This window comes from Gilbertella persicaria (assembly GCF_025201335.1).
Source record: "Gilbertella persicaria strain CBS 190.32 chromosome Unknown B0P05scaffold_51, whole genome shotgun sequence".
Taxonomy (NCBI): domain Eukaryota; kingdom Fungi; phylum Mucoromycota; class Mucoromycetes; order Mucorales; family Choanephoraceae; genus Gilbertella; species Gilbertella persicaria.
This window is the reverse complement of record NW_026252012.1, coordinates 1-61,575: the sequence shown is the minus strand read 5'-3', so window position 1 is coordinate 61,575 and position 61,575 is coordinate 1. Positions and strand designations below refer to the sequence as shown.

At 37.9% G+C, this 61,575-nt stretch overlaps 26 protein-coding genes across 26 annotated transcripts in view; 15 read left to right on the top strand and 11 right to left on the bottom strand.

Moving 5' to 3' along the window:
- B0P05DRAFT_640804 (uncharacterized protein) overlaps window positions 1-6,933 on the top strand; it is an 8,952-nt gene extending 2,019 nt beyond the window's left edge. The window contains exons 1-2 of the mRNA XM_051583755.1: window positions 1-929; window positions 991-6,933. The exon at window positions 1-929 is cut by the window's left edge and continues 2,019 nt beyond it. Coding sequence (XP_051430915.1) covers window positions 1-929; window positions 991-6,929 — 6,868 coding nt within the window. The 3' untranslated portion in view covers window positions 6,930-6,933. The remainder of the gene's footprint in view (window positions 930-990) is intronic.
- On the bottom strand, window positions 6,934-7,943 carry B0P05DRAFT_558437 (hydroxyacylglutathione hydrolase). Its single transcript, XM_051580146.1, has 4 exons — window positions 7,846-7,943; window positions 7,741-7,778; window positions 7,620-7,695; window positions 6,934-7,569 (listed from the first exon to the last, which is right to left on the bottom strand). The coding sequence occupies exons 1-4, from the start codon at window positions 7,920-7,922 to the stop codon at window positions 6,951-6,953; spliced, it is 810 nt and encodes a 269-aa protein (XP_051430914.1). The 5' UTR covers window positions 7,923-7,943; the 3' UTR covers window positions 6,934-6,950.
- A 1,119-nt stretch (window positions 7,944-9,062) lies between these two features.
- On the bottom strand, window positions 9,063-10,150 carry B0P05DRAFT_558433 (arginase). Its single transcript, XM_051580145.1, has 2 exons — window positions 9,737-10,150; window positions 9,063-9,691 (listed from the first exon to the last, which is right to left on the bottom strand). The coding sequence occupies exons 1-2, from the start codon at window positions 10,133-10,135 to the stop codon at window positions 9,155-9,157; spliced, it is 936 nt and encodes a 311-aa protein (XP_051430913.1). The 5' UTR covers window positions 10,136-10,150; the 3' UTR covers window positions 9,063-9,154.
- Window positions 10,112-12,269, bottom strand: B0P05DRAFT_558429 (Aldehyde/histidinol dehydrogenase). The gene is made up of 9 exons (XM_051580144.1): window positions 11,981-12,269; window positions 11,821-11,929; window positions 11,739-11,761; window positions 11,641-11,697; window positions 11,364-11,593; window positions 10,875-11,315; window positions 10,774-10,829; window positions 10,659-10,718; window positions 10,112-10,591 (listed from the first exon to the last, which is right to left on the bottom strand). The coding sequence occupies exons 1-9, from the start codon at window positions 12,239-12,241 to the stop codon at window positions 10,305-10,307; spliced, it is 1,524 nt and encodes a 507-aa protein (XP_051430912.1). The 5' UTR covers window positions 12,242-12,269; the 3' UTR covers window positions 10,112-10,304.
- A 110-nt stretch (window positions 12,270-12,379) lies between these two features.
- B0P05DRAFT_478326 (uncharacterized protein) lies at window positions 12,380-12,805 on the bottom strand (the record flags this gene model as incomplete). Its single annotated transcript, XM_051575013.1, has 2 exons — window positions 12,380-12,653; window positions 12,696-12,805. 2 exons carry the CDS (start codon window positions 12,803-12,805, stop codon window positions 12,380-12,382), a joined length of 384 nt encoding a protein of 127 aa, XP_051430911.1.
- A 664-nt stretch (window positions 12,806-13,469) lies between these two features.
- On the top strand, window positions 13,470-13,859 carry B0P05DRAFT_478270 (uncharacterized protein; the record flags this gene model as incomplete). Its single annotated transcript, XM_051575007.1, has 1 exon — window positions 13,470-13,859. A coding segment is annotated over one exon (390 nt), but the record flags the coding sequence as incomplete, so codon positions are not given.
- Window positions 13,860-15,211: 1,352 nt separating this feature from the next.
- On the top strand, window positions 15,212-15,752 carry B0P05DRAFT_558421 (uncharacterized protein). Its single transcript, XM_051580143.1, has 3 exons — window positions 15,212-15,327; window positions 15,412-15,479; window positions 15,531-15,752. Exons 1-3 carry the CDS (start codon window positions 15,280-15,282, stop codon window positions 15,688-15,690), a joined length of 276 nt encoding a protein of 91 aa, XP_051430909.1. The 5' UTR covers window positions 15,212-15,279; the 3' UTR covers window positions 15,691-15,752.
- Window positions 15,753-18,688: 2,936 nt separating this feature from the next.
- On the top strand, window positions 18,689-21,045 carry B0P05DRAFT_478277 (WD40-repeat-containing domain protein; the record flags this gene model as incomplete). The annotated part of the gene is made up of 10 exons (XM_051575008.1): window positions 18,689-18,799; window positions 18,843-19,048; window positions 19,097-19,211; window positions 19,254-19,455; window positions 19,485-19,641; window positions 19,682-19,781; window positions 19,822-20,354; window positions 20,408-20,558; window positions 20,612-20,908; window positions 20,956-21,045. The coding sequence occupies 10 exons, from the start codon at window positions 18,689-18,691 to the stop codon at window positions 21,043-21,045; spliced, it is 1,962 nt and encodes a 653-aa protein (XP_051430908.1).
- Window positions 21,046-21,108: 63 nt separating this feature from the next.
- On the bottom strand, window positions 21,109-21,764 carry B0P05DRAFT_574878 (uncharacterized protein; the record flags this gene model as incomplete). The annotated part of the gene is made up of 3 exons (XM_051581602.1): window positions 21,109-21,513; window positions 21,559-21,662; window positions 21,716-21,764. The coding sequence occupies 3 exons, from the start codon at window positions 21,762-21,764 to the stop codon at window positions 21,109-21,111; spliced, it is 558 nt and encodes a 185-aa protein (XP_051430907.1).
- Window positions 21,765-24,358: 2,594 nt separating this feature from the next.
- Window positions 24,359-27,359, bottom strand: B0P05DRAFT_640796 (HSP20-like chaperone; the record flags this gene model as incomplete). Its single annotated transcript, XM_051583754.1, has 3 exons — window positions 26,570-27,359; window positions 24,527-24,779; window positions 24,359-24,472 (listed from the first exon to the last, which is right to left on the bottom strand). The coding sequence occupies exons 1-3, from the start codon at window positions 27,193-27,195 to the stop codon at window positions 24,359-24,361; spliced, it is 993 nt and encodes a 330-aa protein (XP_051430906.1). The 5' UTR covers window positions 27,196-27,359.
- Window positions 27,360-28,267: 908 nt separating this feature from the next.
- B0P05DRAFT_590945 (HSP20-like chaperone) lies at window positions 28,268-28,897 on the top strand (the record flags this gene model as incomplete). The annotated part of the gene is made up of 1 exon (XM_051582864.1): window positions 28,268-28,897. The coding sequence occupies one exon, from the start codon at window positions 28,268-28,270 to the stop codon at window positions 28,895-28,897; it is 630 nt and encodes a 209-aa protein (XP_051430905.1).
- A 768-nt stretch (window positions 28,898-29,665) lies between these two features.
- On the top strand, window positions 29,666-30,842 carry B0P05DRAFT_558408 (uncharacterized protein). Its single transcript, XM_051580142.1, has one exon. The coding sequence runs from the start codon at window positions 29,762-29,764 to the stop codon at window positions 30,767-30,769; it is 1,008 nt and encodes a 335-aa protein (XP_051430904.1). The 5' UTR covers window positions 29,666-29,761; the 3' UTR covers window positions 30,770-30,842.
- A 1,529-nt stretch (window positions 30,843-32,371) lies between these two features.
- Window positions 32,372-34,750, top strand: B0P05DRAFT_599764 (uncharacterized protein). Its single transcript, XM_051583211.1, has 2 exons — window positions 32,372-33,608; window positions 33,656-34,750. Exons 1-2 carry the CDS (start codon window positions 32,585-32,587, stop codon window positions 34,570-34,572), a joined length of 1,941 nt encoding a protein of 646 aa, XP_051430903.1. The 5' UTR covers window positions 32,372-32,584; the 3' UTR covers window positions 34,573-34,750.
- On the top strand, window positions 34,702-35,600 carry B0P05DRAFT_271032 (PIN domain-containing protein). The gene is made up of 3 exons (XM_051573398.1): window positions 34,702-34,984; window positions 35,033-35,319; window positions 35,370-35,600. Exons 1-3 carry the CDS (start codon window positions 34,831-34,833, stop codon window positions 35,415-35,417), a joined length of 489 nt encoding a protein of 162 aa, XP_051430902.1. The 5' UTR covers window positions 34,702-34,830; the 3' UTR covers window positions 35,418-35,600.
- Window positions 35,601-36,126: 526 nt separating this feature from the next.
- Window positions 36,127-38,556, bottom strand: B0P05DRAFT_590941 (ankyrin repeat-containing domain protein; the record flags this gene model as incomplete). The annotated part of the gene is made up of 7 exons (XM_051582863.1): window positions 36,127-36,704; window positions 36,755-36,867; window positions 36,914-36,978; window positions 37,033-37,485; window positions 37,543-38,065; window positions 38,100-38,346; window positions 38,400-38,556. 7 exons carry the CDS (start codon window positions 38,554-38,556, stop codon window positions 36,127-36,129), a joined length of 2,136 nt encoding a protein of 711 aa, XP_051430901.1.
- Window positions 38,557-38,907: 351 nt separating this feature from the next.
- On the top strand, window positions 38,908-41,873 carry B0P05DRAFT_558396 (RHD3/Sey1). Its single transcript, XM_051580141.1, has 12 exons — window positions 38,908-39,027; window positions 39,081-39,206; window positions 39,252-39,349; window positions 39,403-39,721; window positions 39,765-39,882; window positions 39,933-40,051; window positions 40,100-40,280; window positions 40,329-40,698; window positions 40,747-40,871; window positions 40,922-41,190; window positions 41,240-41,336; window positions 41,383-41,873. Coding segments are annotated over exons 1-12 (2,307 nt in total). The 5' UTR covers window positions 38,908-39,025; the 3' UTR covers window positions 41,866-41,873.
- On the bottom strand, window positions 41,874-44,612 carry B0P05DRAFT_558391 (uncharacterized protein). The gene is made up of 2 exons (XM_051580140.1): window positions 43,908-44,612; window positions 41,874-43,838 (listed from the first exon to the last, which is right to left on the bottom strand). The coding sequence occupies exons 1-2, from the start codon at window positions 44,543-44,545 to the stop codon at window positions 41,909-41,911; spliced, it is 2,568 nt and encodes an 855-aa protein (XP_051430899.1). The 5' UTR covers window positions 44,546-44,612; the 3' UTR covers window positions 41,874-41,908.
- Window positions 44,613-44,722: 110 nt separating this feature from the next.
- B0P05DRAFT_558390 (Alg9-like mannosyltransferase family-domain-containing protein) lies at window positions 44,723-46,714 on the top strand. Its single transcript, XM_051580139.1, has 2 exons — window positions 44,723-46,344; window positions 46,405-46,714. Exons 1-2 carry the CDS (start codon window positions 44,822-44,824, stop codon window positions 46,631-46,633), a joined length of 1,752 nt encoding a protein of 583 aa, XP_051430898.1. The 5' UTR covers window positions 44,723-44,821; the 3' UTR covers window positions 46,634-46,714.
- B0P05DRAFT_558387 (uncharacterized protein) lies at window positions 46,715-48,402 on the bottom strand. The gene is made up of 4 exons (XM_051580138.1): window positions 48,179-48,402; window positions 47,277-48,139; window positions 46,910-47,233; window positions 46,715-46,855 (listed from the first exon to the last, which is right to left on the bottom strand). The coding sequence occupies exons 1-4, from the start codon at window positions 48,340-48,342 to the stop codon at window positions 46,818-46,820; spliced, it is 1,389 nt and encodes a 462-aa protein (XP_051430897.1). The 5' UTR covers window positions 48,343-48,402; the 3' UTR covers window positions 46,715-46,817.
- Window positions 48,403-49,305: 903 nt separating this feature from the next.
- On the top strand, window positions 49,306-50,076 carry B0P05DRAFT_478302 (Pex12 amino terminal region-domain-containing protein; the record flags this gene model as incomplete). Its single annotated transcript, XM_051575010.1, has 2 exons — window positions 49,306-49,521; window positions 49,564-50,076. The coding sequence occupies 2 exons, from the start codon at window positions 49,306-49,308 to the stop codon at window positions 50,074-50,076; spliced, it is 729 nt and encodes a 242-aa protein (XP_051430896.1).
- Window positions 50,077-50,433: 357 nt separating this feature from the next.
- B0P05DRAFT_590935 (transcription initiation factor IID, 18kD subunit-domain-containing protein) lies at window positions 50,434-50,838 on the bottom strand (the record flags this gene model as incomplete). The annotated part of the gene is made up of 2 exons (XM_051582862.1): window positions 50,434-50,714; window positions 50,757-50,838. The coding sequence occupies 2 exons, from the start codon at window positions 50,836-50,838 to the stop codon at window positions 50,434-50,436; spliced, it is 363 nt and encodes a 120-aa protein (XP_051430895.1).
- A 132-nt stretch (window positions 50,839-50,970) lies between these two features.
- B0P05DRAFT_478280 (glucosidase II beta subunit-like-domain-containing protein) lies at window positions 50,971-52,376 on the top strand (the record flags this gene model as incomplete). The annotated part of the gene is made up of 5 exons (XM_051575009.1): window positions 50,971-51,049; window positions 51,095-51,217; window positions 51,259-51,950; window positions 52,018-52,138; window positions 52,213-52,376. The coding sequence occupies 5 exons, from the start codon at window positions 50,971-50,973 to the stop codon at window positions 52,374-52,376; spliced, it is 1,179 nt and encodes a 392-aa protein (XP_051430894.1).
- Window positions 52,377-52,782: 406 nt separating this feature from the next.
- Window positions 52,783-55,674, bottom strand: B0P05DRAFT_270839 (uncharacterized protein). The gene is made up of 6 exons (XM_051573397.1): window positions 55,570-55,674; window positions 55,423-55,518; window positions 54,629-55,372; window positions 53,953-54,582; window positions 53,564-53,905; window positions 52,783-53,514 (listed from the first exon to the last, which is right to left on the bottom strand). Exons 2-6 carry the CDS (start codon window positions 55,469-55,471, stop codon window positions 52,820-52,822), a joined length of 2,460 nt encoding a protein of 819 aa, XP_051430893.1. The 5' UTR covers window positions 55,472-55,518; window positions 55,570-55,674; the 3' UTR covers window positions 52,783-52,819.
- A 1,685-nt stretch (window positions 55,675-57,359) lies between these two features.
- On the top strand, window positions 57,360-59,436 carry B0P05DRAFT_558370 (GTP binding protein 4). Its single transcript, XM_051580137.1, has 2 exons — window positions 57,360-57,589; window positions 57,639-59,436. Exons 1-2 carry the CDS (start codon window positions 57,368-57,370, stop codon window positions 59,337-59,339), a joined length of 1,923 nt encoding a protein of 640 aa, XP_051430892.1. The 5' UTR covers window positions 57,360-57,367; the 3' UTR covers window positions 59,340-59,436.
- On the top strand, window positions 59,437-60,223 carry B0P05DRAFT_558367 (uncharacterized protein). Its single transcript, XM_051580136.1, has 4 exons — window positions 59,437-59,554; window positions 59,595-59,678; window positions 59,753-60,015; window positions 60,063-60,223. Exons 1-3 carry the CDS (start codon window positions 59,480-59,482, stop codon window positions 59,828-59,830), a joined length of 237 nt encoding a protein of 78 aa, XP_051430891.1. The 5' UTR covers window positions 59,437-59,479; the 3' UTR covers window positions 59,831-60,015; window positions 60,063-60,223.
- On the top strand, window positions 60,025-60,921 carry B0P05DRAFT_270764 (uncharacterized protein). Its single transcript, XM_051573396.1, has one exon. The coding sequence runs from the start codon at window positions 60,193-60,195 to the stop codon at window positions 60,670-60,672; it is 480 nt and encodes a 159-aa protein (XP_051430890.1). The 5' UTR covers window positions 60,025-60,192; the 3' UTR covers window positions 60,673-60,921.
- The last annotated feature ends 654 nt before the right edge of the window (window positions 60,922-61,575 follow it).

The following is a 61,575-nucleotide window of genomic DNA, read 5'->3' as shown; positions in this document are numbered from 1 at the left end:
AAAAATCAGTCATGTAGAGGAACAAGAGTTATTGGAGCAGCACGATAAAATGAATGAAATCATGTCGACCAGCGAATTTAGTGAAAAAGTAGCCTTGTTTCAAGAAAATGCAGTGCGTTTAGTGACAGGTGTGGCTGCTCGTGTGCCTTATCCTGAAGCAACACATCCAACAGACCAACAGGCGAACGACGATGCTAATGAAGTTATTCGTATGGTCATGGGCGCACGTAAATCTGCTTTAGTCTTGTTTGGTGAAGCCTTGGATCAAAGCCTAGCTTCTTTGCGTCGTGCGATTCAGCTACAAAAGCGGGCTAAGCAGATTCAAGATGAAGTCACTCGTTTGACTGGCTGGGTGGATGAACGTCTCAAGGCAATGGAAAAGTCTAAAATAGACGTGTTTGTTGCTGGTAAATGTGCTTTGGATGATACGGATGTGGCTCGCTTAAAAAAAGAACGAGAAGGTCAAGTTGCCAAGTTGAACGGTATCAGAGAAAACGATGTAAAGCGTCTGGAAGAAAACTTGTTTGGCTTTCAACAGTCTTCATCAGCACATTATCCCAACAATACGCATGTTGCATCCCAGATCACTCACCTGCATGATGCTGTATCCTATCTTGATAGTCAACTGAATCATCTGGAAGAGACCCTCAAAGTACATGGTACACGATTGGATATCTTGGGTCAGCGTATCTCTTGGGAAAGTCAGCATACAAAATCCACAGTTTGGGTGTCCAATACGATCTTTGAAGTATGGGATTTCATATCTCGCAAAGCACAATGGAGAGCCTCTACAACCTTAGATGACTTTGAGGAAGATCAAGTGATGGTTGACCAAGAATTCAAAGCCTTGCATTCAAAAATACTTGCATATCATGAAACTCAATTTACACTTGTCCAACAAAAGTTTGAAGAGTTAGTTTCTGGATTTGGTAAGCCCCTTTCATCATGCTAAAGAAACCGTTTATTTATTTGTTTGTTTGTTTGTTCTAGAATCTTTAGCAAGCAAAAGTATGCCTCCTGAGCATCTTCAAAGGCGCCAAGATACTCTCAATCAAAACTTTCATAATCTACAAGATTTGCTTGTGTATGCTCAACAAGTATTGGATCAACATATTGCATTGACACAATTTACAGATCAAGTCAAAGTATTATCAACTCAAGGTTTGAGTCTTGTCAATGATATTCAACAAGCACTTGCACGCGTGAATGAACCAACGATTGATGATGTTCAGCAACAATTGGTTCAGTCTGTTCAATTGTTTGATCAAGATGTTGTTCAGTTATGGATGCAGTCAGGTTCACAACTGCCTTATCCTCAGTGCCCTGAAGATGCCCGCAGCACACGCCCTACCACAAACGATGATGAAGTGTCAACAGAAGTAGCTACAGCTGTCTATCGCACTTACACTGAACTTCAAGACTTGGTCAAGCAGATGAATGAGCTGCTGCAACGACTAAGTACAGGCATTCAGCACCGTATTCAGTTAAAAGAACAGTACCATCAAGTAGAGATTGTGATAGAGACGATGTTGACTATCATGCAAAGTATCACCATGTATAGTTTTGATTTGACAGTACATACAGTGACACTAGACCATCAACCAGTTGAACTCGATGCATGTAAACAAGCACACGCTGAATTTGTGAAGCAAATACAACAGTTGCAGACAAATGATTATGAGCCATTATTGAAGCAATGGGAGGAAACACAAGCAGCTTTGGTATCTGACCAATGTGATGCCATTGTGAGTGTCAAGGCGAACCAAGCATTGATGGTGAACTTGAGCACTACTTGGGAATCCCTAAATCATCATATACAACAATGGGCACAGCAATTACAAGTCTGTAATCATCGTAAGGCTTGGTACGATGTATGGAAGCATCAATGGCAAGTCCTAAATCAGTTACAAGAGAATGTGCGTGAATGGATGAATGAAAAACACTTGTGGTTGTCTAATGAAGACCATCGTCAAGACCTTCAAACATTAGTCGATCGTCTTGAAGAATACAGTGCAACACTGGATCAACATATGCAAGAAGAGTTACCTGCTGTGACTTCAGCACATGACAAGCTAAAGCATTCATATCAAGCTTTGTCTACAAGCTCATTCGAATCAGATGCTGTCGTTGGTGCGCTGGAACAATCTGATCTTGATAAGCTGGTCTCTAAGCTACTTGATTTGATCTCTACTCAACGCTCTGATATTCTTATGATCCAACAACGTCATGATTGGGAAACAAGCGCGGATCAAGTACTTGGTGAGTGTTTAGCCAAGGAAAAAGCAATAGAGCAGTTTATCAAGACGTGTGCTCGCTGGTCGCCTTCTCAAGAACCATCCTGCTTGAGTCAAGAAGGATTGGCAGTCATGGATCAAGCTACAACTGAACAAGTCAATGCTATCCGCAACCTCTTACATGCGTCTGAACAACTTAAACAATCTACAGAACCTGTTACTCGACGCATATCAGGACTGGAAACAGCCCAGGAACGCATTCAGCAACACCATGCGTTTATGAACGAAGTAGTTGCACAGCATCATCTTATTCACACTTGCCTTGATAAAGTGAACGAGATTGAACAATTGGCTGAACTTACCCGAACTCGATTCTTGTCGCTTGCACCTGCAGATGATCTTGCTGAAAATGAGGATCTAGAGAGTTATAAACAACGCGTACATGAAGTCCATATCCATATCCAGACAGCCATGAAGTACCCTGTCCGTCAGTTCCTTGACCATGATGCACAAGCCAAAGATGAGGACATGACGCATAATGCCTCTGTTGCTGAAATGATTTCTGCTCGCCAATCTCGACTTGTTGAACTTGGTCACACCTTGAGTTCTATTCTCAAGTCAAAGGAGCGTTTATCTCGTCGACAAGCAGCTGAAGCATCGTACAAGGCAGAAGCTGAGGTGGTACGTGAATGGATTGCTGCAAAGCAACAAGCTTTGGATGAACAACACAAGCCTTCTCAAGACACGGAAAGCTTGAGATCTGCTGTAAGTGCTATAAATGGACTGTCTTCTGCCATTACTGCTTATGCTACTTCAGTACATGGTCTTGGAGAAGCAGCCACTAAATACGTTTCTGTCATTCAACAACAACTTCAAGCTGACGAAGATGATACGGAGCAAGTCAAAGCAAGTGTAGAATTAATTCAATTTATGCAGTCAGAGATCAACACGGCCTGGAAGACATTAACTGACAATGCAGCCAAAAAGCAACATGAATTCTCCAAGGATCTTCGTTATGTTGAATTTATTCATTTGGCAGACAATTTCAAAGCATCATGTGAACAATTGACTACCACCATAACAAGTATGTCCTTGGAAGAAATGTCAGAAGATGTAGTGAATCAATGGCAAAAAGAGATACAGACACTAGATAACAAATCACTTGAAGCAATAAAGTCGCGCGTTCGTGAGGAAGTTGTGTTGTTGGGTCAACAAGATCCTTCTACTTCCATCATGCAAGCCTGTCTTGATGAATGTGTTCAACAATACGATGCGGCCCGTGTCTTGGCTCAAGAACGATTCACAGAAGCAAACCATCACCGTCTCAAAGCAGAATATGTTATCGGTGCTGATACACTGAGCAACCTTTTGACAGAAACCGAAATATCACTTGCTGAACTTGTAACTAATCCTCCTGTGGTGATTCGTGGACTTGATTTGGTGCAAGACAAAGCCTTTTTGGATCAATTGACAGAACGCTACAATCGACTCTGCCAAACATTTGATAACGAGCTTCACGAAAAGTATGATGAACAGCGTTCTCTTTATCGATTTTTACAGTTGAACAAGGTCTCTGACTTGGAAGCCATTGATCAAAGACACACTGATTTGGAACGACACTGGAAACAAATCAAAACAGATCTGACGCAAGATAAGCATCAGTGGGTCGGTCAAATAGCTCAATGGTATGACTTGCATCAAAAACTGAATGAAATGCAGCATGATTCTTTAGCTGGTATCATAGGCCGCCTTGAGCAAATGGACATAGCCACCATTTGTCTGGATGAACAAGAAACGGCTACTCTACCTATTTTCTTGGAACAAGATACAGCTCTTTTGAATCTACTCAAGCACCGTATGACAGCTTGCTGGGACGTTGCTCAAGATCTTTCTGATACAGACCAAAACTTGACTTGTTTCCGAGAATGTTATGATGCCCTGGATCAACAGATCAAGGACACAGAAGCACGCTTAAATGATACAAAGCATGCTGCTCAGCAACAAGTAGATTGGTTGAATTGTCAACAAGGTGTAAAGTCATTTGCTTTGTCTGTAGAGCAAGAAATTGAGTCGCTTGAAGACGGCATGGATATCTTGGCCTCTCATGTGGTTGATGATATGGATACCAAGGCATTGGAAGTCATGTATCGTCAAGCAGTAACAAATTATGCTGTTTCTGAATCAAAACAAAAGGACCTCTCTCAACAATTTGCTGTACTTAATGCACGTATTGAGGCTTTAGAAAATATGTCAGTACCTGAGCTCAAGACTGAATTAGAGGAAGCACTGGCTGATGTGGAAGATACTGCAGCAGATATGTGTATTGTCAATGACATGATCCGTCGCGTAGTTGGACTTGGAAAAAGTTCAGATAATATTCAATCATGGCTCACGAATTGCTCTCAAGCGATTGATCATCTGTCTCAATTATCACCTCAAGAAGAAGGCGAGTCCGTAATTGCGCTTGAATTGGCCACGTTGTCTCAAAAGATGACTGATTTTGAGAAGGTGATGCAGTCATTCCGCGACATAGAACAAGAACTGCTTGCAATCAAAGAAGACAATGATAAAAACGAGATGCAAAAGGTTGTTTCTGCTCTCAAGGAAAGAGTTATTCTTCCTATCACAGATAAGGTGGAAGCTCAATGGAAAGCAACACAAGATGCATTGAAAGAAGTAGAAGTTCAGGTGGAAAAGACAACTCGTGGTGTTGCTATTGCTCGCAAGATGAAGCATTTGATGGCTCTTGTGGGTGAAACAAGAGAGTTTGTGCACAGCATTCAACTGTTTGATTATGATCTTTCGAGCACTATTGGCATGCCCATAATGGATGATCAAGATATGATTGAAGAGAGTAGTATCATTGTTCATGAAGAGATCCAAGAGAACAAGCTGGAGGATCTTAGTGTGGGTGAGCAAGGCGAGTCTGTTTCGAACGATCAAGATCTTTCTTTTTATGCAGAACAAGATGAAAAGAAAGACACTTCTCGAATCCCACCCATTATGTCCATGCCTCGTCAACGGGATATTGAAATCATACAAGTCAACTTGAAGGCGCTTGAATTTGAAATGAAGCCTCAAATCAAACAAGAACTCAAGGAACTAAATGCCATAATGGCTAGTCATGACATGGATCTTACATTCAAGCAGCAACATAAACAAGTCAAGGAATCAGTTCAGAGTTTGATGGACTTGCTCAATAAGACGCATGTCACTTTGAAGAAGTCGTTATCGATTGGCAAATATTTAGCCATGGTGGACGATTTAGAGATCTTGCAAAGCTCCTTGGAAGAAGCAGTGAGTCAATCAGCACCTCATCATACATTGATTGCCAGCAGCACAACTTTCAGTCGTACTGATTTACAAGCCAAGTTGATTGAATTAGATGCTCGCTTCAAGTATTATGAGCGCAAGATTGTGCGGAGCATGGGAACAGCTAAAGATCAGATAAGAGAAGTGACTCGATTGTCACCTAAGGGTGGTGTCCATGTCAACGAGCACTTTAAACAAATGGAACACAAGTGGGAGCGCATTAAGAAACAATTCAAGACGAGAAAGATTGAATTGAGCCGTACTATTGATACAGCTGCTGACAGTAACAAGGATCAACAATCTCGTATTCGTAAATCATCTTTGCCAACTCGTAAAGCATCTTCTTTGCTTCGTGAACGAGCAGATGTATCTCTTTTGAGACAGCAGCATCAAAGGCTATCACCCACTATGAGCAGTACGTCCTCCACCTCTTCTTCGACACGCACTACAAGCAGCAGTCGAATATCACTTGTGCCACAAGGTGCCAATCGGTCCAGATACTTGGCTCCACCTACTATTCAACAACATCAACCTTCTAAATCTGCCACAAGTCTCAAGTCGCGCACATCAAGTCAACCTCAACAGCCTAAACCCCCATTGAACTCATACGTTGCTGACCCAGATAATGATTTGGATATGGAAATTGGCCGTATTGTGAATGAGACGCCCTATCGTGTCAAGGTCAAGATGGTACCAGGTGAAGTAGGTCGTTATTGGTTTGGTGATGCAAATCCTAAGCTTGCTTATTGTCGTGTACTGAAGAGCAAGATGGTCATGGTACGTGTCGGTGGTGGATGGACAGAACTTTCACAGTTCTTGAGAGACCATGCTTTGCTTGAAGGCGACTTTATTCCACGCCAAAACCGAGTCTTGAGTAACATCAATGCAGTTACCAAGGGCAATAGAAATATGATACCCGAAGAAGACGAAGAACCCAAATCACCAACGATTCAAGAAGGTTTTATTGAGACGCATCGTGCACAACCTCTTCGTCATCATCGCAGTGTATCACCCAACACATTGCAACAACAACAACAACAACAGCCTGTGACCGGATCTCCCAGTCATTCAGCAAGCACAACGACATCTCATCATACACCAGGATACAAGGATGGCGACAAGTTTATTGCTGTAGACCAGCATGGAAACCAATTGGAGGTCAAGATGCGACGAGCAGCCATGAATTTTATGAATGCAAGCAGTAGTAGCAGTACAAATAATAGCACAACAACGGCAAATAACAGTAGCACAAGTAGTAGTAATATGAATGATTATACCAAAAGAAGAATGGCACGAAGAAAGAAGAAGCTTGCTACAAATACCAGCTTGTCTAATGACAAGCAAGATGACATACTTAATACCGCTGAAAATACACCTAAATAAACATACATCATTTTATTTTATTTAAAAGTTGTCCTTCATTTTACGAATTTCACCCAAGACATCATAAGGATGAGTGTCTGAAGTTGGGTTCTTGATCACTCGATGAATGACTTCAGATTCTTGTACACGCATAAAGGGGTTCGTCAATTTCTCATTTTGAATAGTAGAGGGTGTAGTACAGCCAACTTGCTTGGCCCAATTAATCTTTTCTTGAATGTGCTTGTTATCCGGCTCAATGTGTTGAGCAAACTTGAGGTTAGATGATGTATATTCATGGCCAAAGTAGACTTTTGTATCATCAGGCAATTTCATGAGTTTAGAAAGAGCTGTCCACATATCTTTAGGAGTTCCTTCAAAGAAACGACCGCAACCAGAAGAAAAGAGACAATCACCTGTGAATACAGCGCGATCATTACCACGTTCAACATAATAGCAGAGATGATCCATTGTATGGCCTGTGGTAGTGAGGGCACGGATAGTCAAATCACCCAATTGGACAGTATCATTATCTTTCAAGATTTTCTGAACACCTTCCACTTGTTCTGAGCCACCATAGCAAACAACATCTTTTGCAAAAGGTTTTTCTAGCAATTTCTTATTACCACTAGCATGGTCCCAATGGTGGTGTGTGGTGAGGATCCTATTTTATGATATTATTTTTTTTTTTTTTTTCGTGTAGTGATAGGTTACATGGAAAATGTGTAGTCTGGGTAGTCTTCTAAAGCCTTTAAGATATGTTCGGGTTCAACAGGGTCAACAGCAGCAGCTTAATAAAATGTGTAAAAGAGTTATGCAAAATACATTTTCTTACCCTTCTTTGACTTTTGGTCGAGTAAGATATAAGCATAACTAAAGCGTGTAGAAGAATACAAAGGTCAGTATACTAAACAGAAAAAAAAAGAGCTGAATACTTCACTTGTCTTTGAGACACTTGACAGGTTTTATCAACATAGTGGTGAAATAAGAACGTGTTTGATAGAGACGAGAAAGCATCACAGGAATTATTATTATTTTTCGAAAAAAAAAAGCCCAAGTGACTATTAACTTGGATATCGTCATTGCTCACTTCACACAGACGTCAGTTGTATTTTATGCTTTAGTGAATAAGTTGATTTTTATGCAGCATTGCAAAGACATCGATACTTGTTCTTTGGCTATAAACTGCGACATACACATATGCACGCTATAGAGTTCTCACGGTTGTACTTAAAAAAAAGTCTTAATCTGCATTTTTTGGGGACATTCAGCCAGTGCCTGCGGCGGGCTACTAATCTGCTTCTGGTGTTTCTATGTATTAAGTATCAAAAACAGTTCATAGTACTCCGTATAGAAATAGGATTAGGTCTAATAATAGCTACAGCGATAAATATCTCTTTCAGTTCACATGCATTTGATAAATTACGGATTTCTTTTTTAAAAAAAAAAGAATGAAAGACCTGCGTATTGCTATAAATATGGCCAATGATAAAACATCTTTGATAAATAAAACTATCTTTTACAAAATGCTTCCTTCAATGACTATTTCTAATGCAGTTTATTTCCAAAAAAATGATTATTTTTGGAGTGGATGGAGTGTTTCCTAAAAAAAAAAAAAAAAGAGGACAATTGTTTGTTTTTCTTAATTATATATAGGACCAGGCGTGAATACTAGCTTTGAAAGTCTCGAGAACGAAAACAAATGAACTCTCTTAACGAGTACACTGGTATAGATTCTAGTAAACTTCAAATTGGATAGCATTCTTCAATGATACTGAATTGACTTCTTTTTTTTAAAATGCTACGTGTTCATTGGTCATTTTTAATTTTAAAAAAGTAAAATTATAGTTCAATCGTAGTGTGATCTCAAGTTGTAAAGACAATTCTGGACAGTGGGAAATAATGTCAATTGAATGTGAGAACCAATAATTCATTATCTTTAGACATATCAGTACTCACGATTGTAAACAGAGTAAATGAATGTATAATATACAGCCAATCAGAATCTGTATAACATCACCAGCCATTTGAAAATGACGCCAGTCTGCATATCATTCGCTACTTCCCGGCGTGTCCCGCGGTATCCAAAATATTACCTGATTAAGAAAAGATCGTGCGAATTTAAGAATTTAATTATCTTATCTATTTGATAAATCATTTTAAGGGGTAAGCATCATAATAGCAAGGTAAATTTTATTTAAATATGTATAAAGCAGTATAAACAAAGAGTATTAATTACATGAAGTTCTCTATAACAAGCTCTCGCCCAAACAACAACGAGCAAGTGAGCAGCCCACTTGGACAGTTTGGAACACAGATTGTGAATCTTCACCGAGAGAAGGATTGACTTCCATGATATCAGCGGCCACAAGCAAACCAGTTTCAGCAATGGCTTCACAGATATAGTGACCTTCACGGAAAGTCAAACCACCACGAACAGGTGTACCAGTAGAGGGTGCCACTGAGGGGTCTAAGGCATCCACATCAAATGATAAGTGAATAGGTAAATCACGGTTAGGGTTAACATGATCCAATGCCATCTCAACCACCTTTCCAATGCCATAACGATCAACATGATGCATAGAGAATGCTTTGATGCCTAAATCCTTGATAATCTTCTTTTCTCCTTCATCTACATCACGCAAACCAATATAAGTCAAACGGTTAGTCTTCAACAAAGGCTTAACCCAAAGGAAGTCAGGATGTTCTTCAGCAATGCCAGTTAAGAAACTGAGAGGACAACCATGGATATTACCAGAATCAGTGGTAGCAGGGGTATTGATATCCTAATTTGATGAGTATCTTGATACATACAAAGGTGTATAACTTACAGCATGAGCATCAACCCAAACAAGACAAGCATCAGGGTAAGTACCAAACACACCAGTAACAGTAGCCAAAGCCACTGAATGATCACCACCCAAAGTTAATACAAATTTACCTTGTTGAGCAGCAGTCAAGATTTGCTTTGAAACTGCTTGAGTGACAGTAGAGACGTACTTGGGTTGTTTCAAGTTTTGCACATCGGGGTCTTCAGCAGGACGCAATTCTTCAATTTTTTCATTGGCTTCATAACTTACAGAATAACCCATTTCTTCCAATTGGTTCAATAAACCAAATTCAACAAGGCGAATAGGTCCATCTTCAACACCTGTACGAGGCTGACCGCCATTGAAAGGAACACCGATAACAGAAATATCCTTGGACTTGAGGAACTTATTTTGTGACATTTTATAAAAAATTTTAATACAGAAACAAAAGAGAGAAAGAAAGAAAAACACAGCTCTCAATTTATACTTTGTCCTTTCACTGTTTGCCCTTCATTTCAAGTTAAGCTCACCAATTAGACCGTGAGAAAATAAGGCACGGTCACATGCTTGACGTAGAGGACAGCACAATTTATTTTCGTTTCAAATAAAAAACAAGCAAGGCAATCAAACTAAGGAGTAACTTTAAGGGAGACTTGTATGCCTTAAGTTTCAACAAGAAAGGATGCTTTACCAAAATAAGACGTAAAACATCGTATTTACGCTCAGTATAAGGAGGATAGCGCACGTTGTTTGCCTTTTCCATCGCTTGTTTCTTAATCAACATGGATCTTTCATGGGTAAATGTCTGATAGGACTTAATTCCGTGATAATTACCCATGCCGGATGTACCTACACCGCCAAATGGAACAGCGTACTCTGTGGTGCAGCCATAAAAAGATTAATAACAGTCATTTTCGCTTATCTGATCTTAATTAAAGTTTACCTGCTTGGTGTGTCAAACAATCATTGATACAGACACCGCCAGATTGTGTATTCTTTAAAACTAGGAATGTATTACAAGGTTATACACGCACACACACATATATATATATACATACCTTTTTCAGCAAGCTTTTCCTTTTGAGAAAAGATATAGAGAGCAAGGGGAGGATTCCTAAGAAGCATAAGTATTCTGTAATGATATTCTAGCGTACTTTACTTTTGGTTAATAAGACCAATCACTTCATCCAAATGGTTATAAGTGATAACAGGCAAAACAGGACCAAAGATTTCATCGCGCATCAAAGAAGGATCATTCGGCTTTACGTTTACAACTAAAGTAGGTGCAATATAACGATCCTGAATATCTACTTGACCACCTATGACAATATCACCACTTTGACGTTGTGTCAATATATCAGAGATACGCTGAGCATGTCTTTCAGACACAATACGACCATAATCTTTCGATTGTTGTGGATCAGAACCATACCATTGTTCTAGCGTGTTTTTAAATGCAGAGACAAATGCATCTAATTTAGATTGGGGACACAAAACATAATCAACTGCAATGCAAATTTGACCGGCATTGTAGAATTTGCCCCAAGCAATGCGATTGGCTGTCAATTGGATGTCTGTATCGTCTAAAATGACGGCAGGACTAGCATTTCCAAGCTATGAGTCTATTGTTGAAGGACATCTTACTTACGATTTACCACCTAATTCAAGAGTAACAGGTGTCAAGTGCTTGGCTGCTGCAGTCATGATAATTTTGGCTACAGTATGATTACCAGTGTAGAAAATATGATCGAACTTGTATTTCAAAAGCTCAGTTGTTTCTGGTACACCACCATTGACAATACGATAGCAACTCGTATCCATATATTTAGGAAACAGCTTAGTAATCAAAGCAGCTGTATGAACAGAGACTTCAGAGAGCTAGATACAAAGTAAGAGACCATATTGGTTATATCTATTTCACCTGCCTTTAAAATCACAGTATTACCAGCAGCAATAGCACCCACCAAAGGAACCAGAGAAAGCTATTTTTTGTTAAGTCACGTATTGCTCATTAAATGCTTACCTGAACAGGATAATTCCAACTGCCTATGCGCATAATAAACACAAGTTAGTCAGTAGCCTATTGGCTTTATTTTTTTTCTTACCTAAAATAAGAACCACACCAAGAGGATCACGACGAACAACTACTTTAGCTAAAGAATTGATGCCAGATCTTGGTTTGATTTTTTCATCTTGAGCCAGTTTATCAAGATTCTAATTTTTCTTTTATCAGTTGCTGGATTTTTATCACTTGTTATGATTTACATCTAGAAAATAAAGACATTCATCCAATACAGGTGCAATATCACCAGTCAAAGCTTCTGTTTGAGGCCTATTCATGTCCTTGACCAGGGCTTCGCAAAGCTTCTGTTCATTGTCATGAACAAGATTGTAAAGTTGTTGAATCTGCTGTTTGCGTCTATTCATGTCTCGAGATTTTCCCGTCAAGAATATTTGTCGAGCGTGACTGACATAGTCTTCAATGCTTTCAAAGCTAGTATATTGAAGTAGATCTGCACTTGACATAAAGAATAGAAATATATAAAAAAAAAGAAGAAAAAAGGGCTTTTTGTTACTTTTTTATTGTGAATGAGAAAATGAGCTTGTGCACGGGTATTACGAAAAAAGGAAAAGGGTTATTTTGTAAGGCGAAAAAGACCAGATTTAGTAAGCATTTCTTCGTTGTAAGAAAGCTTCTTTGAGTACAGAATTCATGGCATTATATTGGTGATTGTCTTCTTCTATCATATCTACATCTTCTTGTTTATTCCACCAACTTTCTCTTTGTTCTGGGTCACCAAATCGTTCTTTGTGAATTGTGTACAGAATATCATTCATTTTTCGGTATTCTTCATTTGATGTTCTTGTTGAAATGGATACAGGCTTTAGCACTTGTGATGTATTGGGGTATAGGGTTTTCTTCTCTTCTGTCGAGGGACTATACAGAATCAGAATAATGACAAATCCATAAGAAACCTACTTGGGCGAATCGTTCCGAAAAGGTCTTGATCGCTTCAAGGCTCTTTCAAGTGATTCTGTTGATATAGATCTCTTTAAGCGATTTGTTTTGTTGATATCATTTGATTCCATTTTATGGTTTATGACAAGATAAAATGAAGAGTCCCAGTGCAGTTGTGTCATAGAGAGCTACTTTCGGGTCGAGTTGAAAAATAAGAAAAAGAAAAAAGATGATGACAATGTGACTGTCTGGAACAAGAGACGCGTGGATGTTCACTGCGCATTAACCTTCTATTTAAAGATCTTTGTTCAGCAGATACAACTGATAATGGTGGCTTTAAATAGCTTGCTTAGTCTCCACCTCATTCTGCTAGAATAGTGTATTGCATTTGGGTATCTTCTTTTTCAATTGTCTTGATTTTAGCTTGCTTCTCTTGGAAAGCATCTTTCTGACCATCAAGGATGCTCATAACATTACTAGATTAAGGCATTGGATTTCTCTTTTTTTTTTCTTTATTCTTTACTATATAAATGGTTAATAAGTCTTATCTAGTCAATCCAAGCTGTAATCTTTCTTAATACAGCAGGAAAAAACATTGTAGAATGTAATGACAAATTGTTGTTATGTTTTAAAGCTTGACATGAACATTGGCAGAGTTTTCTTCTAAAAAAATGGATGGGTTTAAATTACTGTTTTCATGTCAAAAAGTAGAATCCAAAAAAATGAAGAAATTAGAAATTCAAAAGAAATGATGGGCTAAAAGTATCTAAAAACGGAGAGCCATCAGAGAAATGCAAAATGCGCAACAAGCTTCACAAGCTAGGTGCTGCTTCTGGCCGCGTTTTGGATATCCATTGTCCAGCAAGAGGAGCTGTTGCTGTGCTTATTCATATTGGATATTATGAGGAGCTCAAAGTTATTCTAGAAAAATGGAAGATTGTGCCTGTCCAGGATTTCAATTCTTTCGATCCCCAACACCTTCGCGATCCCAAGCTCCTTGAGACTCTGACCAATGACGAAGAGCGTATAACAAAGCTGAAGAAAATTCATCAACAACGCCTGGTCCATGCCTTGGAATACATGCGTGTACATGTTCACCGGCCAGTGGCCCGTGATTTTGTACATCGCGGATGGCTTACTACGAGTAGGCTCAGTCTACTTTCCCAGATGACACATTCCACATAAAATCCTTTCTGAATAAGGAATCTGACGCTGACGACCTAATGCAAGATCAACCTGGTGACGCACCAGACAGTGATTAACAAAATGGTCACCATCGATTCAAATACCTCTATGCACTCACCTACGAATTATGACTCTAATTACGCTTCTACCTATGATCCAACTTTCACTCCTTTAACCTTCACTATATGGAACTCTACTGGTCTCCCTCGTCCGACAATATCTGCAGTTACCAACGCATTAAAGTCGAGCTTACTCTTATTTACTACTGAAACATGGCTATTGCCTCCACTTCAATATCATACATACTGACAGCAATATCACACATATGCAATACCTATTTCTTCTGCTTAGTATTTCCCCGCCTTTTTTGGGTATTTTACAATGCCTTTTTGATCAGGTTGAAACTGAAGTGATTATCTCAGGTTTTAACTCCACTGCCTTCCATCCTTCTACTGGTGTGTTACAAGGCTCCATACTGTCCCCCTTCCTATACTCTTTGTATATTGACTCTCTTCCGAAAATATTTCGTGGCATGCACCTCCTACCAGCAGTAAGGCAAAACAGAAGAATCAATCCTAAGAGACTCCATAACGGCCTTTGGATCAATAGTTTACTATATGCAGATGATGTTGTGATTATGGCACGCCGTTCACTATGCAATCATTACTTAACCGTGCACAGCGCCACTCTCTAAGCCTTGAATATCGTTGGAATCCACTATAATGTGTTATCGTCACCGGTCTCCCTGCTCCTAGCCAGCCATACTCGATCTATGATACGCCAATACCAACAGCGTCGTCTTTTGAATATCTAGGCATTTCGTTCAATACTAAGGCTCAAATTGATGTCTCCTTTCTGATTCGTCAAAACACACAGTCTGCTCTCATAGCTATGCGTGCTGGGTTCTCTTCTCTGGGATTCTTTAACCAAATTCGTTTCTCTAAACTGATCGCTGCTCGTTTGGATACTGTAGAAATTTTTTGGGATATTATGAAAGACGACATATATAACAGAGATGTATCATAGAATATATTGACCATAACGCACCCTAAAATAAGTTTTACTAACTGTTCTTTTAACATCTGCAGAGAGGATTGCTCTCAATTTCAAAAACTAAAGCCAATGAGATGAAAGCTGAGGTAAAAGTGAAGTGAAAGTTGCCTGCTTGTTTTTAACATGAGTTTAGTTTTGGAAAGTTACTCCTAATGATTATGATTGCTTCATTTTACAAGAAAGCGAACCTAGAATTACCCTAAGAGGCTTTAGATCACCCAAATTAGATATGTAAAGTAAATTGATCTTTAATAGATAGCCAACTCAGTCTAAATGCTTGTGAACTTTTAGAACTTTCCAAAAAAAAAAAAAAAAAAAAAAAAAAAAAGTGTATTTTACAGTAGTTTCTGAGTACTGGAGAAATAGCATGGAGAACAGTATGGATCTGGAAGTAATTGATTTATTTTGCTCTTCGGTATGTATCGCCTCCAATACCCCTTGTGTATCTCATCAACCTAATTCTTAAACAACTAACAATTTTTTATGTCTTATATCATAGAACAACAAGAGGCATTTTATTGCTCGTATCAAAGAAGATACTATTTTAGCAAAATTCCTCAAAATCATGTAAACCAATAAGCTTGTATACGCAACACAACAGACTGAACAAACTTATAGATACGACTTCTATTTCATTGGAAATCGGAAACTGGACGAGGTTAATGAAGCGTCCTTTTGCCGTAATCTTATCGATTCTTTACATAGCATTAGCATAGATTATCAGCTTAAAGAGTATGCAAAAAGCACATCTAACGCTAGGGTCAACATTCAAGGGTAAACTAATATGTTAATACAATGCAGTGTCGGTGCTAATATATATCTAATGAAATGTCAGATCGGATTTGTATAGAAACACTTTTCGTATCTTAGAAAAGAACAAGAAGTAAAAGACCGTATGCAAAAAAAAAAAGCTGACGGTGGCATAACACTCATGGATATACCCCTTTATGTTTATGAGATCAAACAGCCAAGCATCAAATCCAAAGACTTCTAAGCCAAAGATTTTCAAACTGCTACTGATATAGAGTTTTGTAAAACACATTGCTATGAAAAATCTAGTTTCATCAAGCAAAAGATATTAAACAGCTGGAAAATGCCTCTACTGTTATGTTCGAATCACTTTAATAGAATATAAAATAAGTGACTAATTGATTTTATATATTTTGCGGATTATTCCAAGAAGATGATCACAAAAACACACAGAAACAGATTTAATCGAATTGATCTTGGTACAAAACAGCACCTAAAATAGTTGCTGTTAAATCGAATTTGACCTTCGATGTAGCGTATGCGTTCCTAGCTATGAATAATTTCCCTTTTAGATATAATAAGTAGAGTTTTTTCCTTTTTCTCTCATACTTTTCTATACTGCTTGTGGTGTTCTGATCTCTTTAATGTTGTTCTTGTAGCTGTCGAATTTGAGCTACGTATAAACTCTATAATTTGCCTTTGACGAAAACATAACACTTCAAATGCACAATGCAGTTCTTTATACTATTAAACTCCTTAAAGCTTTGAATGATAAACAAAGATAATGTTGAGGAATAATGAGGAGTGACCAAGAGCGAAAAAAAATGCCAAGAAGCTATTTTGCGGATGCCTTTAAATCGTTTCCTGACAACAATCTGTGAACGGGGGTGACTGTAAAACAACAAGAATGGCCAGCAGAGCTAGCGAGCTCCTGTGTTTACGACAGCTAGAAAAAGTTGTATGTGCTTTTGGTAGCAACAGCAGGCAGTATTAGCAGCAGCGATGGAGTACCTTTATACGTCCGAAATTGGAGTATGGTATTTTTCTTGGTCTTTACCGAAAATCCGATTTTGGAACTCTAGAACATGCACAAGATACTTGCCTGCGACTCTGTGTCAATAGCCATTCAAAGGGAACAACCGGATCATTTAAACTGATGACCAACCTTCCTTCCATGGCCAAATGTAAAGAGCACCTCGTCTTCAAGATAATGATCCGTTTCGCAACGCTCCCAGAAGACACACTAATAATGCAACTAATGGCACACATTGATACGTATCCCTTTGCTCGGCAACAGCAGATCTTTCTCTAGTCACAAGTATCAAACAAGAGCCACATCTGGTTGCGTCTTAGCGATAGTTATAATACGCTTTCCGGCTGTGTTGAAGCCGATGGAAACGCAAAGAAGCAACTCTTGGGACTTCGTCAGCGTAACTTGGATGCTCTTTGTGCACAAACAAATGCCTCTGTCCTCATCTCTACCTGCAGGCCCTTTGTTGGTAGGATTGATCCTACCTTGCTGCTTATGTTGATCTATGACCGTCAAAGTATCCTCCGTTGGCGCCTTGGGTGGATTCCAAAGTACACCTCTACTTGCTCATGTGGCTCATCACCTATCAGAAGAAAACATGTACTCGGTTGTCTGCGCGCCGCTGAACGCTTGAGGTTACCAGCTGATATACAGCCTAATCCAATTGATTATGTCTTGAATCTGTTGCCTAGAATATTACGCCCTCCAAGCCTACAAGCTCAAAGATCTGACTGTTGCACACGATGGTCAAATTGGTAGCCAATCATTTGCCAACTACTTCTTGAAATTGAGAGTATGGATCTTCCCGACAAGACCTTCTCAAGCGAAGAAAAAGATACCTCTGGTTTGACTTTTCTCCTTTGGTTGATACCCTCGCCATATCCAGTACAAATCGACAGCTAATTCTCTCCTCCGTCCTGTGGTGTTTATACTTCCATTATGCACCTGTCTTTTCCTTTTATTTTCTCCTTTCTTATTTCTTCTTACCTCTATACACTATAGTACATCATCGTCTATGCTTCCTGTCTTTTTTTTTCCTATATTTATCACTCTATAGTTTTTTTTGTGCTTTTCTTTTTTTGAACTGATGATTAGACATTTACTCCATAGGGCCCAGTCTTCAAAACCTTTCAAATAAATATAAACTTTTAGCGGCTATCACACGGACAAATTAATGATTTTTTCACTTTTTCTAAACTTGCTATGTTTTTGCATAAATATGTTCCTTTATGTATACTGAAATATAGAAGGGAATTGGAAGGCAGAAATGATAGTTTATTTTGAGAAACAGTCGCACCTGCAGCGGGTTGCTAATCTGCTATTGGTGTCATTATCTTGTCCGATTTACTCAAAGCGAATTGTAAAGGAACTTGGTTTACAGCTCAAGATTTTATAATGAACGTAATGTTTAAAAAGGTTCATATTGAGGGCTGAAATCTTACTAAGTAGATAGTGTGCACAATTGATTTCTACACATTCTAAATCATATCAAACGTTTTTCTTTTAGTAGTAACAAAGTATTTGTAAAGCTTTTTTGTATTGTTTCTTTTTGTGATGAGGGACTATGGTTGACCAGTCAATTAAAGATGAAAGAAGATCATGACATTGGCCTGCTATCATTCTTTCCGGGTTCATTACCTAGAAATAATTCTGATTGCAAGAACAAGCGAAATATGTGTTTTTTAGAATTCAGTTGAGCTACAAGGCTTTTATGTTGTTTTTTAGGGAGCTCCATCTCTTTTTTATTAAATCTCTTCTTTGATCTGATACGAAAAGTGTCAAACTACACATTAAACGAGCTGTCAAAAGTATGCTTCTTGAGCAATAATCTTTCGAGCCAATAGGATGCAGAGAATAATAAAGTAGTTCAAAGTCAGAGACTGTTTTTGCGCGTTGAGAGTGAACCGTTAAAAACAGATAAAGGGGTAAAAACTCTTCTCTTTTTTTTTTTTTCTTGTATCGTTTTCTTTTTCTATTAAGACAGATTACTCAAAAGATGGATCGCAGAAAAGAAGAATTAGAGAAAAAAAGACAAAAGCTAGCTGAACTTCGACGTGCTCGAGAAGAAAGACGAGCTTTACTTGAAAGCCAGTCTACACAGTCTTCTGTAAGTAGTATTGATGAGGCAAGGTTTCTAACTGTTTTGCAAGTCTACAACTAGCTCTACAACTGGAAGAGACCGAAAGGCTATTGATGACTTGGTCGCCCTTGTTTTAGGAGAGCGCCCTTCCACACCTAGTGCTGCTACTACAACTGCAGGCAGTGATCGTGGGTCAGATGCAGGATCCGAGTTTTCTAATTCACGCCCAACTTCAGCTAACTTTGGCTATTCCTCACCTGGAACTCCTATGAGCCAGTAAGACTTATATTATGATATAACAGTGTGTATTGAGTGAATACATAGATCAGATGCAAGACTTTCTATGCTCTCAACTACTTCTCAGCCTGCTCAGACAACCCCTCACTATGTAGCAGAACTCACTGAAGCACAAACTTTTGTTGCTGACATTCCTCCCCTTGTAAGTTGAGACAACTCATAATACATAGTTAACATAAGACAGGAACAAGTTGTCTACAGCAAGGAAATTCAAACAACAGATGGATCATTGGAAGCCCCAGAGATTTCTGAAGAAGAAATCAGAAAACAAATCACTGAGGAATTTGAGTTGAGAGAAAAGCAGAAGATAGCTCAACTAGAAGAAGAAATTCGAAAAGCAGAACAAGAAAAACAAGAAGAAATTCGAGGTAAACAAAAAGTGTTGAGTCATCAAGTTCAAATGCTAAACCAAGAGAAAAAAAAATAGAATTAACTGAAGAAGAAGCAAAGACCATTCAAAAGTCTCAAGAATTTGCTGAATTTGTTGATATTTCAACTAAGCTTGTTGAAAGAGCTTTAAATGAGAAATATGACTTTATGAAAGATTATACCCTTGGCATTGATGTTGAAAAGTAAGTGTTTGTCTATATACAAAAATATTCATTCTTGTAGCGATGAGAACTCTGGAAAACATGTCAAATTTGTCTGCAAGTTTTGGGACGAAAAATGGTGCAAAAACAGATCAGTTACAGATGTGAATTGGTCCTTAAAAGTAAGTTGAGAGATTAGACAGCAGTGACTAAGCCTTTTAGTACCCTGAATTGGTTGTCTCTTCTTACAACAAAAATCCTCTTGCGCCTAATGAGCCTGATGGTGTTGCTCTTGTCTGGAATGAACATTTGTTGGATCGCCCTGAATTCGTGTTCCATTCACAATCTGATGTGCTCAGTGTTATGTTTAGTAAATTCCACCCAAATTATATCATTGGTGGTACTTATTCTGGTCAAATTGTCCTGTGGGACACGCGTGCTAAATCACTGCCTGTTCTCAAGACACCTTTGTCTGCTGGTGGCCATACACATCCTGTTTATTCGATTGAAATGGTGGGCACTCAAAATGCCCATAACTTGATTTCTGCCAGTACGGATGGTTTCATTTGTTCATGGCAGCTGGATATGTTGGCTCAACCTCAAGACTATTTGGAGCTGCTTCATCCTGCTCATAACAAGACAGACGAAGTCTCCGTGACATGCATGGGATTTCCTGATAATGAAACAACCGCATTTTGGGCTGGTACAGAAGAAGGTAACATCTATCAAGCAAACCGTTATGATCGTGCTGGAAGGTAAAAAGTGTTATGGTTTGCTTTTGTATGAGTGACTGACAGTGTTTAATTAGTAAAGCGGGCATTAATCAATACGACACCTACCGCGGTCATCATGGTATGGTTACTGGTTTAAATTTCCATCCTCTGCATGGCCCTGTTGATTTCTCAGATTTATACCTTACCTCATCTGTTGACTGGACTGTGAAGCTTTGGAGAGCCAAGGTAAAAGACAAAGCAACCTGTGTATAATCAGATGATGTTGACATAGTCTATAGTCTATCTCAAAGACATCCACTCAACCTTCTAGCATTACTCCCTTGTACTCGTTTGAACACGCAGACGATTACGTGTATGACGTTAAATGGTCACCTACACATCCTGCTTTGTTTGGTACAGTTGATGGTACAGGTCAATTTGACTTGTGGAACTTGAATGCAGATACCGAAGAGCCATTTGTTAGTACCCAAGTTGGTTCTGGTAAGGCACTTAACAAGATTGCTTGGGATAAAGAAGGTAAAAAGACTGCTATTGGCTCAAGTGATGGACATGTCTATGTTTATGATATCGGCGAGGTAAAGTTTATTTATTACTGTTGTTGTTATTTACAGTTTCAAAATAGATGGCAATTCCTAAGCCCGAAGATTGGAGTCTGTTACAAAAGAACATTTCAGAAATGATTTCAAATCAAGAAAATCCTCCAGCCAAATAGTTTCATATAATAAAGTATATCATGATGAAAATCATGATTTAAGAGGTTTTATTCAATAAATAATTAGATACCATAAGCAGTGCTAGCAGAAGTAAAAGCGGCATTGACTCTGGTGACATAACCATTAGCATCAGTAGTGTAAGCAGAGGGAGTGACAGCAACCAAACAGGTGTCCAAAGCACTAGTTTGGGTCTTCAAGTTCTTAATGTCAGTCTTGACAAGAGTGGTAGCCAACAAGATAGTATCGAATTGAGACTTCTTGCTGACAAGGGAAGACAAGGTGGTTTCAATGTTGGGAACCAAGGTAGAGATGACATTAAGGACAGCAGCAGCTTCTTCATCAGTGACAGTGGTCTTTTGAACACAACAGCTGGTAGTGGCAGTCTTCAAAAGATTTTCAAGGGCCTGTTCCTTGGTGTGGATAGCAAGGGCACCACTGTAACCAGCAGCACTGGTGAAGCCAGCAACCTATGATGATATATGAGTCTCAGTCTTTAGAAGAAAAAAACTTACATCAGATTTGACAGCGGTAAGTTGAGTACCGGCAGCAGTAATGTCGTTGACACAGGTTTGAACATTAGAAGAGATGGCACGCTTGTCAACAGCAGCAGCATTGGCTAATCGACAAATGATTGAGTACAACCATTGTTGCGAGTTTCTTGGTACTTACCAGAAGCAAAGAGGGCAAGAGCAATAGAGAGAATAGAGAAGGCACGCATTGTTAAAATTGGTTTGATTTGATGAATAAAATACTCTTGACAGAAAAACAAGGCACTTATTTATATAAAAAACATAACTTTTTTTTGGCTTCAAGACCAATGTGTACGCCGCCAATGTGTACGCCGTTAAGTAATTCTTTCCCTAGCATATGAAGTACAACAAGTTAGATTGTACTTGGTTAATTGAATCCCTGCTTTGTGCTTGAGAAAACTCTTTCTTTGCCTGTCTTTTTCTCTCCACACACACACACACACACTCTCTCTCTCTCTCTCTCTCTCTCTCTCTCTCTCTCTCTTTAATTCTCTATGGAGAATTCACATGTGTTTCGTTTACATAGTGTTCACCTGATATTTTCAATGGTAAACTCACTTGGTTTCACTTTAAGGAGAATGATGTACAATTCATGAACACAAAAGTATGTTAATATCACTTATTCTTCTGCAAGAGAACCAAGTCAATTTTTTCGATTGAAATACATATAGCTCTTTTGCCTCGACATTCACCTCTACATATTGTCGATTTCAAATGAATGCATAGTAATGACTGGTCAATGCACTTTAGAACTCAGTTACAAAAATTTAACATTAATGCATTCATCTAATCTTTAAAAGAAAAATGGTTGCTAAAGTCACTAGTAAAACACTATTGAATTACGTAATTTAATGCTTACCATTCTCCTAAATCTTTCTGTTCTCAATGCTTCTCATCTTCTAAGTGGTCTACTTCTCTTTTTTTCTTGAAAAGGTAAAAAAAAAAACAATGTCAAAATTACAATGTATTGTATTCAAAGCACCATACACGTAATACTTTTTCGCAATTGACTTGATCTTGGGAAATTTTTGTGATTATGAAGGTATTACATCTTCTTTGTAAAGAAACCTGTGTACTTTGGGTTTGTTATTTTACGATTTACCTGTGTTTATTAACTGTGTGAATACCACATGAATAAGCTTGTCTAATAGTAAGTGAATCTTTTCTTCTTGCTCAATATAGTAGAATAAAGAGACATTGTCAGCTACTTTTCTTTTTTCAGGAACACGAATTGCAGAATTGGGAAATTGGGGTTTGTGTCATCTTCTCAAAAACCATTCACAGCATAGAAAAGTTTTTGTATTTGTGTAAAATGAATTGCGCAGTCTTATACAAGCGGTTTATTTGCTTAATTATAGACCTAAACAGTATGCTTACATGTATTTGGATACATGAAATGCATATCGATGAAAATCAAGTTTCATAGCCAAGAATAATCTCAAAAAAAAAGAGTGCTGATTTAATTCAGAACAAATCTCCAAACTAAGCCATTTTTAAACGCCAGAGCTAATGTATCACTATTCCTGCTGTGGCACTTTTATCGGTTGGCACAAGGGCTATTGTAATACATGTAGTTAAAACAATTATGTGCGTACATCAATTTACTCATTTGTATATACTTACTGGATTATGAATGTTCTCATTGTAGACCAGAGAGTTAGACTTTGACAAATACAAGTTGATTTGTTTTTTTGTTGATGCTTGTTATGTGATATTCGCATGTTTTCAGTAATTAAATCTGGAAACTGTGTAGCATTTGTAACGGCAATGTGTGAATCAAATGATCTTGATTTTTTAGAGGTAAACTTGTGACATTGAAAGAGGGCTTCAAGGCCTAACTTTTACGGAATAAGCTATCGCGAATCACAACTATAGCTTTTTTAAAGGTACAAGTTAAAGGAAGCTTATATTTGTCAATCAAATTATTTAAAAACATAGAAGGCAAAAAAAAAAAAAAAAAAAAAAAAAAAAAAAAAAAAAAAAAAAAAAAGACAAATATTAAATATTTCTTTATTATTATAAGAAAAGCTACATTCAATACACTACAAAGGAGCAATACAGGCTTTTCATAAAGAAACTTATGTTAGTGATTAAGCTGGTCTTTTCTAAAAAAAAAATGATTAAACAGTTTATTAAGAATACTTCAAACACGCATTTATTGAGCTTTCCGGGTCAAGAAACAATTTTATACAAAATGATGTTAATTCTCGAGATTTTTAGATATACTTCGTTAAGAGATAAAAAACTCTTTTCTAATGAATAAAGGCCTGCTTTCTCAAGGTAAAACAAATACTATCACCAGTAAAATAGGAAATAAAGAGTTTGTGTATCTTGATAAAATATTTGGCTTATTTCTTAGCGTTTATCTTTTATCAAACCGCTATAGTTTTGTTGCTTCTGCTAGGAAAATGCTGGACATTTTTTTTAAAAAAAAAAGACATGTTTGTTCGTTTATTAAAATGATATGTAAACTTCATTTACTTTCACTGTAATAGTTTCGTAAAAATAAAATGGTCATTGGGAGTCCTTTTGGATTCATTGCAAAGATTAGGCAATAAAAGTTTCAATCACAATTTGTTTGGTGCTGTAATTCACTGTCTTTGTTTTACATCGATTCTTAAGCAAACACAACAACTGCCAAGACTACCTCAAGTGTGAGATCATGTACAGTGCTCCAGTAAATATGATTATGATTGTTAAGAAATGCTTGAATTTTACGGTTATGATCTGCTTTCTTTATTATTTGAAAATTAGGGGGCTCCTAGCAAAAAAAAAAAAGGTATCAAGCGTTGCCTACTGTTTGAGACAACCAAGTGCTAATGTCCGGCATCAACACTTGTTCTTCACTATTCAAAGCTGTAACAATCATTGGGTCTATTTGATTGCTTCCGAGACTCTGTCTCTTTGTGTCAATCTTTAATTTCCTTCTTTGTTTTTCTTTTTTGCTTACTGATAAAGAAGTTGAAGGGGTGTTATTTCTAACAGGATCAGATGAATTTTTCATCTTTTGATCCTTGTCTTGAGAATCAGCCATCTGTCGATTCTTAGCGGTAAGAGACAAAGATGGTATGGCGTCCAAGATAACATCAGGAGGAGGATCGATGTATTTTCTTGTTACTGTTGGTAGGGGTATGTAATTACTGTCAATTATTTCAGGCCGTTTAGTAAAAGGAGAGTACATGGTGGAGTCTTCTTTTTTGACTCTGTTTAAAATGAATCAGTTGAACTAAATAAATAATGTACTTACAGCTAACAAAAAATAGTGTTAGTAACTATATCTTAGTTTTTCATATTGACACTTACTTTACTACAAGAACTATGTTTTTTATCTGCATAATCAGACGTTATCTTATTATCTTTTATTTGAAGGACAGACGCTTTACTTATCGGTGATGATATATGACTTTTTTGGTTTGGTATACTATAACTGAGATGGTGATATATTTCATTATTGCTACTACTGCTTGCTGTCATATCAATGAAATGTTCTGTTGTACTAAGCTTTTGATGCATATCATGGTAGCTTTCGACTGCTTTTATTTTGTGCTGGTGCTTTTTTTTGTACAGATTCATCATATTACTGCTAGGATCATCGTCGTCATGGCCGCACTCATTATTGTCTTCACTATATTCTGAGGTGGCTGAAGATAATATACTACTACTGCTTTTGTTTGACCGTTTACTCTTTCTTCGTCCCAGCAAAATTGATTTATTAGCACAAACAGTTGACTTCTTTGACGATAGCTTGCTGGAATAGAATCGCTTGACCAAGTCCATCAAATAACGAAAAAGAAATAAGCAAGAGAAAAAAGAAATTTTTTTAAAAAATTTGCTTTAAAAAGTTATTATTTCCTATTTTAATCTCTTTTTTTATATTTTTTGTTCAAGCACGTCGGCAAACACCAAAAAAGAAGCTTTTAATTGTTAAAAAATGGTCAATTTATCGATTTTTGTATAGATCCTCGTGTTATTGGTCTGAAAAAGTTACACAAAAAACTTTGACCCCAACCTTTGCTTCTTTAGGTCTGGACTTGTTTATTTAAAAATCACGCCTAAATACCAAAAGGAAGCAACTTGGTTTTTTGTGGACTTGATCAAAAAGTTATTCGAGGCCTTAAGCAGAAGTAAATAGAGTAAAAATAAAAAGACCAAGAATAGAAGAAGAAAAGAACTTTTAAGCAACTGTAGATAAAGTATTACAGCACAGATGTGATAAATTTGAACACTAAAAAATCCCAACTTATGTCTTGTATGCATCTCTATTCGAGTCTCCCTAAATCAATACAGCCCACTAAGTTGCGTCCAAATTCTTGTAATCTCTAAGTTTTCTTTTTTCGCATTCAATAAAGAATAAAAGCAATTAAAGGAAACGAGAATAAGGATTACGGACTTTATTCTTTTGCAGGAAAAAAAGAAAGAAAGCTTATTGACTAGAACAATGATAAACGGAACTTGATGCATGTGATACTTGACAGCGTTTAAAACTTTTTAGATACCTTAAGAAGCTCAAACTATTTATTAGGGAATAGAATGTCAAAAGAAAATATAAAAGTTTTAGGCAATGCTGCATAGGCGCGTTTATATTTAACTGTTGATATGTGTGCGTACGAGACATCAGAACAAAATGACATGAAATACAATATAATTAAACGGCGCTTTTTTTTTTTTTTTTGTTAAAGATGCACATGAAAGAAAACCAACAATATTCAGTAGTGATAAACACCTTATTTGTATGCTCGAAACAAACACTTTCTTTTTTTAAGTTTATTGTTATTTTATTGTTGCTTGCATATATGTACGTATGTGTTTAGATATAACGAATGAATAAGATGAATAAATGGAATGATAAATGAATAAAAAAAGAAAAAGAAAAGGAAATATGAGAGAGTGAGAGAGTGAGAGAGGAAGGAAGAGAAGGAAATAGAAAATAGAGCGAGTTACATAAGAAAAGCAATACTATAGATCAACCAATAGACAGGCTTTTTTTCTTTACTCGATGTTGACAAATCTGGATTGGTTCTTGTTGCTCTTGGGAATAATTACCTTGAGAATACCGTCTTGGTAGGAGGCCTTGATTTGTTCAGCATCAATGGGGTTGGGGAAATTGAAGGATCGTGTAAATGAACCAGCAACACGTTCATTGACCCACCATTTAGGACTGTTGTTATACTGAGCCACTTGGCTGTCTTGGTCCTTCTTTTGTACAACTTGCTGACCCTCAGCAGTGGCACCATCAGCACCAGAGGCAGTAGAGGAGGCCTTGTTCTCTTGTGCTTTTTGCTCCTCTTCCAAAGCAGGGCCTTCATGGTGTTCCTTCTTCATCGTGCCGCTCAAAATCAGAGTACGGCCATCGTTCACTTCAATCTTGATATCCTTCTTGTCATAACCAGGAATCTCAGCATGCAACTCGTAGAACTCGGGCTTCTCAATAATGTCGGTGGCAGGGTAGCGACCAAAGACACTGTTGTTATTGCTGTTGTGACCACGGTTGCCTTGGTTACCGAAGAATGGACTGACTTCGCTGTTGAACATAGGGCTAAATAAGGGCTGGTCAAAGACAGCCATAGCACGTTGCATATCACGTAAAGCGTCAGAGAATAAGCGTTGAGAAAGAGCCATTTTTGTTTCTTGTTTCTTGGACTTTATAACTTGAATATGATGATGAGACACAAAAGTGCCAGGAAACAATGAGTCTTTATATATCTTTTTCGAAGGGTTTGTGGTGAAAGATCTAGAAAAGACCTACTTCCATTTTTGGCATTTTCTACAATTTTCTGGAGCACTCTTTTTTTTTTTTTTTTTTTTTTTTTTTTTTTTTTTTTTTTTTTTTTTTTTAATTATGCAATTCTAACCGTTATAATCACAAGACCTCTTGCTCGAAAGTTGTAGAAAATACCACAAGAGCCAAGAACGCCCTCAGTGACTGCACTTCGATCTTCTTCACTCTAGACCATGGCGTCTCTAATATTACACAATACCCTCTTGTTGTGTATATGCGCATAAGAGTATATGCATGGTTTTTCTTTTTCTTTTTTAAAAGAAAAAAATAAAAAATAAACCAGTAGTACATATGAAAATGCGATTATGTCAAAGTCTTGTTACCGAAATTCATTGTAAAAAAATCATGCAACTTCCTTTTCCATCCTTGACTGAACTCGAAAAGGCATTACATTCTTCCGTTGCATGATTTTTTTACAATGAATTTCGGTAACAAGACTTTGACATAATCGCATTTTCATATGTACTACTGGTTTATTTTTTATTTTTTTCTTTTAAAAAAGAAAAAGAAAAACCATGCATATACTCTTATGCGCATATACACAACAAGAGGGTATTGTGTAATATTAGAGACGCCATGGTCTAGAGTGAAGAAGATCGAAGTGCAGTCACTGAGGGCGTTCTTGGCTCTTGTGGTATTTTCTACAACTTTCGAGCAAGAGGTCTTGTGATTATAACGGTTAGAATTGCATAATTAAAAAAAAAAAAAAAAAAAAAAAAAAAAAAAAAAAAAAAAAAAAAAAAAAAGAGTGCTCCAGAAAATTGTAGAAAATGCCAAAAATGGAAGTAGGTCTTTTCTAGATCTTTCACCACAAACCCTTCGAAAAAGATATATAAAGACTCATTGTTTCCTGGCACTTTTGTGTCTCATCATCATATTCAAGTTATAAAGTCCAAGAAACAAGAAACAAAAATGGCTCTTTCTCAACGCTTATTCTCTGACGCTTTACGTGATATGCAACGTGCTATGGCTGTCTTTGACCAGCCCTTATTTAGCCCTATGTTCAACAGCGAAGTCAGTCCATTCTTCGGTAACCAAGGCAACCGTGGTCACAACAGCAATAACAACAGTGTCTTTGGTCGCTACCCTGCCACCGACATTATTGAGAAGCCCGAGTTCTACGAGTTGCATGCTGAGATTCCTGGTTATGACAAGAAGGATATCAAGATTGAAGTGAACGATGGCCGTACTCTGATTTTGAGCGGCACGATGAAGAAGGAACACCATGAAGGCCCTGCTTTGGAAGAGGAGCAAAAAGCACAAGAGAACAAGGCCTCCTCTACTGCCTCTGGTGCTGATGGTGCCACTGCTGAGGGTCAGCAAGTTGTACAAAAGAAGGACCAAGACAGCCAAGTGGCTCAGTATAACAACAGTCCTAAATGGTGGGTCAATGAACGTGTTGCTGGTTCATTTACACGATCCTTCAATTTCCCCAACCCCATTGATGCTGAACAAATCAAGGCCTCCTACCAAGACGGTATTCTCAAGGTAATTATTCCCAAGAGCAACAAGAACCAATCCAGATTTGTCAACATCGAGTAAAGAAAAAAAGCCTGTCTATTGGTTGATCTATAGTATTGCTTTTCTTATGTAACTCGCTCTATTTTCTATTTCCTTCTCTTCCTTCCTCTCTCACTCTCTCACTCTCTCATATTTCCTTTTCTTTTTCTTTTTTTATTCATTTATCATTCCATTTATTCATCTTATTCATTCGTTATATCTAAACACATACGTACATATATGCAAGCAACAATAAAATAACAATAAACTTAAAAAAAGAAAGTGTTTGTTTCGAGCATACAAATAAGGTGTTTATCAATTGATCAGTAATATCAAGGCACACAAAGTTGTAGCACTTAAGAACACTTGTTATCACATGGCATCCCTATCGCTAAATCTTCTTATTCTAAAAAAACATTGCAGCAAATAATCAGTACTTGACAATTTAAAACATTGTCTTCGCTCCCTTTCTCTTTTTGGTTTAATCAAGCTGGTTTTATGCGATTTTTTCTTTTTATCTACCTTCCCGTAGTGCAAGAAGTCTATTGTTTTTCTTTTGTCCTTAAATGAACCAATCCCTTTCTCGTTTTGAAGTTACGAATCGGCGTCTCAATGTAGGATTTAAGCACTTTTAAAATGCCTTTTACTTAATACGGTTAATTGAGAAGATCAGAGAATCCGTTAAGCTGGTGAAATCGTGTGAAAAGTTGTGCAAAAAAGTAGCTATGACAGGTTGTGTTTCATCCTATTTTAATTTCAAAGGGCTACGGGGTACCGTTTCACAACCAAGGAATCACGACAATAGTAAGTGAAAGCGAGCAGGCAAACAAAGCCCTTTCTTTTCCTTTCACTTTTTATATATACATTTTTTCCTCCTTTTTCCCTTCTTTCCCGTAGTACATAAACATGATTTTCAGTAGTCGTTCTCAGTCACAAAAGCAGCCAGAAGAAAATTCTATAAAACCAATGAAAATCTTGACTAATGCTCTTGTCTCCGTTTCCACCACTCATCCTATTACAAGTTCTTTGCCTTTTCCAATTGACGAAGTACCAGTTCGACGAGTAAAAACAAACGAAAGTATGTTGGACATTAACGACCCCAAGACCTTTCGACCAAGACCAAGTGGCATTCATGTCAACCTTATTCTTCAACATGCAAATTGTACTGGGTGGCTGACTAAGCATCGTGCACCCACTTTCTCGTTTATAAAGACAATCAAGAAACGTTATGTTGTACTTGTCGATCGTTTTCTCTATTCGTTCAAGACAGAAACACCAGAAACATACAGGGAGTTCCTTGAGCTGACAAAAAACACGCATGCGTTTGCAACAGACAAGTTTACAGGTGCATTGTTTTGTATCGAAATCAAAAAGATGGGTCATGAGGACTCCTCAAGCTGGTTTCTGCAAGTAGAAGATGCTGAATCAATGAAGATGTGGCTAGATAAAATCAAGCGTACAATTGCCTTAATTCGTGCTGATCACGCCACCACAATCACAAGCAGAGACCTATCACACATCACAACTGAAGAACAAGAATATTCACTCATCGCAGCAAGACCAAGTATTTCTACATCCAGTCAGAGCAATATATCACTCGAGCAACCCGAGAATGATTCTATTTGGCTTCAATCCTCTCATTCATCATCCATTGGACAAGCAATAAGTCAACCCTCATCACCTATTTTATCCTCACCCATTAATGAGAACGAGTCACTTTATTCATACCCCTCATCTGTTGGCTTTTCCTCAGAATATTCCATAGAGCGACAACATAGCTATGATCCACCACGGAGACATTCATCACTAAGAACAAGTAATCACTCTAACTCCCATATTCCAGCCGTGCTACCTCCCCAATTGCCTCCACCAAAAACTCAACCTCCACCTATTCCTTCTTATGCGTATCTATAATAATAATAATAACATATGTGTTTTTTTCTTACTTTATCGTGAGAGTAAACTGTTATTTTTTCTTTAAAAAAAACAGCTTTTTAATTGAAACTCGTCAACTTTTCCCTGGAAAGCATGCCATTTCTTTGAACGTGTCTTATGTATCAAAATGGATGTTATAAATTCACTAAAAGAAAAACGAAAACCAAATAGGGAAACATAGTATTTCATGCTGTTTGTTTTCCAAATTAATAGACAAGTTCAATTGATGTTCTAATCTGATTGTTCATGAAATGTATTTAGTAATCAGAAATTGCGAGCGAAAAACCCGTTAAAAACATGACAAGTGATTTATGCATGTCAGTATATGCGACAAGAAGAAAAAAAAACCAGGCACAACCAGAAAATTAATTTGACAATTGGAACAATGATGTCGTGATTTTGCATTATCCATGTCATTTCGGAGTATAAAGGAAAGGCATCTATGCGGATAGTAATCCGATATGCATATAAAAAAGCAAAAAAAAAAAAAAAAAAAAAAAAAAAAAAAGAGGTCGAGACATTCCTTGTTACATAATTGGCAAGTACTTTGTCATATCCAGCGGTCATCTTTTCACAAGTCTGTGCTGAACATATATCCAAAAAAAAACAAAAAATTATATGGTTGATAATTACTTGCCTTTTATAAATATCATGTATTTTAAGTATCCAATCAGCTTGTACTAAATATGCAACCTCATTTGGTCCTCCTCCTGTCTTTCCTGAAAAAAAAAGGCGCGACTCGTAAAAAGAACAAGAAAAAAAATAGAAAGGAGTCGAGAATGCAAGATATCCTGTCAATAATTCAGGAGTCAGAAAAAAAACTCCTTTATGTTCTTATGAACGGCATACCAAAATTGACTCAAAGTCTATTTATGGAAAAGATCTTCCCAGTAAGAAAGTGAAAACGTCTTACAAACAGCAGCTGAAAGTGAAAATAAAGTTTTGAATACGTAGTATTGAAACGTGTTCGGATACTAAACTTGAGAAGCCTGTGTGCTTGTGACCTTCTTTATGCGCGTGTGAAGGACTTGGATAAAAAGAAGAAATGATTTTTTAGAAACAAAAAACAATAAGCTGCATTTCTTGCAAAAAAGAATGAGTTCTCTGTATTTCAGATGAGATTTTAATTAACACAGTGGTTTAAACGCGTCGATCAAGGGAATTGACAAGATCACATCTTGACATGTTGCGCATACTTCTTTGCTCGAGCGTACGTACAAACAAATAATAAACTGTAGAAAATTATTGTTACTTGAATATCTATATTTACTTTTTTTTAGTTACAAAAAAAAGTCAGCAGACAGACTTTTTCTGGGTTGAAATTTTTAGTACAAATCTTGAATGCATTCCTCCATCGAAACAAAATCTTTTTAGATGGTCTTTTGCATGTCTTGATTGCATACAAGTACAAAGAAAAGAAAGTGAAAAAAGACAAAGACAGACAAAGAAGTACGCAGATACGCTGCGGAGTAAAACTGATTGTAGGGAGTTGTAAAAAATAATCTTACCTTTTTAACTTGCAAGTGACATAGCATCGTAATTTGCGGAAACAAAAAAAAAAAAGCTTTTTCTTGTACCTTTATCAAAACTCCTATCGTTGCTTCGTTACTGTTTCTTTGTCTCGCCTTAAATTAGTTAAGCTTTTTTTTCTCATCTCTTTATTCTTTCTTTCAATAAAAAAAAAGAGCCACTCTTTTTCTTATTCACGAAGCCTCTTTACCCTCCTTACTTTCTTTCTTATCCTTTCATTATAATATTCTCTACATTTCATTAATTTAAACAGAAAGAAAAAAAATGTCATATTTATTAAACAAACAACCACAACAAAACTGGTCCCAACAATTATCTGAAGATAATAACAAAAATAGCTTAAATTCGGTACCTAATGAAGAAGAAGAAGATACAACTGGTGCTTCTTCAGCTCCGCCTGTTCGCAAAAGAACAAGAGCAACTGCAGACCAATTATCTGTATTGGAAGACACATTTGCCGTCAATGTCAGCCCTAACTCTAAGCTGAGAAAACAGTTGGCTGAACAGCTTCAGATGAGTGAAAGATCAATTCAGATTTGGTTTCAGAACAGAAGAGCCAAAGTAAAACACATGCAGAAAAGAGCTCAGATGCAAATGCATCAAGCTTCTATTCGTGCTCAGTTGTATCAATATCACCAACAACAACAGCAACAACAACAACAGCAACAGCAACAGCAACAGCAACAACAGTTTGGTCAACCACTTTTACCAATGCAACCTTATCAGCAATCCCAACAACCTTACTATTACAACCCAGCTGCTGCTCGTTTAGCTATCCCTCCCCGTGCTCAGAGTGTAGATGCTGTTCAATTTCATTATAATAATGGCAACAGAATCCCTACTTCTCAAGCGGAAGTGTTGTTTACACCTGCTTCTTCTGTCCCTCCACCTCCTTTGCCTACAGCTGTTGGCGGAAATTCCTCATTTAGTACCACTCCACCACCCATGTCTTATCCTCAATACTATGGCCACCAACAACAACTTTCTACCACATGGCTTTCTTCTGTACAAGATGATATCCCACTGATGAGACAAAGCATGCCACCCCAAGTATATCCCTACGATCTAAACAACTCTGTTGAACCTGTAACAGGTTTAGATTTCCCTGAATACATACATGGTCAGGTGTCTCCTTCTCTAAGTCCTTTAAATGCTAAATCCGTCAATACTACCATGCCAACTTTGGTATCAGTTCCTGATGCTGGCCCAACTGCCGTTTTGGCTACCAGTTTAAGATCCACCTCTTCCGATAACAGTCCCTCCCCTTCCAAAAATTCTCTTTCCCCAGGTAAGACCAAAGAAGCTATAGTTAAACATGATATTGACTTTAAACAGAAATTACAGCTGAACCTGTATCTACCATTGATCCCTCCAGTTTAATAATGACCCCTTCCTCTGATAGTAAAGATAATACAGACACTAAGAAAGATGATAAAAAGACAACAAATAATGAAAAAGAAGACGCAGTCGTTGTATTGCCTGAAGATGATGATGAAGAACCTAAAGATTTGTATCTCTCTGCCACTACATTGACTATCGGTACCTGGCACCGTCTCAAGATGCAAGAGACAGACCTTGTTTGTGTCTACCGCCCTGATACACGCATCTTTGCATGGCACATTGTCGATGGCGGTTGCCACTTTAAAATGGAAGTTGCTCAAAAAGCCGTCTCAAGTATTGAGTTTATTCTTGATGAACATGAAGCTTTAGCAGATGTCCACTTTGATATCAGTGAGCCTCCCCTCTTCTACATGGAGTCCACAGCACCTCACCTAGACGTCAAGAAAAAGAAGAAATCGCTCACAGGTGAAGAACAGTCTGAAGGAGGAGAAAGCACACCTACTGAAGAACCTACACTATCACCAATATGGGTTCAATGTTCTGATTTCACAGAAGGCAAGCAAGCTTCTCGTTTCTTTAGACACACACTCAAGGGAGTTGCACATCACATGAAACAAGAATTGTTGGCTTTGATAAATAACCATGAAGAAACAAGACGCCTTGTTCATTTTATTGAGCCTGCTGCACCTGTTGTAGTTCATCCATACAACCCTACTATGTACCAACCCTTAATAGTAGACCAATCACATCATCCTCATACACATCTTTTTCATCAACAACAGCATCCCCTTATTTCAGCAACCGAAGACAGTTTACTGATGCAGTCTGCTGCAAACACTGGTCTAAACCCCATGTATTGGCCAAGTCAAACAAGTGCTGAGCCTATTGCCTGTGAATTGTACATGAGCTAAATCCGCTTTTCTTCTTTATATATACATATCTCGTCCCCCTTTCTTTTTTCGTTCCCGCGCTTATACAAAATACACTGCTGTCTTTCTTTTCTTTATTTATATAATTATCATCTGTCATTTACTCTAAAGTGTATTATATTCTTTTCTTTCATAATAAAGTATCTCATACATCCTCTTGAAAAAACAGAGACGCGTTTTTTTATTGTCCGCCAACTTTTTTATATTTCTTTCTTTCTTTACTTTTATATAAAAGAAAAAATGAATCAAGAAGATATGGAGTTTATGGATATTGACGGACCTGAGTTCCTCAACGACGTGAATAATCAAATTGCTAATATTCGTGCTACGTCCCGTTATGACCAAATAGATAACACCAACACAGCTATGTTTGAGCAGTTTGATCAACAAACTCGTAAGTGCAACTTGTTCCTCTTTAATAACTCACTTTGTTTTTTTTAAGCTTCTTTTGCAGAGATAGCTGTATTAGATACTAACTTTTTACTGTCCAAATTGGGTTTCTTGGATGCTTTATTAGACATTGCTAATAAATACCCAGGTAGTCTGCTCGTATTACTGCCTTGGGTAGTTATTCGAGAATTAGACGGCTTAAAAGGCTCCAGAAATGATACAGATGTGTGTACAAGTGCAAGGAAAGCGATGCGTTTCTTGGAATTGCGTTTGAGAGATAAGATGGTTTCTCTTCGAGGGCAAAAAATGAATGAAGTTTTTGACAAACAAATAATACATGTAAGGAAGAAAAAAAAGTTTGATCAACAAACATTTATACTTTATTATAGGCAGGCAATGCTAAAGGGGATGATCGCATTTTGGATTGCTGCATGTAAATAGACATCAACATATACAAAGACTTATTGGTATATTTAGGTACTTTCAACAAGCAACTCAAAGAAAAGTAACATTGCTTTCAAATGACAGAAATTTATGTATTAAAGTAATGGTGCATGACATTGATTCTATCTCTGCCGAATCTACACATAAAATGGAAGCATTATTAAACCGTATTGCAGGCAAGAGAGACACAACGCTTGCATCAAAATACAGCCATACAATACAGCATCATAAACCACATTACTATCCACCAGAAATACCAGCCAACACAATGGAAGATCATGTAAACTGCAATAGAATAACAAGCCAATTCAGGACTTATACAAATCTATAGGGCATGGACATAGACGATGTTTGTCATGAACCAACGATGAATTCATATACTCAAATAGACCATTATTCTATGATGATTGATGATGAGTTTACACATATGTCTGACTCGTTTGGCACGCAATATAGCAAATGGGCCAAGGCACAACATACACGGCATCGACACAACCAAGAGCCACCAGCTTATCTCGACAATGATCCTACACTCATTGCTCCCAAAAGACCTTATCGACCTGAACATGGCGTCTATAAAACCAACTATGCCCCTATTTATTCACCACGATAATAACAGTTTTATTTCTCTAAAGAAAAAAAAATGGGTATGCTACTTTAGTAATATCTTTGTACATTCCAAATTAAAGCTATCTTTGATATTTATACATTCATGGCCAATGGTTTTTTGTAATAGTCCATTTGATGAATATCATACAGTTCATAATAATTTACACTGCCATTCTTTCCTTCAGTCGAATCAGACCAGAAATCCAAACAATTGTTCCAACATCCATGATCGAATGCATTGCTTTTGATCGTGTTACCAGGACGGTTACGGGCCTTATGCAAAGCACGGGCACCAGCAACTAATTGAAGACAAGGACAAAATCCACCATGATGATGATGGCGATGGACTTCATGGGTGGATAGCGTAGAAGGACCATCACTTCCTTCTGTGCCAGTAGCAACACCCACAGGTAAAGTAGACACAAGATTAGCTGGACTAGCATTCATATAAGAATAACGGCTGACGTTGGCACTTTCATTTGTAGTTATGGCTACTGCAATTTGATAGAGTTGAACGCCCAATAAGAACATGGACCAAGTCAGTTGAATCAAGACCCAAAGTGTTAATGATAATGTCCAGGTATCATAGTCAAAGTAACTGCATACTGTAGAGCCCAAAAGACAAGTACTGTCAGGACCTCGGTCATAAATAGGTGCTGTAATGGATATGTCTATTACAAGAAGAAAGATAAGCTATACATTACAACAACAAACAACTTACAATTCATGGATAATAATGCAAACGAAATAATGGCAATGACCATGTTGATCAAAAAGATCATAAATGGTCTATGGTTTCGAACACCAATGCAGTTGAAGATCCAAGGGCAATGACTAACAAGAAATTAGACATGTTTAGATTATCTAAACTATCACTTACTGATCAAATCTGGCTACACAACGATTACAAATCTTGCAATGTTTTGAACGCAATGGTTTCTTAATCTAAATATAAATCCAATAAGAAACATGACTTCCCTTTTAGCCGCTAATTCTTACCAAACAAGTCAAGCAAAAGTGTCGAATGTCCAATTGATTTTCATTAGCCAACTCTTCTACAGCCAATCGCTGCTTTTCTCTTGAAAGATCTTTTTTGATAAACCCAGGGTCAGCAGCTACTGCTTTAAAGAACGCAAACATGGCAGTAAAGAACGTCACCAAAAAGATCAAATTGGTGAACAACAAATGAGAAGTAGAAGGCACAAGTACCCACATCCAAGTGACCACAACCCAAAAAGCAGAGGATTGAAAAATACTCGAGAAATAAGGTGTTTTCCATACTGCATCATTGCTTGGTACCTGAATAAGATATTTCACAATACCAATATGTGTCAAAGCAAAGCACATGATGGCCAGTGGTAATCCACCGTACCACGGAAACATGGCTAAGCATTTTAATGCAAATCCCAGGGAGAAAAAAGGTGCAATATAAGCCACTGTGTTCACTGTACGCTACGCCATTGTTAGTATCATGAGCTTGGCTCATTCACCCTTCTCTCTCTTTCTTACCTTTGACATTGGTTTTCCATGGGATCCAGGATATTTACCAATGCGATCTTGTTGAGCAGGATTTCCTTCAGCTAATACATCGAATTCTAACACAGCTCTATCCCAAATCCTTTCGTATTTCTTCTCCTTGATGAAATCCATCACAGACTTGCCATTCTGATCCCGAGCATTTACATCAGCATCGTACTCTAACATTTTTCGAATACACATCTTGTTGCCTGTCACAGCTGCCCAATGAAGCGGTGTAAGCTGAGAATGGTCTGTGGCTCTTACACTTGCCCCAAACTTGAGCAACAAATCGACTGAATGAGCATGACCTTGATAGGCTGCCCACATCAAAGGTGTATGGCCACCTACATTGTCTGATGTATCAATTTCAATGTCAAGATATAACAAGTAGAGCACAAGCATAGCGTGCGAAGAATGAACGGCTAAATGAAGTGCGTTGAAGCCTTGTCCGTCTTTAAGAGAAGGATTAGCCCCTTCTTTGATAAGTCTGTGTACTGCACCTAGTCGACCTTGTCTGTTTGACTATCAGCAACGCGTGTTTTATCTACATGTTTGTTACTTGCCTGCTAGCCCAGTGCAAAGGAGTTGCTTGCAGATCGCCTGCTGGAGCATCAACCACGGCTCCCTTGTCAATCAGGTATTTAGCACATACGTCGTTGTTGGCTAGTGTGGCATAGTGCAAAGCTGTAGCACCTTGAGCGTCAATATCATAGACTGTCGCTAGTTTGTTATCAAGCAAGTATCGAATTGTTTGAAAAGAGCCTCGTTGAGCAGCTTCAAAGATAGTTGTTGTATCTAGAAAGTAAAAAAGTCAGTTTGAGTTCTACATATGAATCAGTAATATTCACTTTCTGTTGTTTCGCTCCTTATTTCTGCTGTTACTTGCTCGGTCGAGACTGCAGCAGTAGTTTGCTTAGTCAAGGGAGGAAACGAGTTGGTCGTTTCAGAAGCGTTATGTTCTTCAAGTAAAGGCTTTTTATCTTCAGAATGGTCCTCAGTTGCCATATCAAAATACAAAGAAGAAGAAGAAAAGAAGGCACAATAAAGCCTTTCTTGGCATAAGCTTATTTTTTTAATTTTCAAAGCGGACCACAAAATCGATTCTTGAAATTCAAAAATAGTAAAGGAAATCTTTGTTACAAACCATTGGTTGTATGGTTGCTAGGGTAACTCAAATACGGTTGCTAAGCTCAATGGTTACCATGGTTTCATTGTCAAAGTATACATATTTACCCTATCAGTACCTTCTTTTCTGTTTTTATGTTTTCTTTCGTAAATTAGTCATACTGTTTGCATAATAACTTGTTTTGAATCGGAACTCTTGTTTACCTATCCGTTCCCGAGTTCGTAGTACAACCACCTCTTCACATGAAGTGTCGTCACAACAAAGAGGGTCGTCGTCAATAAATTACCCCTTTTTCTTTCTTTCTCTCTTTTTTTTTCTCGTTTCTTTTTTAGTTATCGAATAAACAAAATGTAAGCCTCCTTGACAAAGACACGTGATAAACAAGTTATATTTTTCTTGTTAGGACCGTTGCCGAAGAAACATCTTCAACTGATCATCTAGCACAAGGTTCCATCTCTACAACAGAGTGGGATAAAGACACAGAACCTATTCCACGTCTTCAGATCATTGATGAAAATCAAAAATTTACGTAAGTTTGATCTATGTTTTTGTAACTATCTTAACTGTATTCTAGTGAAGACTTGCCCGCCTATCTTGAAAAGTGGCATTTAGGTGATGCTGGATTTAAATATAATGTGGTTGCGGTCTTTGGTTCTCAAAGTACTGGTAAAAGTATGTATGATTCTTTCTGTGTTTTTGAGTGATGTTTAAACGCGTCGATTTAGGTACTTTGTTGAACGGTCTTTTTGGTACATCATTTGATGTCATGAATGAAAATCAAAGAAGTCAGACAACAAAGGGTATTTGGATGTCCAGAGGTAGAGGCATGCATGTACTTGTCATGGATGTAGAAGGCACAGATGGTCGTGAACGTGGTGAAGATCAAGATTTTGAGCGCAAATCTGCCTTGTTTTCTATGGCAACCAGTGAAGTTATCATTCTCAACTTATGGGAACATCAAGTAGGTCTTTATCAAGGCGCTAATATGGGTTTGTTAAAGACTGTGTTTGAAGTCAATTTGCAACTGTTTCAAACTCAAAAAAGGTACGAATGTGGTCTGTCTTCATAAACTGATATGCTTCTATAGCAAGGAAAAGACGCTTTTGTTGATTGTTATCAGAGATCATGTTGGTTCAACACCACTAGAAAACTTGGCTAGAACACTTCAATCTGATCTAGAAAAGATCTGGACTGGCTTATCAAAGGTAAAAAGCACCGATTGGCAGCAAAAGTATATCTAAAAAGTGCATTGTAGCCTGAAGGTCTCGAAGATTGTAAGATCCATGATTACTTTGATTTCATGTACACTGGATTGCCTCACAAGGTACTTTTGCCTGAGAAGTTCAATGAAGAAGTTGCCGATCTTCGCAAGAGGTAACTTATTATAAAAAACACAAAAAAAAACCAACAACATGATCATAGATTTAATAACCCTGAGAACCCTAACTTTGTCTTTAAGCCTGAATACCATAAGCGTATTCCTGCTGATGGTTATCATATCTATGCCTCTGGTATTTGGGATAAGGTCCTTACAAACAAAGATTTGGATTTACCTACTCAACAAGAATTACTTGCTCAATACAGATGTGATGAAATTTCTAATGTAAGTCCTCTCAACTCATTTGACCTTGGGCTTAGTTTAATGGTGTAGGCTGCATTTGACATCTTTTCTAAACACCTTGCTCCACTCAGACAACCCATTCTTGAAAAAGCTCAAATCATTGACAATCTCGGTAAACAAATGTTGGATATCCGTCAAGAAGCAGTCAACTCATTTGACAAGAATGCATCACGTTATCATCAAGGCGTGTATGAGAAAAAGAGATCCGATATGCTTGTCAAATTGAATACTCAGTTACATGTCTTGTTCGTGGGTCAAGTGAAAAACCTTCATAAGAAAGCAATCACTATGTTTGATGAAAACTTGAAGGCTGAATTAAAGAAACCCAACTATAACTTTGCTACTGCTGTTGAAGGTTGCTTGAAAGAAGCCAATGACTACTTTTTGAACGGTGCTAAAGGTAAGTCCTGTTTTTTTAGGCTTATGTTTCTTATGCGCGTTGATATAGAAATTGTCTTGCCAGAAACTGACTGGAATTACACAAGTGAACATGCTTCACTTGAAGAAGAATTCACTCAAGTCTCGACAAAAGCACGCACAGACGAATTCAAGAAGATGACCAAGTCTTTGACTGTAAAGTGAACCCTACATGACATTTTTGAGTCTAATAGTATTTGAAATAGAAACAAGTTGAAAATGAGTTGTCTGAGCCTGTCACTTTGGCATTGAATGATCCTAAACCTGATGTTTGGCACGAGATCATTCAAACCTATCTCAAGACAGTCGAGCATGGCCAAACAACGTTGGAAAAGATTGCTAAAAGCTTCAATTCGTCTGAAAAGGAATTGGAAGAATCCATTACTGATCTCAAGCTTCAGGCATGGACCGTGCTTCGCAAAAAAGTAGATGAAGAATTAGCTGATACGATGCTCTTGTTAAAGTTGCGTTCAAGGTAAGCATCGATCCTTCTTTAAAGTAGACGCCTAATGCTTTTTGTTTAGATTTGAAGAAAAGTTTAGATATGATGACCATGGTCTTCCCCGTGTATGGAAGCCTGAAGATGATATTGATGCTTACTTTAGACGTGCTAAAGAAGATGTAAGTGGTGATGCGTATCTAACATGATAGCTTATCTAAACGCTAGACCTTGACCCTCATTTCTTTGTTTGCTAAAATCAACTTGAAAGAAGACCCCGATTTCAAGCTTGAATCAACAGAAGATTTCGATTTTGACCAATCACTCATTGTCCTTGGTGAAGCCAAACAGATAGATATCTCAAACCGTTTCAAGCGTGAATCAGATGCTTTTTACTTGGAAGCCAAACGCTCGGTTGTCTCCACAACCGCTAAAATACCCACATGGGCCATTGCTGCCATGGTCTTCCTTGGTTGGAATGAATTCATGACCATCATTCGTAACCCCCTCTATATGGTCTTGTTTGTCTTGTTGATCACGTTTGGCTATGTCATTTTTGCTCTGAATCTCTGGGGACCTCTTGAACGCATCATCACCGCTGTTGTAGGTGAAGCTACTCGAATGGCAAAAGAACGTATTGCCGATGGTGTAGAAATGGCTAGAGATCAAAAAGAAAAGAGGCATCAAGAGAAAGAAAAGAAAGATCAATAAATTGTGTAGTATCATATGACATGTTTTATTATCCATAATAAGTTTAAAGACCTAGCGAGATACCAAAATCTTTACCAAACGATAATCGAGGTAATTTTGGAGGTGTACAGTCTTGTTCTTTGTCTGCTGTACTTGTACTGGGTTCAGATAACACTAAAGTCTCCAAGGGAGGTAGCTGAGGTACAGGTGAAGGAGGTACGCTCTTTCGATGATCCCCATCATCCTCATTGTCACTGTCTTCAAGATAGATCATGGTCGACCGCTTATTCGACTTTGATTTCGTCGTTTCGGTAGTTGGTACCGGTGGTAGTCTGGCATTGATATATGGGTTAGGTGGTGGCGGTGGTGGACTGTACAATTGTTGGTAAGTGGATTCATACAGATGGCTACTATTTTCACTACTGTAACGACTACTCTGCATCATGAGTGAGTGAACGTCTGAATCCGCCTGAGTCGAATACCGTCCTCCTCTCGGTAGAATAGAAGAACCCATGCGCCAGGAATCATTAGTTAAGGAGGAAATGGTGGAGAGTGCAATACGGCGTTGAAGAGAATACATTGTGCGAGGCGAAAGGACGACAGAGGAAGCCACGGTGTTCATAGCAGGCGAGACAGCGCCATCAGAAAGGAACGTTTCTTCAATACGAGAAGTATCTTCTTGTTGAGGTCTGAGTGGAATGGTGGCGGGCAAACCAGGAGCTGGACTAAACACAGGCGAAGGAGGTCTGGATTGAAGTTGAGGCTGGCTTTTGTTGGTGGACAGAGAAGCAGAAGAGCTCAGACTAGGCGCGTTGTTCATGCTTGTCACAGAAGCCTCTGAATAGACCGACTGCATGTCCTCCATGCTCATATTGTTGCGATTTCTCTTGCTTGATTCTAGATGGATATTGGACCGACTTTGTTCATTGCGATCTAATATGGGCAAAACACCTGAGCCAGACGAGGTTGTGGTAGGCAAAGGAGGTAATGGAAGTCCAGCTTGAGGTGGACGTGGTAGAGGCAAAACTGTAAGACCTCGGGTATCTTTTCCATTTGCTAAATCAACATTGATAGGCGGTAACTGTGGCTTCCTGTACATGTTTTGTCTTCGCATGGTAGGTGTGGTTGTTCTTGGGCGTTCGGTCTCTTGTTGTGACGATGCCTCTGAAGATGAGCTGATATCTGCAGCAGAAGCAAACTTTTTGAGCTCTTTTGAGTTTTGGTAAAGGGGAAAAGTCAATTCTTGAGGAGGAAGAGGAGGAGGAGATAAGGCTCGTCTACTTAACAATGTATCTGGTTCACTCTGACTATTACCAAATTGAGACAAAAGGGGCCTTATTGGAGGTGTGGGTGAAGTAGGGGAAGTAGTACGACTCGGGCCAAATGACACAGGCGTAAGTTTGTCTGTCGTATGAATGTCTTCATCAAAGCTCATCAAAGACAATAGATTGGCATCCTTGACCTTGCTAAATGTTCCTTCGTGGTATTGGATAGCACTTTCGTCATCTGTCATAAAAGTAGAAGCTCTCGACTCAAGTCGATAAGTCAAAAAGTTCGCATGAGCCACTTCTTCAAAAGCGTATTTCATCATCATGCTGTTGTCTTGCTCTACAGGTAAAGAAGGTTTGTCTGATAATTGAAGCGAGTCCTTTTTCGGTATGGAAGCTATAATGACTGGAATACGCGATTTGATATCATCATGCTTCATGCCGAATTGAAAAGTGATCTCGAGGTGATGATAGATAGTGACCATGGGTGAGTCCAGAGTAAATGACAGGTAAGGATGAAGACGGTGTCGAATAAGGTAAGGTTGTTTCCAAGCAGAGGTGGATTCATTAGGTATATGTATAAGCGCTGGCACTGTTCGTTTAATATATTTAAAATGGGTATCTTTGTAATTGACTGAGTCTGCGATTTTCTTATCTAGATCAAGGATATGAGAGTCTTTGTTACTACAAGACAAATCAGATTCAGTCTTGGAGAGCGATTGGCGCCTATATAAAAAAAAATAAAATAAATTAATATTGGTGCATACAAATGGAGTTCAAATAACGACATGTTACCTATACAATTCAATCTGAATAAGTCGTGTTTTTATTGTCTTGACAGGCTTTTGACTAGCAAAACTGATGTATTTGATGGCGAGAGGAATATGTTCTTGTTCAATACAGACGATCTGCGGAGTATCAATCTCGTAATGGAATTTAGCAGGTATAGTGCGTCGAAACAGCCTGGTTTCAATCAATGGAGCCAATTCTTTGTAGGGCAGTAAATGACGTCGAATGACAATTGGATATTCTGCAGTCAATGTCCGTGTAATTCCTGTTGAGATGGACACAATGACTTTGTAGTTTATGCTGGCGCGTTTGATCATGATACTGCGAGGATAAATGTTGGGAATATCCATTTCCCAAGGAATGATATGATCACCTGCTGGTAAGGTGGTTCTTCCAAACAGAGGAAGCTTTAGCTTGGGCAAAAGAGGACAAGTAAGTTCTAAATTGGCGGGTTGCTGAAGGGTGATGGTGCTCTGGCCTTTGAACTTGATAGACATGTTGCGAATCTTTACAGATTTGTAAAGGGAAAGACGTACTTTGCCCTTGAGAGCATGTGTGTTTGTGTCGTCTGGTTTCGCAGGTCCAATAAAGTCAAGATAGCATTCAGTTGGCTCTATCTCAATAGACTTGAAGCCATCCTTCATGCTATGAATAGGTGTAGAAAATCTAAGTTTTATTGATTGTAGAATGATAGCTTCTTTTTTTCAGGCACCAGAAAAAAAAGAAAGAAAGAAAAAAAAAAGGAAAAGTAACTGTTTTACAATGAAGAAAATGCGTATTTATAAACCGAGTTCTGCGTATATTTTTGGGGAACAAAGAAGGGTTTGTTGCACTTGCGAGTTTCGTCAAACATTAACTTTTTTTATAATTTATTAATTTTACTATTTTAAAGTTTCTCTTTTTTTGTTCAAATAAGAAGCATGAAGCTCGTGTTAGGATCCCTATTCATCTTGATTGCAATAGAAGCCTACTTGGCGCCATTTACAAAAGTAGAAGAAAGCTTCAATCTCCAAGCAACTCATGATCTTCTCCATCGTGTTGATCGTTATGATCACCTTGACTTTCCCGGTGTTGTTCCGCGTACATTTGTAGGTGCTGTGCTTTTGAGTGTGTGTACTTGGCCATGGCTACAGTTATTTCCATCTTTATCCCTTTTGGATCAACAGGTATTGGTCCGTCTTGTGCTAGCTGCTTTTGTCGTCTTCTCTCTCGGTCAATTCGCGTCTGGTGTCCGAGCCGTGTTTGGTTCTACCACAGCCACCTTTACCATAGCACTCTTGCTCTGCCAATTTCACCTCGTGTTTTGGTCATCGCGCACTTTGCCAAATACGTTAGCCTTACCGTGGGTTGAGCTGGGACTCTCGCATTGGATCTCAAGTTTGTCTGAAACAAGCCGTCGTACGTATCACTTAAAATGGATGATTCGGTACTTGACCTTTGCTGGTATCGTCTTTCGGTTTGAGGCAGGCATACTTCTTGTTGTCCTGCTTGGGTTTGAGTATGCATACAAGACGATGGCTATCATGGCTATGGTCAAGCCAATGATTATCACTGCTATCTTCAGTCTTGCCTTTTCGGTTCCCTTGGACTCATATTTATGGGGGACATGGTTATGGCCTGAGGGTATGGTCTTTTATTTCAATGGGATTCTGAACAAGAGTGCTGCATGGGGTACATTACCCTTTTATGCCTATTTTATATCTTTTTTGCCACGTTTGTTATTGATCTCCTACCCACTGGCCATGGTTGCTTTTGTCCGAGATGTCCGAGTACGCCGCCTTTTGATGCCCATGCTCGTCTATATCCTTATCTTTTCTTGTTTGCCACACAAAGAATGGCGTTTTATCATGTACACGATTCCTGTCTTCACTGCTTCGTCTGCAGTGACGGTTCATTCTGTTGTTACAGCCGCACGTCGTTCTCGGTTCTACAAGGGTATGCTTCTGATTCTATTGGGAGGCACAGTCGTGTCTTTTATTATTTCTATCTTGATGTTTCAGGTATCTCGCTTAAATTATCCAGGAGGAGAAGCCTTGTTGAGGTTACATACGATTGAGAAAAACGAAGGACACGTTTCAGTCCATATTGATGTCGAGGCAGCCATGACAGGCGTCTCTCTGTATGGCCAGACCAACAAGCATTGGGTGTATTCCAAGAATGAGTCACATCAAACACAACAAGATATGATAGAGGCTCGCTACACACATCTCATTACTGCTCATCCAGACAGATTTGATTCGAAATTCAAAGTGTTAGATGTCATTTATGGTCTAGATAAAGTCACATTTGTACCTCTGACATCCGTACTTCAGTTCAACATGTCTCCTATTCAATTCAGACAAACGCCTAAACTCTATCTTCTTAAACTCACTCAACCCCATAAAGTATGGGTCCAGTCTACTGTAGGGCAATACCCTGTTGTTCTGTACAGTAAAACATATTGGTAAGCATGATCATTCGATATATAATTAATTTTATTTTCTGATTTCTGCTTCTGATTTAGTCCTTATTGTAGAGCAGCCAAACAATTGATTTCTAAATACTGTCAAGATATTAAAGTGATTGAAGTTGATCTTGAACGAGATGGTCATGAAATCAAACAAGCACTTTATCAACTGACTGGCAGAGCCACTTTTCCTAACCTTTTTAAACAAGGTCAAAGTTTAGGTGGTTATGATCGCCTATCAGAATTAGATTCCCAAGGACAACTTACTAATCTGTGTCAAGCCTAAAAAAAGACTCGTTTTGGCATATATATGGTTATTTATTTAATTAAAATTAATTTAAGCCCTGATTTTTTTATTTTTGCTAAAGTCCAGATTTGTTATAGTTGGATATTTATTGAAATGAGAGAATGAGAAACAGTGATATGCGGCATGTTAGAATGCAAAATAGATGTGTGTATATATAATATTATTATTCATGATCGGATTTAGTAGAGGAAGAAGGTGAAGCTAAATGGAGGAGTCAGTACTACATAAACATCAATAAGGTATGTTTATACTCACTATAATTTGTCAAGAAATCATCCATATTTACATAATCCAACTTGTCATTTTCAAACCCAAGTTCAGTAGCCAATGATTTCAGACTAGACTCTAAATCGTGTACATTTGTAGGTGTCTCAACAGGTTGTGAACTCATAGGTGTGCCTACTTGAGATAGTGAAGGTGTCGATATATCAGTAAATGTGTCTTGAGAAGGAGGAGGAGGAGGTACATCAAAATACTGTGTGTTTGTCAATTGATTAAATAGCCCAGGATTCGTCTGGGCCAAGTTGATCAAGCCTTGAAATTGTGGCAAATTCAGTAACGCAGATAAATCAGGAGAATCTATATGGGGTCAGTGATAGGTTCCTAAACAAGCTTGACTTACCAAAAGCAACTGTGTCTTTTTTTGTTTGGTCATTCAGTGCAATGGCTGCTTGAAGATCTGCTGTAGCAGGTGTTAAACTAGGAATAGGAGAAGGTAAAGGTGCCAATGACATGTCTTTAGCAAGTGCATTGGCTTCATGAACATAGTCAGAAATATCAAATGGAGCCGATATCTTCTTTTGCTTTGTAGGCTGCTGTTCATCATCCTCATCCTCATCATCAACATCTTCAATCTTGATATGTTCTCTTTTCTTACCAATAGATGGTGTATTTGTTTGTTCATGATGTTGTGTACCATCTCCTAACAAATATTGTCGTTTACGGGGAATAGCATGCTTGTTCTTATCACTCGAGAACACAGAAGCCAAGAATCGCAATATCTTGTTGATCGTCTCTTGGTGTCGATGATGTCTTTCTCTTGAAGCCATACTTTCTCTCCAAAGGACTTGATTGTCTGTCTGGACCACTTTGAGTTCTTTACTGATGGACATTTGATGTCTTTTGATAGCTGCAATTTCATCCAAGATATGATGCATGTCAACTGCACCTCCTTCTCTTTCTTCAGGATCACGTCCCTTTTTACGAGTAACGAGTAATAAGAGATCAGGCTGATTACGCTGAAAATGAGGATTACTAAACTCCCATCGTTCGGTTTCTCCTTCTGTGCCCAAGACACCGTTTTGGAGGTGAGGCACCTTATGAAATCCATACATGTTGAGTTGACGAACAAAGGATGAAAAGTTGCTATGTTTAAAGAATCGAGGCAATACTTTTTTGGCGAATTCTTCATGACGAATCACAAGAAAAGAAAGACCGTCGTCAGACCAACGAATGAGTTCATTAGTCGAATGATCGTCTACCATACTATATTATGTGAGATAGATTCTACATGGATAGACTTACTTGTAAAGTTTGTTTAGAAAGGCAGGTACATTCTGAAGCTTGCTGCGTTGTATTTGGCTTTGATTCATTACCATCTTCATATTGGGATTAGAAGATGTTGTTGGCGTAGGATTAGGTGCAATTGAGCTCAATAAGGGAGCAATAGAAGTAGGATTATGGCTCATGTCTTTAATCAATCGATCTTGGAATAAACTAAAGACTCTTGTTTACTATTTAAAAAAAAAAAAAAAACTAAAAAAAAAAAAAAAAAATTGAAAAAAGCAGGCATTTGACCAATCAAAAATCATCATAGGAATTCAGATATCTTAATATCGTAGGGATAACTTTTTGTAAAGCTGTATCAGTTAACTTTTTCTATGGCTATCATGACATTTTAGACTTTAATAATAAAGATAATGTACTCAAGTTCTGGAGCTATTTATAATTAAGACGTCTAACAAGGCTTGTGTTGGTTGAATCAAGCCTAGACTTTTTGGCGTCGTGACTTTAACCACAGCTATAAAATCCCTTTCCTTACTTTTTCTCTTCTTTTTTTTTTTATTCCTTCTTGCAACAGGAAAGGCTCGCGGTGACTTTGTGTAGGATGAGTACAACAAGAAGAGGCTTTGGTCTCTTTGCGTTTGGAAAGGCCTATGCTAACAAACCTGGGTTGGAACTGGCTACTACAACATTGGGAAGGTTGATGTGTGAAGACAGTTGAATCCTCCTTAAAGGCATGCATAAATCTTCTAGTTTCCTTCTATCGTCTCTGTCTCTTGTTGTAGTTAGCAGCTTTTTTTTTTGTCTCTGTTGTCGCGTAGTTTGAAGGGCAGCAGGAGCGATGAGTAGTTACTAATTTCTTCCACTGCGAACAAGCAATTTTGGGAGGGTGTTTGCCGTGCTTCCCTCTGTCTGGGTTGTTTCTTTGTGGTGGCTACCCTCTTTTACCCTGTTTTTTTCTTTCAAAAAAAAACAAGTTAAAAAAAGAAAGAAAATGAAAATGGTCTGCTTGTTTTGAGCAGAAGGGGCAGTGTTTTGATGACATATATATATATATTTCCTCTGAATAACGCGTCTTATTTCACCTTACATAAACTGGAAAGTAACTGTGGGAATTGTCTTTTTTTTTTTTTTTTATTTCTTTTTTTATGCTTCGTTTACCATCACAACCACCCACATCTGAATGGAATTCAACTTGGAAAGAAATACAGCCTGCTTTGCGTCAAGTAAGGCGTTCTATGGCTTCACTTAGAACATCTTCTCTTAAAGTCATGAGAGTCAGTCAACTTGATTCAGACATATTGGATATTGAATTATTTGATATCTTGAAAGAACAACTCTGGAGTGCTCTTTCTTTATTCAAGGTAAGACAAGATATGCAAAGTAAGTCTTACTCATGGGAATAGCCTACTATCAAAGAAACCTTTGAACCTGAATGTGTGGCTATCTTGAACTTGATTTTATTTAAATTATCCATCTATGACTCTTCTGCAACTTATGGAGCTCAACTTCAAAACCTAAAGTATCGCAATGAAAGAAACCATCAAGGTGTATTTGAATCCATAGCACAAGATGGACCCTTAACACAGACACAGAAAATAGCGTACGGTATCTTGACTGTAGCTGGACAGTATATGTGGACACGCATCCATCGATACATAACAGCCAAAGGATGGGGTGAACTGGATCAAGAAGATCGTCGTAACAAAGTCTATCGTGTATTACAAGCAGGCGAGAAATACTGGAAAGCATGTTCCCTTGTCAATTTCCTTGTATTCTTATGGAATGGTAAATACCGTACTTTAGTGGATCGTATCTTGTCAATGCGTCTTGTCTATTCAAAGAAATCCATGAACAGACAAGTCAGTTTTGAATTCCTGAATCGACAAATGGTGTGGCATGCATTTACAGTAAGTTAGAATCACTGTGGATACCTTATGTATGTGTTTAGGAATTCTTGTTGTTTCTAGTGCCATTGATCAATATTGAAAAACTAAAGATGAGAATTATGCGTACACTACTGCCTAAGTCCTATTTGGTCTCTTCTAAGGGCTATGATCAATTGCCTGCGCATCAATGTGCCATTTGTCATGATACAAATGAAAACACAGAAAATCTGATAGTCCATAACCCATACATCACCCCTTGTGGGCATCTTTATTGTTATTATTGTATACAGTCAAAACTATCTGTCTTTGGTGATGAATGGCCTTGTCTTCGCTGTGGTGAAAAAATCTCAGGGATTGATCCATACATTGAAAAAATAGAATAAAGCACTAGTTATCATCTGCTTCCATCTCTTTCTCATCAAACACTTGTTTAGCTCTTCTGATATCTTCAGACATGTACAGCAGCTCTTCTACTCTTGCCAGTTTCTTAGGATCATTCCTTAGGACGAATTTAAAGTCTTCTACACGCACTTTGCCTCGATTGTCACCCACCATGGATGCCTTTTGACACATGTCTGTTATATAATCAATCACTAAATCATCCATCACAGCGACTGAATCTGATGCTGGGTTGATCACATCACCAAAACCATACATGAGTAGTTTTACTAGACACTATGAGTCGTGATATCTCATCTTGTATTACTTACAGTCCTTGGAGAACATGCCTTTACGCACTGTCTTTCTTCTACCAGGTCCAGCAGCTTCTTTTTGAGAATTGAGTTCATTCATTACAAATAAAGAAAAAAGAAAATTCAGATAAGTTCGGACACGCTTCTCTTGACTTGCATTGACGTGTCAGGAAAATAAAAAAACTGATTGGCTCATTTATTCTTTTTCCTTTTGGTTTCTTTTTTGTTCATCATGAAGTACAAGTTACCTTGTATTCTCACTGCCATCTCGCTTGTTCGTGCTTCTATTATCAAGGGTCTATCCCCAGAAAGTAATCTAGAATAAACCAAGATACATGTACTGATGATGGACATAGAATATGATGTATATCAACCTTCAGCTCAAAACACTTGGACTTGTCTAGACGGTTCAAAAATCATCCCTTATACAGCCATTAATGATGATTATTGTGATTGTCCTGATGGTTCAGACGAGCCAGGTAATAATAATAAGGAAAATGGACGATAGTAACATGTGCAGGTACCTCTGCTTGTCCTAACGCATTCTTTTATTGTGCAAATGAGGGCCATATACCTGCTTATATCAAATCGTATACTGTCAATGATGGTATCTGTGATGAAGCCTGTTGTGATGGTTCAGACGAAAATGGGGATCTGATCAGTTGCCCTAACCGTTGTCAACACGTGGGTGAAGTCTATCGTAAACAACAAGCCAGTCTTAAGCAATCGATTGAAGCTGGTCTTAAGGCCAAACAACAACTGATAGACGAAGCAGAGAAACAAGTGCGCGCATGGGAAGAAGACGAAACAAGACTGCAAGATGAAATTGTGCTCAAGAAGTCCAATGTGCTCAAGATGCAACGCGAATTAGACACTTTGGAATCACGTGTCCATAAGACCAAGAAGCGTGTCTGCCAATCCAGTGTGATTGAGATTGCCACACTCAAACACGACATTACGATTCTTCAAAAGGAGTTGGCTATCTTGAGTCAAATCTTGGGAGACATGAAGCGAGATCATAACCATAATTATCATGATATGGCTGTAAAGAGCGCTATTGCTGGTTATGATGAATTTGTTACTCGTTATGCTGCTATTGAACCTGAAATTGAAGAGGATCTTAAGAGTGTTGATGTCAAAGAAGAGGAAGAAGAAGAAGAGGAAGAGGAAGAGGAAGAGGAAAAGAAAGAAAAAGAAAAGGATGAGAATGAAGTCAAAGGCAAGTCTTTATTAATATCCCCTCCTTTTTTTTTTATTTATTTACATGATAGTAGGTAAGCACACTCTCTTGGACTCTATTCTTGAGACATTGGATTCAGTGCTTCCAAACACATTTAATGTGTTGGATAGACTGTCACCAAAGACTCGTGAAACATCAAACAGTGGCAGTAAAGAAGCAGGTGTGAATTGCTTTGATACATTTTGATTTGATTCAATTGAACCTTACAACAACATCTAACTATTTCTTCATTAGCATTGGAAAAGACGCGTCAACAAGTACAAGATGCTGAAAAAGAATTGAATGAACTCAACACTCAATTGGAGAAAGTCAAGGCTGATTTAGCATTTGATTATGGAAAAGACAAGGAATGGTTGAAACTTAAAGATGTCTGTATTGAAAAAGATGAAGGAGAGTAAGTAGATTGTTTAGTCAATGTCAGTCTAATGAGATGACTAGATATACATATTCCCTTTGTTTCCTTGGTTCAGCTCATCAAAAGAGTAACAAGGACAGCACTCGTACTTATTTAGGGTAAGTGAGATGATGCAGTCTATAGTTATTCATGCCACAAAACAAATAGTAAATTCGAGACATTTGATGGTCCAGAAGAGAATGTATATAAAGTACATGCTCATACACACGGTACGCGTTGCTGGAATGGCCCTGAAAGAAGTGTCAAGGCTACTATTGAATGTGGTGTCAAGAATGAGATTATTGAAGTATCTGAACCTGAGAAATGTGAATACCATTTCCGCTTATTATCACCCGCAGTCTGCCCACCTCTAGAGATGGAAACCCATACCAACAACAAAAAACCCATTCATGAAGAACTTTAAAATATCTTTTTTTTTTTCCTTTTTTAATTGACAAGTAAATCATTTCCTTCATTACCATTTAGTTGAGAAGAAGACTGTGATCTCACAATAGGTATAGCAGATGTACTTGCAGCTGTAACAGCAGCACCAATGGGTTTTTGGTGATATAGAGTCTCTTCTAACCAATAAGGATGTTCTTGAGGAGAGGATGACAAATAATGAGGTTCAGAAGGTGGTGGGTATTCATTCATAGTATTAGATAAGACAGCAGCAGGTGAAGAGTGCTGTCTAGGTAATTGAGGTGGAATAGGACCACCTGCTGATTGAGATCGCTTCATTTTCATGACCATTTCACACTTTTTCAAAATGTGTCGCACATTCATGTCCATATCGCCTTCTTCATAAGACAAGTTTTGCAATAAGGGAATAAAGTCTTCAGGCACAGTGGCGAATTCTTCTGCATTTTGTAACATGATATTGATGGTCTCAATCGCATAAAATGATTCGTCCTTCATAGGATCTTTGCTTTTAGCATACAGAATATTGGGTGCAATCACTGTAGCCAGGTTGGTAATGTCCATCTTGCTACCACCACCTCCTCTTCCTGAAGGATCTTCTGCAAATTGAGAAACCCATTTCATGAAAGTAAACAAGACTTCCATTGTATCACGGTTTGCTTTGGGCAATAAACAACAAGCTAAATGAGTGACACGCTTACGATCCGCTTCAGAATCCAATTCTACCATCATGATGGATCAATATCAATCACCTTTTAAACAGTCACTTACTTTGTGCAGTAATAAACAGTCTATGTAACTTGAATGTCAAGAGAGGATCAGGTAATTCTCGCAAGAACTTTTTGATCAAGGCAGCCACTTGAATAGGTGTTTCATTGGCCAATTGAACAGAAGCAGGATTCTTGTCAATTTCTTCGCTTAGTTCTTTAAGGCGACGAATGTTACCATTCTTTCGAAAGATACCTTCGACAGACATGTCCATTTGTTTCATGGCAGACACACAGTCATCAATAAAAGAAGGGATTTTGATCATACGGGTTGGACCAATACCCAAATTAGACTCAATACCATTCTTGTCCACGAGTACATCAATAGCAACACCAAATGTGCCCTCTAAACAAAAATAGGTGAATACATGACATGATGACTCTGCCATTTACCTTTTGTACGAGGTACTTTTTTGTTGCCGCCCGCTTTTAAACTGGTGACAAATTTACCCCATAAGGTAGAATTCTTGCGGTCATCAATCAAGTCAGCCAATTCTTCCAACGTAAAATGATCATGCAACATTTCCTCTAAATAAAGGACGGCGATATGCTTCAGCATGAAATGTTGAAGTGAGCCTAGTTCAGCAAAATAAAAGCTTTTGGCCATAGGCACTGATTTCGTGTATTTATGGCGTGTTTGACGTTGAGAACCAGGCATGTCGCTGCCTTCGATTTCGTTTGGTTGAGAGGCTCGTTTGACTTGATGAGCAGAGACTACACTGGTAGGTCGACTCTCGTTCTGATCATCAGTAGAAGCAAAGGCAGTGGCAGGCAAAGGTGTTTCCATCAAAGTGGAGCGTTTGCCAACACGATGCGAATTGGTGATCTTTCGGTTCATATGTGTGGATTTCATGCGTTTGATATCGTTCAAGTTGATCTCTTCATGATGAGCAGGGACTGGAGGGATAGGTGGAGGCGCAAAGTTTTGTTTTTGAACTTGCTGCATTTGTTGTTGTTGTATTTGCATTTGTTGTTGGATCTGTGTGGGTTCATTGGCATGACCATAATAACTACTGGTAGGATCTAAGCCTAGTGTCAAAAGTAAGCGTGATGATATAGACTAACATACCAGGCACATTCAATAAGCGATAGAGTCTATGTAAAGCCACACTTAACAAGAAAGAAGACTGTTTCAATTTCGAGATACGCTCCACACCTTGTTCATATCCTTCTTTACTGACAATACATCTTTGACAGACAAGGTTGTTCTCTTGAACATACACCTCACTGTACTCATTGCCAAGTGACCGAGTACATTGAGTACAGGTAAAGCATGCACTATGCCATAATGTATGCTTGTGTCGAAAACATGCATCTTCACATTGTTCACGACAGACTTGACAAAGACCCGAGGATACATTGTATTCGGATTCATGCAGGAATTGTCTCTTCTTATTGGCTAGTTCCATCAATTGACTTAAGAAACGACTGGTAGCTACTGATTTGGTATCATGCTTTTTTTCCAACTGCAAGGCACCTGTCAGACCAATACGGATCAACACTTTCAAGTAATGAGCTAGTCCTGTCACTAAAGACAACAAGTCTTGTGTGATTCCAATCTTGCGAAGTCCACTTTCTTGTGTATGAGACAAGAGGGAAAAGAAATTAGACACTTTTTTACAGAGCATGCTGGATTCACGATCATAGAGTAATTCTTGGTGTGTTTGTTGGTAGTAATGACAGGCTAAGTCATCAATGGCTGTAAACAAGACATCGACATGAGTCACAAAATAGTCTGCCATTTTGACACCTTCAGCATAACTGCCTTCAGAGACATGAAGTAACATGTCGGATATACAACCAGCAGCCGATTCTAATATATATATATACATAAATGTCAAATCTTTTTACTTTTTATTTTACCTTCAAATGCAGATAATACAGTCCAAATTCTATATACTTTATCTTCCATGATAGTCTGCGTCTCTTTAAGCTCTTCAGAAGTGATTTTACTGAGATCTATAGAAAACCAGTTCAAAAAAGAAATCAAGGCTTGTGTGTTTTGCTTACCTATGTATGAAGGTGCTTCATCATCCACAGCAAATGATTGAGCTAGTTTTACGTTCCAAAACTGAATTGTGTTTATATGAAAAAGGTATGCACCAATCGTTATTCACTTACTTTATGAATCATGTAGCATTCCGGATGCCAATGTTCATCCACATTATTTCTATTGATCTCGACAAATTGCTTAAGAATAGCAGTTTCACAGCCAATACATTTGATGGCAAACTGTATTGAATAATGATAATGACAATAGACATTATCGCCATGCTCATAATACGAATCATCAGGACCAAACACGACTGAACAGATACTACAACAAAAATGTTCTAAATGAAACTTTTTTCCCACTGCTGTAATATAAGAGCCTCTTAGGGCTTCTCCACAATTATCACAAGTCAGGTTGAGTCGTTTGAAATAATCCCGTTCACATAACGGCTTTTGTATGCCTTCTTCCAGTTCGATAGGAAAGAATTTTTCTGCTACGGGTTCATTGCAGTCCTGTCAGGATGAATATTTTATTTTCGGTGCCTGGGGTTTATACTTACAATGCAAAGAAAACATTCCCAATGAAAAGCACCATCCAGGGCGCGTGCAAAATTGCCTTCGAGTTGTTGATGACAGGCAGTGCAAGTAACTGTGGAGGCTGTTGTAGATGATGCAGTCGTAAGTGATTGCGTCAGTGTTCCTGCTTGGGCCATAATAAACTTGCAAAAAAAAAAAAAAAAAAAAAAAAAAAAAAATTAAAGGAAGTGAAGGGAGAGAACTATATTAATTGAAAGGAGAGGAGAAAGAGAGTGAGAGAGAGCGAAGAAAGAAAGAAAGAAAAAGTCTATGTGTGTATCTGTATGTATGTGTGTGTATATATATATATATGTGTGTGTGTGTGTGTGTGTGTGTGTGTGTGTGTGTGTGTGTGTGTGTGTGAGGGTAAAAAAGAAGAAAAAAGTATAGAATTCAAATAAAGGATTATTAAACAGAAAAAAATATGTGCAATGTCTATATAAAAACAAAGTACAGCTTCTCCATAGAATTAATTGGGATGGACACAAGCAGCATGTCTGGGCTTCAAATATAGCCAAAGTTTATTGAGAATACAATTCACTAATTTCTTTTTATAGAAAGTAAAGAAACAGAGAGAGAGAGAGAGAGAGAGAGAGAGAGAGAGAGACAACAAGCAATTGCATCTTTTTCTTTCTTCTTTTTTTCTTGCTTGGATAGAATATCAAAAGTAATCGTTATGTTCCTGAGCCATAAAATAACGGACATCTAATTGTTGATTTGGGCTTCAATCCTTGGGGCTGTCTTCCAAAACAAAAGTTAAAAAGTTCTGTATTCTAAAAAGTGGAAGGTATAGAAACAAAACAGCTTATGATGGCTATAGAAATATACTTGCTTAAGAAAAGAAATTTCTTCAGCCACTGATAAAGCTGTTGTCACTATACAAATATCTGCACGTAGAGTTTACAATTAAGTTTGGCTTCCAATACAGTTTGGACGTATTATCTGATATGCATAAATATAAAACGAGTATAGGGAAAGATCCATGCTATGATTGGTCATTGCAATATGTCTCATTTAGAGACTGACTTGTTCTCTGCTGTTTGTATCGACCTCACACCTAGAAAAACCTATTGTTGATCATTACAGTTTGTTGGTAGCACTATCTTTGGATTCCCCACAAAGGTATCGTGACTTCTCTTTAGGTTTCGTGACTGTACATGTTAATTTAAGGAACTTGAAAAGAATTTTTATGAAATGATAGAAGCCCTCTATCTTTTTTCCTGAAACCAGACAAAAAAAAATGACTTCGCTCTACAACTTCAAGAAGATCGAGCCAGTGCCTACTTCTTCTGACTTTATTGATATTATCTTATCAAAGACTCAAAGAAAGACACCTACTGTTATCCACAAAAATTACAACATTGGTCGTATCAGACAATTCTATATGCGTAAAGTCAAATTCACACAAGAAAGTTTTGATGAAAAGTTCAAGAATATTTTGGATGAATTCCCCAAGATGGAGGTAATCATAATGAGAAAGAAGATGGCCTCATAGGCTGATATCTATATAGGACATTCACCCCTTTTATGCTGATTTGATGAATGTCTTGTACGATAAAGACCACTACAAGCTTGCTTTAGGTCAAGTCAATACTGCCCGTCACTTGATTGATCAAGTTGCCAAGGACTATGTTCGTCTCCTGAAATTCGGTGACTCACTCTATCGTTGTAAACAACTCAAGAAGGCTGCTTTAGGTCGTATGGCTACTGTCATGAAACGTCAAAAGGACAGTTTAGCCTATCTCGAACAAGTCCGTCAACACTTGTCTCGTTTGCCTTCCATTGATCCTAACACTCGTACACTGTTGATCTGTGGTTACCCTAATGTCGGCAAATCATCCTTTATTAACAAGATCACCCGTGCTGATGTCGATGTGCAACCTTATGCCTTTACCACCAAATCATTGTTTGTGGGTCATATGGACTATAAATACATGCGCTGGCAAGTTATTGATACACCTGGTATTCTTGACCACCCTTTGGAAGAACGCAATACGATTGAAATGCAGTCAATTACAGCCATGGCTCACTTGAGATCCTGTATCATGTACTTTATGGATCTTTCTGAACAATGTGGTTACAGCGTAGAAGACCAAGTCAAGTTGTTCCATAACATCAAGCCTTTGTTTGCCAACAAGCCTATTGTGTTGGTCATCAACAAGATTGATCAAGTCAAGCCTGAAGACTTATCTCCCGAACAACGCCAATGGATTGAAGACATTGCTAATGAAGAAAACGCAACTGTCTTGACCATGTCTTGTTATAATGAAGAAGGTGTCATGAACGTCCGTAACAGTGCTTGTGATCGATTATTAGCTGCCCGTGTTGAAATGAAGATGAAGGGCAACAAGATCAACGATGTCATCAACAAGATTCACTTGGCTCAACCTCAACAAAGAGACAACATTGCTCGTTTGCCCAATATCCCTACCGAAGTACAAACCCGAGTGAAATATGATCCCAATGATCCCAATCGTCGTAGACTTGAAAAGGATTTAGAACAAGAGAATGGAGGTGCTGGTGTCTACAATGTGGACGTCAAGAAGAAATACATGTTGGCTGACGATGACTGGAAATATGATACCATTCCTGAGTTCCTGAATGGCCACAATGTGGCTGACTTTATTGATCCTGAAATTGAAGAGAAGTTGGAAGCTTTGGAAAGAGAAGAAGAGCGTTTGGAAGCTGAAGGCTTTTATCAATCAGACGAAGATATCTTGGATGATGAAGAAGAAGCCCTTCGTACTGCTGCTGATGCTATTCGTGACCGCAAGAAATTGATTGTACAAGCACACCGTGCTGCTCGTGGTAGAACAAGACCTGCATTACCCAAGACTACAGCTGCTAAATATGCTACTGTGAGTGAGATGGATCAACATTTGACAAGCATGGGCATTGATAGTACAGATGCTACTGAACGTACAAAGAATGCTGCTGCTGGTCGTAAGCGTACTCGTCATGAAGCCATTCCTGACCAGGCTGTCAGAGAAGTTCAAGTGGATGATCGTGAAGAAACCTTGACTGAAGAAATGAGTAACCTTGGTTTCCGTAATGTCAAGCAGAAATTAGAAGCTGATAAACAAAAGAAGAACGTTCAAAAGCAACAATCTAAACACGGTAAACGTGGTGAATCAGACAGACAAATTCAAACAAAGATGCCCAAACATTTATTCAGTGGCAAGCGTGGCATGGGTTCAACAGACCGTCGATAAAAGAAAAAAAAACATATATATACAAACGCATTATATACATTTATTACTATTTCCATTTTATCTATTTTTTTTTTTTGCATTAAAGTTAATCTGTCATTTTTGTATTATTTTCGAAAATACACGTCTCTTTTTTTTCTGTTATGAACTTGAAAGAATTTCCAGCTGAATCTCGTATAGGAAGAGAAAACCAAGTATACGATAACCATCTTCGACAGGTACTTGTGTTTCTACAGGCATCAACTAAAATAAGTCTAGGTTGCTGGTACTATTGCTATTGACCCCAATACCAACAAAGTGCTTATTATTTCAAGCAGTAAATACGAAAATGTTTGGGTTCTTGTAAGTCCTGTTTTCTGTTTGAAAGATGCAATGTTAAAAATTCTCTTCCTCTCCTTCCCCTCAAAAAAAAATAGCCTAAAGGAGGTTGGGAGAATGATGAGACAATAGAACAATCAGCCGAGCGTGAAACATACGAAGAAGGTAATATATAATTGATGTCGCCAGGATTTTGACTCGCAATTTAGGTGGTGTACGAGGAATCATTAAGGGTTTTGTTGGTAGTTTTGTTGACTATAACGTCTATGGAGAACCTAAAGGAAAAGTTCACTTTTTTGAATTTGAAGTACAACAAATCATGGATGATTGGCCAGAGAAAGGATTTCGTCAACGGAAATGGGTAGGTCTAGAGTCATTTCGATTGAAACTAATGGGTGTTTCTGTTAGTGTGACTTTGAAGAAGCCATGTCTTTATTGCGCTTCAAACCTTTTATGAAACAGGCTTTATTGGCGTCTTCATTTGCGCCAAAAAGCTTATGATTAATAGATTCAATTGATAGATTATTCACAAATAAAGATGATGCTCGGTTTCTTATTGGTTTTTCTTATACACTTTTTTATCAAGATAGATCGTCAAATCCTTTGCTTTTTTAACATGATCAAACTAAGTTTATTTCAGATCTGTGTGAGTCTGAAAGGTAACAGAGTTTTGTTTGCCTCCCCTTTACACCACGGCATAAGCGATTGTATTTTTCTTCCATCTCTGAGTACATATTTCTGCTATTGCTTGCGCTGTGGTGATAAGTTATACGTTAAGTATCTAAAGTTAATACTAGAGCAAACTCATATCTTAAGACGGCTAGATAGAACAAGTTGTTTAAACTTGCTGATACTATCTCCTTGCATAATCAAGTCGAGACAAAAAAAACTACTGGAAAAGTTACAGGTTTCACTTTTTAGAAAGTTGAAGCTCTATTGCGACCAAAGCGATGACAATTTAATAAAGGACTTGAAAAAAAAAATCGGTCGTGATACTGCACTCATACTTGAAAACTAGTTTGTACCAGATGCCAAATATCATGAGCCAACAAGAAACAAAAGCTTGATAGATTTGTTGAAGAAAAATTGCTCTTCGCTGTATTTGATTGATGAATGCAGGACATCATTGTACTGTCCAAATTGAGATTACAAGCTGCAGAACCTCAAGACAGTAGTCAACCCAAGACCATATCGTTGGACTAAACAACTCACTGTAAAATGTCATGGGCTCTTACGGCAATAAAACTTATCTATGACCACAATAGGGACTCTGTAATATAAATACTTTTTTTTTTTTACTTGATTTGCTATTCTTAAAGGTTTACTATCGAAGCCTTGTATTATGGTCAGCAAATAGATTTCATTACAATGAAGCAGAAGATGTTTCGCTATTAATACTATCATTAGTCTATAAAATCCTAAATGATGGAAAATAGACATACCGTTTTTATGATGAGTAAGGATAGCTAATTGCAAATCACATAAAGAATAAGCACTGTATATTGAGAATAAATAAAGGTAATTGGGACATCAAAGAGTAGCTTGAATACGAAAACAACAAACGGAAAACTAATGTAGCTAAAGGAAATTCATCTAAACAATTTTAAAATAGAAACTGTTACTTCTTTAGTACTCAAACAAGGAAATGATAGTGTATGAAGCCTTCAAATAAGATTAGGAACATCATCAACGGACTCTTTCAGAACAAAGATACTATAAACGTATTTGTCTTTTGTTTATGTTCTGTTCTTTTTTTTTATATAGTAAGATTCTCCTATCTCTACAATAGTTCAGTAGCTTGTTTCAAAACCAATGTAATAATTTCAATTAACTAGGTAAGATTCATATCCTCTGACATTGGAATAAAGCTGTGATTTAGACATCTTGTTTTAGGACATCAATTTGCCATACCTTTTTATGC

What these genes read in the sequence shown, in the direction of transcription:
- B0P05DRAFT_270764 (XM_051573396.1), top strand. Translation starts at nt 60,193, where the DNA reads ATGATGCTCGGTTTCTTATTGGTTTTTCTTATACACTTTTTTATCAAG.
- B0P05DRAFT_558437 (XM_051580146.1), bottom strand. Translation starts at nt 7,922, where the DNA reads ATGCTTTCTCGTCTCTATCAAACACGTTCTTATTTCACCACTATGTTG. An exon ending in GTCAAGTGTCTCAAAGACAA is followed by an intron (nt 7,779 to 7,845) that starts GTGAAGTATTCA and finishes TACACGCTTTAG; the next exon opens with TTATGCTTATATCTTACTCG. An exon ending in CGACCAAAAGTCAAAGAAGG is followed by an intron (nt 7,696 to 7,740) that starts GTAAGAAAATGT and finishes CATTTTATTAAG; the next exon opens with CTGCTGCTGTTGACCCTGTT.
- B0P05DRAFT_558390 (XM_051580139.1), top strand. Translation starts at nt 44,822, where the DNA reads ATGAAGCTCGTGTTAGGATCCCTATTCATCTTGATTGCAATAGAAGCC. An exon ending in CTGTACAGTAAAACATATTG is followed by an intron (nt 46,345 to 46,404) that starts GTAAGCATGATC and finishes CTTCTGATTTAG; the next exon opens with TCCTTATTGTAGAGCAGCCA.
- B0P05DRAFT_558421 (XM_051580143.1), top strand. Translation starts at nt 15,280, where the DNA reads ATGGAGAACAGTATGGATCTGGAAGTAATTGATTTATTTTGCTCTTCG. An exon ending in TTGATTTATTTTGCTCTTCG is followed by an intron (nt 15,328 to 15,411) that starts GTATGTATCGCC and finishes CTTATATCATAG; the next exon opens with AACAACAAGAGGCATTTTAT. An exon ending in GCAAAATTCCTCAAAATCAT is followed by an intron (nt 15,480 to 15,530) that starts GTAAACCAATAA and finishes ACAAACTTATAG; the next exon opens with ATACGACTTCTATTTCATTG.
- B0P05DRAFT_271032 (XM_051573398.1), top strand. Translation starts at nt 34,831, where the DNA reads ATGAATCAAGAAGATATGGAGTTTATGGATATTGACGGACCTGAGTTC. An exon ending in GCAGTTTGATCAACAAACTC is followed by an intron (nt 34,985 to 35,032) that starts GTAAGTGCAACT and finishes GTTTTTTTTAAG; the next exon opens with CTTCTTTTGCAGAGATAGCT. An exon ending in TTGACAAACAAATAATACAT is followed by an intron (nt 35,320 to 35,369) that starts GTAAGGAAGAAA and finishes ACTTTATTATAG; the next exon opens with GCAGGCAATGCTAAAGGGGA.
- B0P05DRAFT_558408 (XM_051580142.1), top strand. Translation starts at nt 29,762, where the DNA reads ATGATTTTCAGTAGTCGTTCTCAGTCACAAAAGCAGCCAGAAGAAAAT.
- B0P05DRAFT_558387 (XM_051580138.1), bottom strand. Translation starts at nt 48,342, where the DNA reads ATGAGCCATAATCCTACTTCTATTGCTCCCTTATTGAGCTCAATTGCA. An exon ending in TTTCTAAACAAACTTTACAA is followed by an intron (nt 48,140 to 48,178) that starts GTAAGTCTATCC and finishes CACATAATATAG; the next exon opens with TATGGTAGACGATCATTCGA. An exon ending in TGATTTCTTGACAAATTATA is followed by an intron (nt 46,856 to 46,909) that starts GTGAGTATAAAC and finishes TCCTCCATTTAG; the next exon opens with CTTCACCTTCTTCCTCTACT.
- B0P05DRAFT_558391 (XM_051580140.1), bottom strand. Translation starts at nt 44,545, where the DNA reads ATGAAGGATGGCTTCAAGTCTATTGAGATAGAGCCAACTGAATGCTAT. An exon ending in ATTCAGATTGAATTGTATAG is followed by an intron (nt 43,839 to 43,907) that starts GTAACATGTCGT and finishes TTTTTTATATAG; the next exon opens with GCGCCAATCGCTCTCCAAGA.
- B0P05DRAFT_558396 (XM_051580141.1), top strand. An exon ending in GATGAAAATCAAAAATTTAC is followed by an intron (nt 39,207 to 39,251) that starts GTAAGTTTGATC and finishes ACTGTATTCTAG; the next exon opens with TGAAGACTTGCCCGCCTATC. An exon ending in CTGTTTCAAACTCAAAAAAG is followed by an intron (nt 39,722 to 39,764) that starts GTACGAATGTGG and finishes ATGCTTCTATAG; the next exon opens with CAAGGAAAAGACGCTTTTGT.
- B0P05DRAFT_270839 (XM_051573397.1), bottom strand. Translation starts at nt 55,471, where the DNA reads ATGGAAGATAAAGTATATAGAATTTGGACTGTATTATCTGCATTTGAA. An exon ending in TGTATTATCTGCATTTGAAG is followed by an intron (nt 55,373 to 55,422) that starts GTAAAATAAAAA and finishes TATATATATTAG; the next exon opens with AATCGGCTGCTGGTTGTATA. An exon ending in TCGCTTATTGAATGTGCCTG is followed by an intron (nt 54,583 to 54,628) that starts GTATGTTAGTCT and finishes CACTAGGCTTAG; the next exon opens with ATCCTACCAGTAGTTATTAT.
- B0P05DRAFT_558370 (XM_051580137.1), top strand. Translation starts at nt 57,368, where the DNA reads ATGACTTCGCTCTACAACTTCAAGAAGATCGAGCCAGTGCCTACTTCT. An exon ending in ATGAATTCCCCAAGATGGAG is followed by an intron (nt 57,590 to 57,638) that starts GTAATCATAATG and finishes ATATCTATATAG; the next exon opens with GACATTCACCCCTTTTATGC.
- B0P05DRAFT_558367 (XM_051580136.1), top strand. Translation starts at nt 59,480, where the DNA reads ATGAACTTGAAAGAATTTCCAGCTGAATCTCGTATAGGAAGAGAAAAC. An exon ending in ACGATAACCATCTTCGACAG is followed by an intron (nt 59,555 to 59,594) that starts GTACTTGTGTTT and finishes AAATAAGTCTAG; the next exon opens with GTTGCTGGTACTATTGCTAT. An exon ending in ACGAAAATGTTTGGGTTCTT is followed by an intron (nt 59,679 to 59,752) that starts GTAAGTCCTGTT and finishes AAAAAAAAATAG; the next exon opens with CCTAAAGGAGGTTGGGAGAA.
- B0P05DRAFT_558429 (XM_051580144.1), bottom strand. Translation starts at nt 12,241, where the DNA reads ATGTCAAGTGCAGATCTACTTCAATATACTAGCTTTGAAAGCATTGAA. An exon ending in GTTGGAATTATCCTGTTCAG is followed by an intron (nt 11,698 to 11,738) that starts GTAAGCATTTAA and finishes AACAAAAAATAG; the next exon opens with CTTTCTCTGGTTCCTTTGGT. An exon ending in ATTGGTCTTATTAACCAAAA is followed by an intron (nt 10,830 to 10,874) that starts GTAAAGTACGCT and finishes TATGCTTCTTAG; the next exon opens with GAATCCTCCCCTTGCTCTCT.
- B0P05DRAFT_599764 (XM_051583211.1), top strand. Translation starts at nt 32,585, where the DNA reads ATGTCATATTTATTAAACAAACAACCACAACAAAACTGGTCCCAACAA. An exon ending in CAAAAATTCTCTTTCCCCAG is followed by an intron (nt 33,609 to 33,655) that starts GTAAGACCAAAG and finishes GACTTTAAACAG; the next exon opens with AAATTACAGCTGAACCTGTA.
- B0P05DRAFT_558433 (XM_051580145.1), bottom strand. Translation starts at nt 10,135, where the DNA reads ATGTCACAAAATAAGTTCCTCAAGTCCAAGGATATTTCTGTTATCGGT. An exon ending in TTTGGGTTGATGCTCATGCT is followed by an intron (nt 9,692 to 9,736) that starts GTAAGTTATACA and finishes TCATCAAATTAG; the next exon opens with GATATCAATACCCCTGCTAC.